Source organism: Varanus komodoensis, unplaced genomic scaffold, assembly GCF_004798865.1.
Source record: "Varanus komodoensis strain SLA01 unplaced genomic scaffold, ASM479886v1 scaffold9, whole genome shotgun sequence".
NCBI classification, from domain to species: domain Eukaryota; kingdom Metazoa; phylum Chordata; class Lepidosauria; order Squamata; family Varanidae; genus Varanus; species Varanus komodoensis.
In genome coordinates this window covers 26,283,698-26,351,858 of record NW_025336598.1, presented here as the reverse complement: position 1 = coordinate 26,351,858, position 68,161 = coordinate 26,283,698, and the positions used below count along the sequence as shown (strand labels likewise).

The 68,161-nt window shown below is 46.0% G+C and overlaps 3 protein-coding genes across 6 annotated transcripts; 2 read left to right on the top strand and 1 right to left on the bottom strand.

The window, feature by feature from the left end:
- Positions 1 to 4,475: 4,475 nt before the first annotated feature.
- On the top strand, positions 4,476 to 6,805 carry SP9 (Sp9 transcription factor). The gene is made up of 2 exons (XM_044418281.1): positions 4,476 to 4,496; positions 5,453 to 6,805. The coding sequence occupies exons 1-2, from the start codon at positions 4,476 to 4,478 to the stop codon at positions 6,803 to 6,805; spliced, it is 1,374 nt and encodes a 457-aa protein (XP_044274216.1).
- Positions 6,806 to 16,990: 10,185 nt separating this feature from the next.
- On the bottom strand, positions 16,991 to 41,497 carry CIR1 (corepressor interacting with RBPJ, CIR1). Its single transcript, XM_044417794.1, has 10 exons — positions 41,310 to 41,497; positions 38,699 to 38,793; positions 38,106 to 38,179; positions 37,241 to 37,251; positions 37,083 to 37,138; positions 35,645 to 35,693; positions 35,361 to 35,478; positions 22,522 to 22,628; positions 20,540 to 20,625; positions 16,991 to 19,114 (listed from the first exon to the last, which is right to left on the bottom strand). The coding sequence occupies exons 1-10, from the start codon at positions 41,379 to 41,381 to the stop codon at positions 18,457 to 18,459; spliced, it is 1,326 nt and encodes a 441-aa protein (XP_044273729.1). The 5' UTR covers positions 41,382 to 41,497; the 3' UTR covers positions 16,991 to 18,456.
- Positions 41,498 to 41,555: 58 nt separating this feature from the next.
- Positions 41,556 to 63,141, top strand: SCRN3 (secernin 3). Of its 4 annotated transcripts, XM_044417800.1 has the most exons (9): positions 41,556 to 42,273; positions 44,390 to 44,578; positions 46,087 to 46,268; positions 47,493 to 47,692; positions 53,488 to 53,700; positions 57,574 to 57,736; positions 59,311 to 59,491; positions 60,350 to 60,409; positions 61,071 to 61,199. In XM_044417800.1, the coding sequence occupies exons 2-8, from the start codon at positions 44,408 to 44,410 to the stop codon at positions 60,404 to 60,406; spliced, it is 1,167 nt and encodes a 388-aa protein (XP_044273735.1). In that variant the 5' UTR covers positions 41,556 to 42,273; positions 44,390 to 44,407; the 3' UTR covers positions 60,407 to 60,409; positions 61,071 to 61,199. The 4 variants fall into 4 exon arrangements, with proteins under 4 accessions (XP_044273735.1, XP_044273731.1, XP_044273734.1 ...); XM_044417796.1 differs by lacking the exon at positions 60,350 to 60,409 and having other exon boundaries at positions 41,556 to 41,722; positions 61,071 to 63,141; XM_044417799.1 differs by lacking the exon at positions 60,350 to 60,409 and having other exon boundaries at positions 41,556 to 41,975; positions 61,071 to 63,141.
- The last annotated feature ends 5,020 nt before the right edge of the window (positions 63,142 to 68,161 follow it).

Here is a 68,161-nt window from a genome sequence, read left to right as displayed (position 1 = left end):
CGGCGCGGGCCGCGCCCGGGCCACGCGGGCTCGCTGACAGCCGGGCGAGGGGGCGGCCCGGCCGGCGGGGCAGCGTGCGCGGGGGCGCTGCCGCAGGAGCCCCCCGAGCCGCGCGCCTCCCGCGCCTCCCCCCAGGCAGGCTGGCCGGGGAGATGGGCGCCCGGCCGGCGGAGAGGAGAGGAGCGCAGAGGAGAGCCCGTCCATCAAAATGCGCCGCTTTGGGGGCTGCGTGGCGGCGGCGGGGGCCTGTCGCGACCGGGCTGGGAAGGCTCGGGCAGGGGTGGCTGGCCCGCGCCATCATCCCTCTTCGATGTCCACGGCCGGCTTGCGCCACGCGCGCCCTCCTCCTCCTCTCGCCTTCCGTGCCACCACCGCGCGCTCGGTCCGTGAACTGGAAGGCGCGATTCCTCCCTCGTCGCCAGCGCGGCGACCCGCAGCCTCCACGCGCAGCCTCCGCGGCGCAGGAAGAAGGGGCTCCCCGTGGCCGAGGCTGTGCGCAAGGACCGGGCGCTGCCCTTCGCGCCCTCCGCGGCCAGGGGACCCCGCACCTTCCCGGCCCCCCTGGCGCGCCCCTGGAGGGCTTAGCGCCGAGGGACGCTCGAACGCCAAGCCTCCCCTAACTAAAGTTCTGCATTTGTTTGCCCGCCGCCGCCGCCGCCGCCGGCTTCTCTGGTAAAACAGAGGCGGGGTCTGTATCATGTAAATACAAAACATAATTGAAGCAGAGCGAGGTTCAGAGGGGAGAGCGTTGCTGCTTAAAAAGAGTCGGTTGGGAGGGAGAGAGGGAGGGAGATGCAATTTGTTCAAATGATTGGGGGGGGTGTTTCCCCCCATCTGTTTGGCGGAGCTTGTATTTGGCCCTTCTGGAGAGGGTTTGCGCGCGCTCTCTCGCTCTCTCTCTTTCTGAGCTTGTGTGTGAATGTGTGAATATGAGAGAGAGAGAGAGAGAGAGAGAGAGAGAGAGAGAGAGAGAGAGAGACTGGATAAACTCCCTCTCCCCCCCACCCCTTTCTTTCATCCGCAGATTCCTGGGGTATGTTAACAGCAATTGCTCTTCAATCGATTGATTTGGAATAGCTAAAACCCCGTGGGTGAGAACAGAGCCATTTCATCTGCAAGCTCTTGATACAAACCCGCGAGCCGTCCCACCCCATCCCGAAATCAGCTCTAATGAACCAATTGTTTCGCAGATCTGCCTCCTGCTCCTACAGGCAGCAACTTTAGGAGTTGCTAGAGATCAAAAGGCCCATGGAAGGGGGGGGCGATCTCGGAAACAAAATTTGCTGAAAAGGAGGAGGACTGGCGCCTTTAATTAGACCATTCTTCTTTATTAGTATTCCTATTGAGATTTAAGGGAAGGGGTGGGGGAAGAGATGCGTGTTGATTTAGCCACCCCGTATTTACCATGTAAATATATTCCGAGACAAAAACGTCACGGATCAATTGTAAAGGACCCGGATACATACATTTTAAAAAAATCAGTTCAGTTTATATGAGGTTCTCACCCCACTTTCGCTTCTTAGTCAGATTTGTTTATGCAGAATCGACATTTAATAGTGCTAATTGCACTCCAGTTAAATTGCCCTGATTGCAGAAGGGGAAGCAATTTTCGTACTCTCTGTCTGGGTTTGGAAGAAATTGTTTTATATTCACCTCTTTATAAAGAAGTAGAGAGAAGGCACCGAGCTCTGCACAAATTGCACTTAGGGCTGACTGGCAGCATTCAGGCGCTATAATAGAGCATTATTTGGCCGCTTTGAATAATGTAAAGCGGCTGCTGAAAGCCATTCTCCTGGAAATTGCTTTAACTTTTAAAAGGGTGATGATTCACTCCAAAGCAGGCCCTTGGTTACATTGTCATGACCCCCCCTCCGCAAATGTTTTAACAGGCAGCCCAGCACTTACACATAACACGCGGATCTTTGTTTAAAAACTAGATTTCTGGAGTATGAAGAAATCTGGCAGAAAATGCTTGACCCCCTTCCCGTCCCCGTCCAAGGACTTGCGAGGAGAGAGCTGCATTGTTCCCGCAGCCTTTAGACGGCCTCTCTTCCCTTTCCAGCCGTGCGCGGCCGCTCCCGTCCACGCCACTTACTTTTCTTGGCCACGAAGCGCCGAGGGCCGAAGACGCGCGGCCCGCCTCGCCCCGCGCGCTTCACAGCAAGGCGCAAAGGAGCCGTGAGGACGCGCTGCCAGGCGCGGGCCGAGGAGGGGGATTACAACAAAAGGAGACCAACCGGCCCCCGCCTCGCCAGCGCGCAGAGAGCGGGCTTCGCTCCTGGATCGGCCGGCCGGCCTGGCTCAGCGGGAGGGTGGCGAGGCTCTCCCTGCCTCCACCCCGAGCGGCCCCCTGGCTGGCCAGAGCGCCTCCGTGCCACTGCGCAGTCACCTCTATTAGGGAATGCAACGGCGGGCTGCGCGGAGATGAACCGGGAGCGCATCTCCCGCCCTGCAAAGAGCGGGGGAGGTGGCTGGCACCTGTGGGGCGAAGGCTCCTGGCCCGGGGAAGCTGCCCCCCCGCCCGCCGGGCTGCTGGGTTCCCCAGCGCCGCTTTGCCTTAGCGCACACGCGCGCCGTCACCACCGCCTCAGGTGAGGGCTCCTGGCGCCGCCGCCTGCGCTGGCTCTTCTCTACTTCTCCGGAGGCGCCCCGCATGCCCCCGTTCCATTGCTCCGGGCAAACCCTCGTGCAAACCGGCCCCGGGGGCAGATCCCGCCACCTCCAGACCCCCAGCGTCTTGTTGACGACTTTCGCCAACTCCTCCCGAGGCGAAACGCTGCAGAAGGAAGCAGAGGTCAGGGGTGGAAGCCGGATCCTTCCCTGGAAGCCCGGGGCTAAAGCCCGGGAAGGGGCTCGTTGCAGGCAGCCGCGCACACCGCGGTTGGTGGGAATTACTGGGGAAGGGGTCGTGAGTTTAGGACGTGCCACGAGAGGCGGTTCTTATTTCAACTCGTGGGTGTACGTGCCTTCTTCCTCTTCCTCTTCAGATGATGACAGGAGGAAAGCAGGCGGTGTGTGCTGGGCGGTGAAAGACGTGATTCTTCCGCCTTGCCTTTGAGCCACGTGTATTTTGCATCTGCGAACTGATGAGGTTCGGATGGAGCAGATGTGACAGCGAGGAAGATTTAGCAAGTGGGAGAGCAGAAGTTTGCCTTCCTCTCCGTCCCTCGGTAACTGCAGCGAGGATTAGGCAGGCACAGGCAGAAGCGAGGGGGTAACCCCGGTGCTGCTGATCTCAAGGCTGTTGAGGACCGGATGGGTTGTTTCTAAAATTGATCTCTCCTTCTCTCTTCTCGGGTTGCGGGTGCGTTGGTAGCAATTTCTGAGGGAACTTGTCCTAAAGATGATCAAAAGGGCTGGTGTGTCTGGTGAGTTAACGTTATTTGTCACACGCGGATAAAGTGCATGAAACTCACTGGGCGTTTGGTGGGTGTATGCCTGGACGGGAGGCAAAGAGAAGACCCGTCTCCCCTGTGCCCGGGATTCACGGGCACCCGAAGACGGCTGCGTGCCAACCGCAGACTTTACACTGGCGGAGCTCTTTCAGCATCCACACCTGCTCCTTGCAGGTAGAGGGATGTGGATTGTCTCTCCCATCTCAGGTTATATAATCAAAAGGTCGCCGCGGATTTGTCCTTTCCTTAAACCTTCTTCCCAACCAAACATGCAAACGCGTAAAAAAGGCACTCGCCGACGCGGTGGCCGTTTGAATCACGGCAACATCCCCGCAGGTTCTGCAAGTATTCCCCTCGGAAGCCGAAGGGTGCTTGCCATGCACGCCTGTGCCCCAGAGGCCGGGGTGACGGTGAAGGCCTATGGGGCGAATGCCCACCCCTGTATGTGTCATTGCGTATTTAGAGATATTCCACGTTAATAAAGGAGGGGATTAAGGAGATGTGTAATGTTCTGGATGTGAAGTGGGGAAACCAACGAAAGCGTGGCGGGGTGAGCAGGGAATTGCAAGGATTCCGTTTGCATTTTGCCATTACTTTCTGCCCTTTGCACCCCCGTCCTCCGAATGGGTAGTAGGGAAGGAGAAATGTCATCCCCGTAGTTCCCATCTGTCACGGCCTGACGATATTTAAACCCAGGCTCGATTTTTTTAAAAAGTTAATTGCAGTATAATGCTTTTAAAAGACCGAGGCGCAGTGGAGAGGGTCCCCCCCCACACACTTTTATACGTTTGACTGGCACGCGCCCAGAGCCCTGGCGCTTGCATCTCCGAGTTCCTGATTGGCTGCAGGGCAGCTCCGGCTGGTCCCTTCTCCACCCTCATTGGGCGAGAGTCGCAGCCAGCGGTACTTCAAAGCGGGCGCTCCCCACACTTAGGCTGAGTTTATCCGGCCGGAGGCAGGAGCGCGCTCGGTGCCAGCGGAGGACGGCGGGGACCCGGGAGGACGCCGCGCACGCTCGCCGCTCTGCGCGCAAGGAAGAGCGCCCCTTCCCAGCCCGTCGCCCCGCCGAGGGACTTGGCTATGGCTACCTCGATTCTTGGGGTGAGTCCGGGGGGCGTCCCTGCCCCGGCACCTCGGGTTTCGTTGCGCGCGCGCGCGCGAGTGTGTGTGCGCGGGAGGGGGTCCCCGGGGGCGGCGGAGCGGGCGCCCCAAACTGTTGCGGCAGCGGCAGGCGGCTGGTGGCTGCGCGTCTGGAGAGGAGCGCGAGCAAACCCAGGCAGCGTAAGGCTAGACTTCTTGAGGCAGCTCTTCAACTTCCCCTTCCTGTAGAAACCCCCCGCTCACTCCGCGTTGATTTGTCCTGGCACACATGTCCCCCCCACCTCTTAAATATATTGCGTTGCAACGACTTCCCCCGCAGTCTCAGGTTTACCGGCGACATTCCCAGGAAAGCCCTGCGGCCGTTTTGAGCTGTTCTCCCGCTTCGTCGAACAAGATCCCTGCTCACCTTTCCCGGCTTCACAGAGCACCTGGCGCCGCTTTCGCTCCCTCCTTTGGGCGCCTTGTTTTTAAGACCCGTTGGTGTGACCCACCACCGCAGGACACAAAAGCGGAAGGAGAGATCTCAGCTTTGCCTTTAAGATAAATCAGGTGTGCGGCTCGTTTATTTATCTATCTATCTATCTATCTGTTTTAATGCCGGCTTTTGTTTTTGCTTATGTGTCGTGACTGTTGTAGGGCGCCGCGGACTCGCGTCACACAGTTGTCTTGCGGCGTTTCTCTTAAGCGCAGGGAGGTTCTGAGCAAGTGGCAGGACCGAGCTAGACGGGATGACACGGAACGGCGCAGTCCTCCCCTCCCCTCCCCTCCCTCCCCTTTGTCAATAAGGCGGATCGATCGCGCGCAACTTTTGGCGAGGAGCTTGCGGGCGCCGCGGCTTTGCGTCGGGGGCCCGCTCCGCGGGGGCCGGGGTGAGCGGAGCTGGGCCGCGCGGCCGGCCGGCCGGAGCGCGGGGCTTGCGGGCCAGGCTGACGGGCTGGGTGTGTGTGTCTCCCCAGGAAGAGCCGCGCTTCGGAACCACGCCCTTGGCCATGCTGGCCGCCACCTGCAACAAGATCGGCAACACCAGCCCGCTCACGACCCTGCCGGAGTCCAGCGCCTTCGCCAAGGGCAGCTTCCACCCCTGGAAGCGCTCCACCTCCAGCTGCAACCTGGGCTCCAGCCTGTCCGGCTTCACGGTGGCCACCAGCCGCGGCTCCAGCGGGCTCGCCAGCGGCAGCGGCACGGCCAACAGCGCCTTCTGCCTGGCTTCCACGTCGCCCACGTCGTCGGCCTTCAGCAGCGACTACAGCGGCCTCTTCTCCAACTCGGCGGCGGCGGCGGCGGCGGCGGCGGGCGTGTCCCCGCAGGAGCCCGGCGGGCAGTCGGCCTTCATCTCCAAGGTGCACAGCTCGGCGGCGGAGAGCCTGTACCCGCGCGTGGGCATGGCGCACCCGTACGAGTCGTGGTACAAGTCCGGCTTCCACTCCACGCTGGCGGCGGGCGAGGTGGCCAACGGGGCGGCCTCGTCGTGGTGGGACGTGCACACCAACCCGGGCTCGTGGCTGGAGGTGCAGAACCCGGCCGGGGGCTTGCAGACCTCGCTGCACTCGGGCGCCCCCCAGGCCTCCCTCCACTCGCAGCTGGGCACCTACAACCCGGCCGACTTCAGCTCGCTCACGCACTCGGCGTTCAGCTCCACCGGCCTGGGCTCCACGGCGGCCTCGCACCTGCTCTCCACCAGCCAGCACTTGCTGACCCAGGAGGGCTTCAAGCCCGTGCTGCCCTCGTACACGGACTCCAGCGCCGCCGTGGCCGCCGCCAGCGCCATGATCTCCGGGGCCGCGGCGGCGGCGGCGGCCGGCGGCGGCTCGGCGCGCTCGGCCCGGCGCTACTCGGGCCGCGCCACCTGCGACTGCCCCAACTGCCAGGAGGCCGAGCGGCTGGGGCCGGCGGGCGCCAGCCTGCGGCGCAAGGGGCTGCACAGCTGCCACATCCCGGGCTGCGGCAAGGTGTACGGCAAGACGTCGCACCTCAAGGCGCACCTGCGCTGGCACACGGGCGAGCGGCCCTTCGTGTGCAACTGGCTCTTCTGCGGCAAGCGCTTCACGCGCTCCGACGAGCTGCAGCGGCACCTGCGGACTCACACGGGCGAGAAGCGCTTCGCCTGCCCGGTCTGCAACAAGCGTTTCATGCGCAGCGACCACCTCAGCAAGCACATCAAGACGCACAACGGCGGCGGCGGCGGCAAAAAGGGCAGCGACAGCGACACGGACGCCAGCAACCTGGAGACGCCGCGCTCCGAGTCGCCGGACCTTATTCTGCACGACGCGCGGGGCAAGGACTCCACGGCGGGGCCCAGCGACTCGTAGGGGCGCGGCGGCGGCGGCGGCGGCGGGGGAAGTTGTGGCGGGACGGGGGCGCCGAGGCCGGGCGAGAAGGGGCGCGCCGGGTGGGTGGGAGCGGGGAGGGCCGGGGAGCGCGGCGCAGCGCAGCCCCGCCACGCTTGCTCCGCTTTGCAAGGGCGCAGGGTGGGAGTGGGGGGCGCGGCGCGCCTCGGACTGTTCGCAGGGACTCGCACGCCGCCCGGGGCAGAGGCGCCCGGCCCCCCACCAGCCCCGGCCGCCCGGCCTGTCGAGCCGCGAGAGCAGAAGCGCCGGCGAGCCCCTCGCGCGCCTCTCCAAAACAGGCGGACTGAGCCGGGCAAAGGCGATCGAGAGCCAGGGCGGCCCGCCGCGCGCCACCGAGGACCGAAACGCAGCTCTGCGGAGTGGATTATTATAATATAGTTACAAGTATGAATCGGCTGCAGATCACAGCAAGTCGTCTTTGATGAAATCTACAACGACTCTTTTATATTTAATATTGAAAAAAGGAGAAATCGCCCGTGACACACACAAAGAGATACAAACGCGCGCGCGCACGCACACACACAGGCTCAAGGTGGGAAACTAAACTGGAAAATGTTCCAGGCAGTTTATCTCTGTAATTCCATCAAGCATATGTATAAATAGGGTTCCAAAATGCAGACACACAGGATTGTGTTCTCTTTTCTCCCCTTGTAAATGTCGATTCTGAAAGGGGTTTTGTTTTTTGGGGGGGGCAGCTTCTTTTGGTTAGGTTTGGTTTTTTTTGGGGTGAATTCCTGAAATTCAGGGGAGGTTTTTTAAAAAAAAAATATTATTATTTCTGATGCACTTTGTGAAGGTCAGTATATATGTAAAAGATATTTAAAATGTTGAGTTAATATTTCACTCACACCAGTAAGTTAAGGTTGTTTAAAGAAATTAAATGCGTTTATCTGTATTGGGAAAAATCTTGACATAATATTTTCATTTTGGTATTATTAAAGGACTCTGAACAATGCACTCCAGGGTTTCATTTCCCCTCCCCCCCCCAGTTAGTCCCATGCATAGATTGCCTTTTTATTGCAATCCACCCAGCTCGCTTAGACCCTATATCTTGTGACACATTGTATCAGATTAAATATTAGGGTTGCCATCCTAAACACACTAGGAATTAAGTCTCACTGAATGCACTGGGACTTATTTTCTGAGTAAAGCTGGCTATCGGCTATCATTATGCTGTAAATACAGTGAGCTCAAATTAAAATCTAGAGCACTATTAATGTTAAGGTTCCGGTGCCGATGGAACCCCGTCAAAGAGGTTAAATCTGAATGAACCAAGCCCCCAGGAAAACAGGATCGTAGGCGCCCAGCTCCCAGGCTACTGAAGTGAGAGACAAGAGCTGCACTGATTTCAACGGACTGCGTGCTGGAGGCAGCCGTTTCTGAAATATGATTTGCTTAGGATCAGGGCTGGCTCCTTAAGAAGAAATAAGGAAACATCTCAAACCGGATCCCTGCTCTCGAAAGAGATTTTCGTGAACCTAATGCCTTTAAAGGGGTTTCGGAAGGACAGAAACATGGGCTGAGCAAATATTTATTAAAAAGGACGCCCGTTAGGTCTCCAACAAGGTTGCGCAGGTTAGAGAAAAGCCATCCCGGGGGAATAAATCGCTAGAGTCAATACTCCGGAAAAGACATTTCATGCCTAAATGAAAACCTTGTTAAATGTTATTAATTTTGACTTGGAGCACATCGCAGCCCCCTGTGCCTTGTATTCCCTTATTAGAGATTCATGTCTTATCAAATATCTAATTAATCTCCTAGACATCATTTGTTCTGGCCAACTTTATCTCAGCTGGTCCTCGGGGAAAACTCTCAGAATATTCTCGGTGACAAAGCTTCCCTTGAAGATCCTTTTAATTGTCTAAATTAACTGCACCAAATTTGCATGTCAAACGGTAAAGGGCAACGCGAGATAAAATGTAAACGTTTTAAAAGCCTCCCAAAGTAAGCACTTGATTTGATAACTGGGCTTTTTAATGTTATGGAAGACAACTGCGCCTTCCTTTTCAAAAGACAGTTGATCTATGCAAATAGTGGATTGGAAATGCTTGTGTTCCCCACGCAGTCAAATGCTCCTTGCATGTTATTTGAATATCAGTGGCTCCGCTATTGAAAAGGTTCAAGGATGCTCTCTGACTTCTTTGTGATTACGCAGTGCAGCGTCTTATTCTGAAGGAAAGGGGAAAAAAAAACCTCAGGAATAATTAAGGCCCGGGATAAGGCCTGGGAACACATTTGGGACAGGAATCTCATTTAGACTGGCTCTTTCAAAATAAGGCACAGTTAAATTGACCAGAAGGCAATTATTGAAATGAAAATTATTTTCACTCCCTTTGTCTTCTCACCACCAACTTAACCGTCACAGTATATCTTTTAAAAAGGAAAATCGTTCAAATCGTCGGCGTGTTCCCCCCTCCGGTTAATTGCGCTACTTTGTGGGGGAAAGAGAGACGAGTGGAGGGGGAGGGGGAACAAGGGGAAAAGTTAATTTAGACTGCACATGGCAGCATGAAAGGCTAAAATATATTTCAGGCCTTGTGCAAAATTGGGCACGTAAATCCGCTTTAGATATACACACAAGCGCACACACGTAGCAAAGTTGCCTTTTGACCGTCCAGGAGACGAATCCAGCAAACGGGTTTTGCTGGCAGCGGCGGAAGCTCTGAATCAACGCATCTGTCGTGTCTAGCGGGGCTCGCATTTCGCTTTGCTCGATAATGGCACGAAAAGGCAGTCGCGGGAGCGGAAAGCAGCCTCCCAAGGGTGCAGGCTCGGCACCCAACGCAGCTCGGCACGGGCCGAGAGAAGGCGCCGGGGGCAGCGCCGTTTCCGTCCGGCTCCTTGCTCCAGTTCTCCGGCGCTGCGGGCCCCGCTTTGCGCGAAGGCGAAAGGCGCGGGCCGGCCGCGGGCTTCTCTTTCCCCGCGCGTCTCATGCTCTTGCCGACCTCCTGGGGTCTGCATAACTTGGCTCAAACGGCGGGGGGAAGCACGCGTGAAGCGTGTGAGAGGCCTTCTCCCCGCGCCGCGCCGCGCCGCGGCTCTCCGTGCAAGCGCCCGGCGCCCCGCTCGGGCTGCGGGCGAAGCGGGCGGCAGCGGCCGCCGGGCGCGGGAGGCCGGGAGGAGCCCTCGAGCGAGGGGGAGCGGGCCGAGAGCGCCTTCCGCGCCGCGGGACGCGCCCGGCCTCCCCGGCCCCGCCCGGCCGGTGGGGCTGTTGTTGGGGGCCTTCTGAGGAATGCGTTCTCGCTGGGTGTTGGGCAGAAGTCAGCTTTGTTTGCGAGCCGTAATAAAACAGATCAAAGGCCTCTCCATCGAGGTCCAGTTTCTGCCAGGCCAGGGTTACAATTCTCCGCTCAGTGATCAAGGACGTTTTTGCATTGCCTTTGCCCCCGCGGGTCAGAAAACGTCCATCATTTAGAGACTCCCCAGAAACGAGGGGGAGAGAGCAAACTTTAGAGCGCCAGGGCCGGGAAATAGAAGTCTCCGTCTGTCTGTCTGACTGCCTCCCCCCCTCACACACACGCACGCACACGCACACAGAGCCAAACAATCCTTGGGCGATAATTGGCAGGTCTTCGTACTGCAGACCTTTTATGCATAATGAAGGACGGGCGGGGACCGCCTGGAAAGCTCTCAGTAAACAACCCGGCATTTGTCTTCACCGAGAGGCTGGAAATCCAAGAACACAATACGGGAAAGGGGGGCGGAGGAGGCGATGCAGCTTTCACTGCGTGGAATTTTAGACAACGAGGAGAAGGGGAGTCTCCCCCCCCCCCGTTCTTCCAGGGATGAGTTTAGTCCCGTTGGAGAGCGAGCATTTCCACTTTCCCTATTTCCCTGGTCTTGCTACTTCCGGCGAGGACAAGTTTCCCCGCACGGACGCAGGCTAGAAAACCGGCGCGCTTCTTCTAAGGGCGGCTGAAGGGGCAAGGAGAGGGCACGGGGGCATTCAGTGCCGAGCCGAGCCGAGCCGAGCCGGCTTCAGCGAGAAATCTGCCTTCCCCCTGCTGGGTAGCGCTTCTTGCTGTAGCTGTGTTTTTCCAATATGGTTCCAGTCCGTTTTAAAGATTTACACCCGTGTATAATCGAGACAAAACATTAGTTTCTGTATTTTTTAAAATCCACCACGCACACGGCACGTTTATCTCCAATTTATTTGCAGCCGTTTTCTGTATTTACTCCACTCACTCTTCCACGTTCCAAAAATGCAGATGAAGAAAATTTAACAGAAAATCCGGCCTATTTGGGTAATTGGTGCACTAAGTGTTTATTTTAAGTGAGAATAATTTAGCTACAAATTTTCTTAAGGAATAACATTCTTAACATATTAAAAAAAAACCCCACCCCTGCAAACTCTGATTTGCTTTTATGTTTGACAGTCACTTTTGAGTCCTTTGAGGAGCGGCGAGTTGGGAGGGGGCTTGTCTTCCAATTTCTGACTCTTTGGCGCCATCTAGAGATAGTAAAGTGAGAAGGACTCCTCATTCCTTCCGGGAACAGTTTTAGCTGGTGCTGCAGCCGCTCCTCACTCAGTAAGAATTAAGACAGAAACTCTTTTTAGAAAGGTAGACTCCGCGCCTCAAAATCTGCAGTCTACTAGAGAAGGCCGAATTTTCCATCGATGCAGATTTGATAGCTCAAAATCGTTAATATTCGAAGGCTAGGCTAAAACGAGGGAAGAAACTTTTAATGCTTGGGGTTTGCTGATTTACTGTTTCCTGCCACCAACTCCCCCCGTCCATATTCTTGTCAGTCTATAGGCTGAACTCTTGCAAATTTCTCTAGACGACTGGCTGCCGCTAAGTCAATTTTTTTAAACCCCCGGGAATCTGGGGTTTTAGAAAGGGCAGGGCGGCGCCTTTCGCCTAGAAGCGCCGCGCATACAATTCCGTTACGGCAGGGCAAGAAAAGAGAGATTGAAATGCGTATTTCCTTCCCTCTCGTCGAAATGTCGCGCTATGGATCGATTTACGGGGATTTAAGGTTAACAAGGGAAAAAAGAGAAGAAAATGCAGTAAGAATTCAGGAAAAATAGTCTTTATTTTGCAGCCCCCAGTCCTCATTCCCTCTCGCCAAGTAGAGCCTGCATATGCAAGGAGTCTTGCTGGGAAAGGTGACTCCACTTTCGTGAGCGCTCGTTAGTAGCGATGGCGCCCAAGGGCTTCTCTGCGCGGCAGCTTCCGCGTCAAGGGGCGATGCCGTTTCCTCCGGAGTCAGACCCGCGGATGCGGCCGCTGCGGGGGCCGGCGAGGGGCGCGGGGAAAGGCCGGCCACGACCTGGGCTCGAGGCCGGCCCCCCGCGCAAGGAGCGCGGCTTCGGCGAGCGCGCTCCACCCGGAGCCTCCCGCGCCGCCCTCCGGGAGCCGCCTCGGGGCGCGGAGCTGCGCCCGAGCGGACGCCCCGCGCCCTCCGGCGACAGCGAGCGGCTCCCCGCGGCGCCGCTCTGCAGCGCAGAGGCAGGGCTGGCCGGCGAGTGGCCGGGGAGATCAGGGGAGCCCCAGCGCCCTCTCCGAAAAGCCCGGCGGAGGAGTCCCGCGGTTCCCGCCACCGAGCCAAGAGGGGAGGCCGACGGGAGCGGTGGGCGGTTTGGTGCGGTCATCTGTGTAAACATGCCGGCTCGGTGACACAGCAGGCTCCGCCCCCCCCCGCCAGCCGCCCCCCCCCCCGGCAGAGCCGAACGAGTTTGGGCTTTCGCCTAGCTGCTGGTTTAATATCCATCTCGCAGCGTTGCCTGTTTGCAAGATGTGCTAATTACTACTCGGATAGCAGAGTCCTTGTCCATCCCCTACTACAAAGTAGGGCTTTGCTAGGGGAGGGGGCGATTTTTTTTTCTTTTGAAATTGCCTTTCAGCCTAAAGCTGCCTTACCTGAATGTCATAATTACAGTAATTATGTACATCCAAATTACATGCTAATTAAATTAGAATCAAATCGTTCTAAATCGAAATCAAATGAGGTAGCGAGAATTAATCAATGACAACATAAATAGAGAGCTTCCTTCGGGGATATTTATTGTAACGATCCAAGAGGGAATCTGAGCTGAAAAGTCACCTGTTTATTTACCTTTCAATTAGTAATAATTTATTTTCCTTCATCTAAATTTTGATGGTGTCGGCTGATTTCCCCCTCCCTTTCTAGACTCTATAAATTAAACAGGGAATTAAATGGCGTACTCCAGCGCCACTCTGAAATCTGCAACATCTAGTCTCCAAAAGCAGCCCCTCGCGGAGCTGGTGCGGAGGAGCCGGAGCCGTGGCCGTGCCTTCGGTTCGCCTTCGAGGCCCGACGCAGAGCTGCAGAACGCGGGAAGCCCCTTCCCTTCCCTTCCCTTCCCTTCCCTTCCCTTCCCTTCCCTTCCCTTCCCTTCCCGAGGAGCAGCGGGTCACCCTCGCGGTGTGGGAGCGCGCCTCAGAGGAAGCCCTTCTGAAGGCGCCCGGGCGCCCGTCTCCACGCGTGGGCAAGCGGGAGAGCGCCTTGGAGGGCGACCCGAAGACAGGCCAGCGCCTCGGGGGGCATGTGGGCCACTCGCGCGCGCTCCCGGGAGGTCGCCGCCTAACTCTGGAGGACGTGTCTGAACGCCTGAGCTGCCGCCGCCGTTTTGTTCGTAACCGCTTAAGCCTGTCTCCTAAGCCGCGATCCTCCAACGGATTGAGGCGCAAGGGCAACCGGGGTAAAGAAGACACACACACAAGATTTAAGGATTCCAGCAGCGCTTTGATGTCGGATGTTGCTATGGGAACATTCCGAAGTTGCTATGGGAAGAGTATATTTGGCATGGACACCTATCCCAGACCCACAATCACAGATAGGGTCCGCATGGCACGTATTTTCCTTATCCCCAGTCGGCATTATATTGGTCATCTTGGATAAGTTGCACTGTCCCCCAAGCCGTTTTCTGCAAAGTAAATCTGGAGTTACAGAGCTTACAGAAGTTTCCAGTTCCATGTGAGGTCTGACCCTAAACGCACTCTTTCAGAAGTAAACCTAATTCGTTCAGCTTGGACAGCCCTCCCCAGCCCGGTGCCCTCCAGATGTGCTGGGACCCAGAGTGCTCTCGCCAGGGTTGCTGTCCAGCACGGCCTTCCATCTGGAAGGCTCCACGGCGGGAGGACTGCTCCAGAGGGGCACGGGCAGCCAGCAGGAAGCCTTGCTTACTTCCATACAGACCTCATATCGTAAGGAAGTTTGCATGTTAGAAAGGACGGCTGTCACTGGTGTAGGCAATAACGCAGCCCTTTCCTTTCTTTTCCGCCAACGTAACAAGTTCGGAGGCAGGGGCCAAGTCTGGATTCCTGCTGCCAGGAGGAGAGACTTCGCCACCTCAGCGGAGGATTTCGGCTGCGGCAAAGGCTAGGACTGGTCGCGCTGGCTCGCCTATCTCTGTTGCCAGTTTCATTCCCCGACTGCTCCTCCTCGCCCTCTTGCGAGTACCGGGTGATCCTCCTTCCCACAGAGCAGGGGGCGGCCCAGCGCCCCTGGAGGGGAAAATGCCTGCTTTTAAAACCCGACCACTTAGTCAGGCTCGTTACTGAATATTTCTTAAAGGAGGAGCGATGGGAAAGAGGAAAGGAGCCGCGAGATGGCTGGTCTGGAAAGCCACGAAACGAGAGTTGCCTTCAGCTTCTTCGGAGCGGGACCGCCGACGAGGAGCCCCGGTGTTGCGGCAAGCCAGGCGCGGCTGGCCTCGCGTTTGCCCTGGTCAGATCTCGCCGCCGCCGCTCTTGGCTGAGGCGGGAGTCGCCTCGCCACACGGAGAACAATTCCAGAGAACAAGCGGGAGAGGAACGCCATGCCCCCCCCCCGCGCTTCTACTACCACCCACAGAGCGCGCGCGCGCCCACCCGCCCGCCCGCCCGCGGAGGCCCCCGGCCGCCGCTCCCTGCGAATGAGGCGAGGCGGCCTGTTTCTTCAGCAAGTGAGCCCGCGGCGTTCTGCTAGCGGCTCCGCTCGCCTCAACGGCTCCGACGCTAGGCCTAGGCGGGCAATCTCCCAAGTTTTGTAGCACGGCCCTTTATTGACCACGTAGTATTGGATCACGGCCGCTGCAGGCCACGGTCATTCGTATTTTGGTGGCGCCTCATCTCCACGGAGCCTCAAAGGCCTTCCCCGGTTCAACGCCCTTTAAGAGATGCTCTTTACAGGCCATTTAAGTTACACAGAGAAAACAAATAGCGCAAGTTACGGCTGCTTTCTGTGCATCCCTTGGGCCTAGTAGTGGTTGCGGGAGATGATTCATCCACCGGCAAACCACGCTGCGTGACACTTTCGTCTTGCAGCCCAGCGCCTGAGGCTCAAAGAGAGACTGACTACTTAGACGTTCGTGGTCATTTGTAAACCAACAGCACCTCCTACTGGGTTTAATTTGTCATTGTCAAATTAAGGCAGCCAGCAAGGCTCAAAAGCCGTTTTTAGAACGAGGCTCATCTTGCAGCTTTCCAGAAGAGGCATGTCCATTTTCCCTTTCTTGCCTTTGAACAATAGCTGAAAAGAGAACTTAACACACGTGGAACAACAAAACTAGATTCACCAGCAAGGGTACACTTGACAGCGAACAGACTCCAGGACTCCTTAGCAACATGAGCCTTTTCCCTTTTTGCAGTCACAGTCCACGTTTTTGGGTGCACTGCTGAACTGTGTTTGGTCAAATGTTGCGTGTGGAAAAGAGAGGAAGCTGCGTACAGTGGAGGTAATCTCAAACACTTTGGTAGATGCACGTACTTTTAAGGGGATGGGAAACCACCTTAAATGCTGTCAAATTGAACTGGCTTGTTTCCTGTTCCTATCCCACAGGATGATGGCAAAGAAGCAAATTGTTTGCATCAGTTATTTACAATACTCACAAAGGTGAATTTTTAGTCTATATTAAACATTCTTCTATTATCTTGGACACCCAAGATATTATGTTTTCATCTTAACATCTCTGAAAAACCTGAAATACCTTCTGTTTACACCTCAAATGGCATTCAAAAGCCGTTTCAAAAGCAAAAACAGCCAGTGTGCCAAAAGATGCTGAAGCTGCTTCACAGGTTGCTCCGCCAGAGAAGCTCCACAGCCTCATCTAGAGATGCAACTCATTTGACACAAAATATGAACTAAAATGCTGTCAACAATTCCACGTTCAGCAGAAGCATCCCTCTGCTATTCCTACTGATGCATCAAATTGAGAGAGGTTATAAGGAGGTATTAGTAGCCTCTCCAGATTTTTTCTCAGCTCTATGTTAAACCTAGAACAGCCTGGTTTGGAAAGATGGATGAGGCAGAATGAGACCTTTCCATTCAGCCAGAAGGACTAGCAAAATTTCTGACATGCCATGGTGTACTGTTATCAAGTAAGCTAAAAGAAACCAAATGAAGAGCATGTAGAAATGCTTACTAAAAATAGAGGGGCCCAATACCGTTCTCTCAAAGAAGAGGATTAAGTGTAACAGCAGCAGCTGGGTGGCAAGCTGCCAGCACAGACAAGCTTGAACCAATGCCCCTTTTCTATGTACAACAAAATAGGCCAGAGAGAGAGGGTGGGTGCGTGGAGAGACAAGAGACTGCTCTTTTCAGAGGCAGAGAAATAGATGTCTCGCACTACTTATGTGTTATTCCAAAGGCCCTTTCAAAGTGGGTTCACAAATTTTACTGGGCTGAAAGACGTTCTCAAATGCAGGCTTTGCACCAAAATGTCCCCCTGTGTTCTCAGGCATAAACTCTGAAAAGCTGTGCCCTGGACACTTCATATTAAGTTCTTGCCCTTGTGTTGCTTTAGAAACAAAGCCACAATGTTGTAGGAAATGGGTGCCCAGGTATAGGGGAAGTGCTGCTCTTAAATTTCAGAGCATCTATTTAAATTGCCTCTGGCAGTAAAGATAGGAACAGTGTGTGGATCTAGCAAACCAAGAGCCTGCCTTTTCTATTTCCCCATTGTAATGTTTAAAATCAGGTGGTACTATTGTTTGAAATACTGTCTGTGGACCAAGTCCAGACAGAAAAGGTAAATCCAGAAATCTTCTTAGTGGGTGGGTTAAAGTAGAAGGCATTTTCCCAACCTCACTAAGCTGAAGACTAAATATCTTTCAAGAGTGTGGTAAACTGTGCGATAATTCTTAAAAGGGGGTAGGTAGAATGGCATGTGGGGGATAATAAACAATTTTAAATAGCCACTTTAGGTACATAATTTTTTATTTTTCCATCCCAACCTTTTGAACTAGCCCAAGCTAGAAATGTATATACAATTTAATAATGTGAACATTAAATGTGTTAGCTTTTCAGTCTGTTTATAACCATCTGTTTTCTTGTTGCCCAAACCTATGCATATTTACTAGCGAGTATGTTTAATAGATTTTTCTTCTAAGTAAGTACACCCAGCAATGCAAACATTGTGCCATTTAGCTTCTTTTAATGAAAGCATCAACAAGTTAATGTAGTTTGCAGTCCTGCTTATCTCTAGCATCCAGTCCTGCTATTTTTACTTTCTCATGGTAATATGCATATAATGTGCAAAGACTGAGTTTTGTAATGCAATTAAGCCACTTCCTATGAAAACTAATTTCTGTATTATATACAAGCTCCTGCACAGTGGTACAAAGTAATCAAAAACATAACCAATCAGAACAAATTGTAGCAGAGGCAGAAAGAAGTTGCCTGCTTGCACCTTGACTTAAATCGCACTACTTGGTTCCTCTAATGAATGAGTTTTCCTTCTCTTTGAGAACTAAAAAGGAAAAGCAGCAGTTTCTACCTGTGCCTTTGAAATAGCAGAAAAATCCTAGAAAATAGGGAGATCCATTTCTTGAAACTGACATTTATTTAATGTACTTCATATCATAATAACATCTAGTTTAAAAAAAATCCCCCAATCCTAAGAGAAATAAGCTGCTTCTTGTAAGCTGAGAGTGGAGCTCACATTAGATTCCTACTGCACACAGAAACTGTTAAGACAGTAAATATTCTTCCCATGTCTTGAGAAACTATTGAACAATAACTTGACACTGTGGTGACATATACCAACAGGGGTTCAAGATGCTTAGATAGCCTTGACCAAGTTATACTCCGCAGGTGGTGAAAAATGTTGGCTACACACTTGTGTGGAACTATGTTGTTGTTTGAACTTGTGAAATTTTCCTCTTAGGTCGATTTTGGTGAACATGCCTCAGTCAAAAATAACCTAGCATTTGTGGATTTTAACACACACATGTTAAGTATTATTGGCATAATGTAACATGCCTTAGAAGACTCATCTGCTCCTCACCTATTATTTTATGTTTATTAAATAAACATAAGTAATGAGAAATAAATTGGACTGGTTAAGCTTCAATTTTACAGAAACAAGGCAATTTTTTTTGTACATTGAAGTCTAAAATAAATGAAAACTTGATTTATCAAATAAAGCTCCCATGTGACTGGTTACTCAAACAGAAGACACATTTAGCAAGAAGATAATTTGTTGCTCGTGTTTAAAAGGTTGTATTTGTTTGCTATGTACATAAAAATGTTTACAGGAGTCTTTAAAGTAAGAAGCTGACATTTCAATGCGAATGGCCAGCTGATGGAGAAGAGGGAGAAGTCAAGAGCCCTTACTAAAGGAATGTATAAAAGACCCACAAAATTGCATCTCCCACCCACATTATCTATTTTTTCCTGTCTCTGCTTCTGCTTCTATCTCTGCCCTCCATTCTCCTGTATTTGTCATTGTAGCTCTCCCGATGTTTCTGTTGCTCTCTGCAAACATCTGAGCTACGACTTGTAGTTTCGTTTTTCCTACGCTGCTCCTCACTCGGGCTATAAGTCCTGTGCCTTGTGTTAGAGCCTCTCTCGCGCCTCTCCTTGCTGTGGCTTCTGCTCCCATATCTTTCCAATTCTCCCCTCTTGTCTGTGTTATCATTTCTGCTTGTGTGCTTTCTTTTGCTGGCACAGGAGCTCCATTTGTTGTTCTCCCCAGAACTATCTTGCTTTAAAAGTCTATACTTCTCGCTATCTTTGTCCTTGTTACCATGACTGCTGGAGGGATCTTCATAAAGTTTTCCCTTAGTCTTCGCCTTCCCTTCAGAATCACTGCTGCTAGTCTCTGAAAACTTCGCTTTTCTTCTTTCCTTAGAATCCCGCTTCTTTTGTGCTGCTTTATCTTGGCTGTCAGTCTCACTATCACGGCTGCTTACTGAAGACTCACTGAAGGACGTGGAAGAAGATCTGCTCTTATGTTTCCTGTGTTTACTTTTGCTTTTTCTCTTTTGGTGCTTTTTCTTCTTTCTATCTTTCTTCTTCTTCTTCTCCAGGCGATCCAATTTCCTTTTATTTTGAACACAGAAAAGCAAAGCAATTAAGCAGCGAGAAAGAAGACTGAACGACTATATTTCCAACATCAATCTTTAAAGCATATCCTGTATGATAAATAATCAGAATGAATTATCTAAACCATAATACAATCTTGATACCCCCTCTCCAAGCTTACCACCTGGCCCTTTTTAATGTAGCCTTTATTTACTGTAAAAAGTTATACAATTGCTGACTTCTATAAGGAAAGGGAGAAAGCAATATGAATGCCGGCTTTAGCTTTAGTTTTTTGTTTTGTTTAAAAGAGCCAGTTCTGACTAGTTTTAAGATTCAAAATTTCATCCATTTTTTAGATAGTTACCTCTGCATTGTTTTACTCTATGGAAGGGGGTGGGGGAGAAGAAGTGCACATTTAATCTAGTTTAATTTACCCTTGAAATAGTTCTCAGTATGTTGAGCTAATACGGAACTTTTAATTAGGAAAACAAGTTTGAGAGACAATCTCAATATATTTAAATAATTTAAAATTATAATAATTATAGAAATTACAGTATCCGTGTTCCAAAAATATGGCTCCAATCCTCTTCCACGGAAGTCAGAGAGGACTGTTACCGATTTCTATATGCCCCTTTGTTCTTATTGAGCCAGGGCCATGCATGGACCGGAACCTGGTTACTGGGATATGACATCAGGTGTGCATGCAGTGCTCTCAGCCTGATCCAGCAGCCAAGGTGGCACGTGTATAACCCCACTAGGTAACACCATGGCATTGCTTGGGAGAGGAAGCATGGCTTAAGGATCTCTCACTCCTTTCTCCAGGTCAAACAGCTGACAACATAAACTGCTGCTCATCTGAGAAGGCTGGGTGGGTTTTTTGGCCCTTGACGGAGTTCCATATTACTGAATTATGCTCAGGCTTCCAATGCCAGGCACCCAAGGCAGAAAACAACAGCAACACAACAAATCTGATGTAAATGGCAAGGCTAAAACCCTGTGAGAAGATGGGTTATAAGTAAGTCCCATTTCCCCAAATGACTCAGACGCATATTACCTTGAGCCAGGCGCTACAAGTGCTGTGTATGCAGGCCCATTGCCAGAGCAAATCAAGGGTCAAGCTGTTCCCCCAACTCTAGATGAGTCCCATTTCAGTTAACAGTGCTCCCTTCAAAGCAGTGGGTTTAAGATGGGCAAATTACATTGAAGCTGCAGCTCTGCATCCATGTTCTCCTGTATCAACAGCAACGGTGCTGCTAGACTTCGTTTACTCTTAAAACAGGGCAGGACTGCAAGCTCACAGTTCCTAACAGGCCAACACGTTTGCGGCTGTGGGGTAGTCTAAAAAGAGCATTCCAGTATAAAACAGAACCCCACTGCTGCGGCATCCACTGGTGACGGTTGGTTATAGACAGAAAGAGGGCTACATGCCAGCAATATGGTTACCTCAGAAGTTTTTGTTTTTGCTTCGTTGTCAAGGATTTCAGAAATTCTACCTCTGGATCATCTTCGCCTTCACTTGCCACAAACTCCTATCAAAAGACAAGAGAGTACATTGCTGTGGGCTAGGAATGAGAAAGGCAGCACTAACGTTAGCACAACAATATGAATAATGTATGTGCTTAATAATATATGTAAATAATATATGGATTTGAAGAAGTATAGGGATTTTGCTGCAAAGAATGCTGAAACAAAGGATTTTGTGTTTAAGAAAGTGGTGCTTGACATGTATTTATCAAAGTAGCGTGTTAAAATCATTCTAAAAGGAAACAGTATGGGCATAAATACATAGGAAGCCCTAATAATATTAGTTCCACAAAAGCCAAATAGATGGAGCTGAAGATGGTTGAGGACAGTTTACTTAGCCTTTCAGGTTTCAAGTTAAATTCAGTATTTAGCGTTTCTCCATGTTTTTTCTCATATTTTGCTTTGGCTTGAGCATGATTTTTTAAATGGAAACCTGACTTGTGATAGTCATACATAAAACTGAACACAAGTCTTGTTCGGACATTGCTTCCTGGGGACAAATCTATCTTACTAAAAAGTTGGGGCATTCTGTGTCCCCCCTCCTTCATAGCAGGAAGAAAGCAACACCTAAGACAGACGGCCACATTCAGTCGAACCATTCTTTGCTGGGCTTCCTGATCTTCCAGGAAGAATAGAGGTATCTGAGGAACATGGGGAGGGCACAACATTTAAGATATATTGTACATGTACTGGGCCAGGCATTACTTCCTCTTTATCATGAGGACTAAGGAGATGCAGAGATGCACTTGCAACCCAGTTAAAATTCCCAGCCTGCCCATCTGAACAGGCCAACTTCTTGGCTTGCTGAAAGGTTTGGGATGTGTCCCCAGGGACCCTTGCTCTACTGCGGCTCTGGCATTGGCGGGGAAGCATGCCAAGGGTCTACATGGAGGCAAGTCACTGAAATTCAGCCAACTACTCCCCTCCCGTGGCTTGCCCATGGAGATCACCCCCTCTCCCCCAGATGGACCCTTTATTTTAACACCAAGATTCACCTGCTTTTTTCTACTGGGGCAGTTCAGTGTTTAAAAACACTGACCGACAACCCTCAGGCCTGCTTTGTTACACATGAAGTGATATACTCTGAGGGCCCAATTTACAACTGCATTGTACTGTGGCGCACAAACGACAATGCACCCATGCTGCATGCGCACCCGTGAGCCCCAGCTCTTCAAGGGAAGAGGACGGAGACATCCTGCGCCCCTGGCTGCCGAGCTCCCACCAGTGAAGAGCAGTCCCAAAAGCGCTCTGGCCAGAAAATGTAAGGCTGTGCTGCAGGATTCTCTCCTCGAAGGCTGGGGCGTCCCTGCCCTGATGCAAGCCCCCACCAAGAGACAGGCGACCGTCAACAGAAACAGCACATCCACAGCACCCGCGTCGTTCCCCACAAGCCCTGCCAAGCCGTGACTTAGCCTGCATTTGCCAAGCTTGGCTTCCCATAGCCATGGGGAAAGGGCTTTGCCATTCCCCTGAAACATGCGGGGAGTTCTGGAGCGTAGTCGCCAAAGGTGACATTTCCCGAATGCCGCTTCTTCATTATTTCCCCCTGGTCCTCACCCGGGGTAGGTGGCTCTGGATAAGACAGTCGATATCTTATCATAAGCAGGCAAGTAAAGCCGAAACCATTTCTGCTGGCAGATATTAAATCTCTGCTGCCCCACAGGAGGCATTTCATTTATTAAGCGATGGGTTGGAAAAATTATTTTAGCTTTGTCACTCTGGCTAACCAAAAAAAGGAGGGGGGAGTGAAAAGCAGAGTAAGTTTCAGGACACACATCCCTTGCTCTATCTATTTGGCTTTCCTATGGATATGCATATTATAAAAACATTAAGTAACAATTCACAAGCAATCACATTTAGATTTACAGACATTTTCAGCTTACTGATAAAAAGATCATTACCTGTGATGGATCATTTGCGGTCAAGTTTCTCCCCAGTACATTTTGTTTCAGTGCAAACCCACTGTTTCTCATCTCCGCTATTAGCTCCGAGGGGTGCATTGATGGCCCTGTTCACCAAAATCACAGTTTGAATGTATCATTTATATCTCTCTACCTTTTTTGGACTCCACAGTGGGAATTCAGCTGATGCTTTGTTAAGTAAAATCACAGCTAAATCAACTCAATAATCTTCTGCTGAGCAAATAATCAGATATGATTTTCTAAAACAGCAGTCTGGAGATTCAGAATAGAAAATAATTGCATTTTTCTTTAAGTGCAAGGGGATTCTCTTCTTATGTAACTTTGTCAGGTTGAACACAATATATTTTAGGTACTGTCTGGCTTTAAGCTTTTGTCAAAAGTACAAAAAATAAAGTAAGCATAGAAAGCCATTCTAACTTTAAGATTTAAAAACCTTTTGACACCAAGGAGACATATGAACACACACTTTAAAGAGAGATACTGAAAAGACATTTTAAAAATAATTTTTAAAAATGGAAGGAATGATCTTATGACCCTGAGACATTGTCTGAGGGGCACAGGATTGTTCAGATTCCCAGCTCTGAGGTCAGACACAGTGCTCCAACCTCGGAGCTGGGAACCAGAGCACCGACCTGCCTCCCTCACCACCTTGGGGATGGCATGGAAAGATTGGTACTGGCTGCTCTCTCAGGTCAGGGAAGCAACCTTGGGGACAGGTAAAAGGGGATGAGGAGGTGGGGGAACCGAGACTGGAGCAACCAGCATGTGAGCTTTCCTGAAGTCTATCCTGCCTCCTTCCCTTCTCTTCCCTTATGAAATCCCATCACCAGATAGCAGAGAACAGCTGCCTGGGAGGGGTGAGGAACCAAAAGCCACACTACAGCTCCTCCCACTGTGCGCTGGATGAGTGTGAGCCTCCACATTCAGGAGCTCATGCTCATCTCCATGGGTCTCTGCGCTTGCTAAAATTTTGTTCTAAGACAATCCACAAATCTCAGTATTTATTTAACGTATTTATTTAATGCCTAAGGCACATGGCAAATGGCTCAAACCAAAAATCAAATATACTCTTTGGGTGGCTGCAGAAGCAGGGCTTTCCCTCTCTTACTGTGGCTAGTGGCTGAGGAATGGGCCGTGGGCTCCAGTGCCTTTGCCTGCTCCCATAAATTCATCCAGTCCAACTCCCACCATCAGCATCGTCATTCTGTACCAACACTAAGCACAAAGCACACTTACGACCTAGATTTTGAAACCAAGAGTTGACACTGGTTATGCCCATCCTGGCTCCTATCTGTCAGTCCTTACCATAACCCAAATAAAGGATGGAAGGTTTTTTATAAAGACAAACAAACGATGAAAACTTGGTGGCCACCAATACCTTCTTGAGTCCCACTGAACTTAATCCAGTTGGGTTCTGAATAGGCATATACATGATTCTACTCTCACTCATTTATTTCTTTTCAGGGTGTGGGGGATAATTAAATTATTCCCATTGTTACTGTTTTTCAATCAAAACAACTGCAGCATCGAACTATCCACAGGTATTTTAGGTTTAGATCAGGGGTGCCCAACCTTTTGGCTTCTCTGGGTCACATTGGAAGAAGAAAAATTGTCTTGGGCTGCACATTAAATACACAAACACTAACAAAAGCTGATGAGCAAAAAAAAAGTATGTGCATAATTTTCATGATATCTGCCACCACCATGCATACAAACAGCAAGAGCATACATGCATTTATTTTACATGACATTGCAATATGATGTTGTTGTTACGAAGTTCACACTAGAGAACTGCCCAAACAAGTTACAAAAAACTTTATGTTGGGCCATGGTCATAGCCACCTGGGGCTGCACATGGCCTGCAGGCTGTGGGTTGGACACACCTGGTTTACACTTTCAAATCCTATCAGTCTGACTACAATTCATGATTGTTTGCTTCCTGGGGTGTCTACCTGACAGTCTCCTACTCCATCCTTAAACTAACTACTATATGGGAGTTGTAACACTTTTTCTGTCTAAATATACATAGATTTGAGTCTTTATTCACTAGCAAGGGCTACTGCTCAACAACATCAACTTCCAAAGCTATGCACTTGATCCTCATCATTTGCTCTTCCTTTCTGCAATCACTCATTAACCAAATATATTATTAAAAGAACCTCAAATGATGTATCCAAAGACTGCTGTTCACAGCACAATACTTCTGCAGTCCCACAAAGAGAATGTCCAGATACACATTTAGGTTTTGCACAAGTCCTTTCCAGTGAAAAATGGTGCTGGAAATTGTAGGGGTAAAATATGTAGACTTAGCAAATTCTAAAAATATATGTCAATTCAGCAAGCCATGCCATGTAAAAGACTTAACATTATAAAATGCTCTTATACTGCTACCAGCATTTACTATTAATTTGAGCCAAAGTTATTTCCAAACTGGGTGCTTTATGATCATAGATTTAGATGTCTGGGGTCTGTATGTCTGTGAATCCTATAAGGGAAAGGCTGTCCACAAGTGAGAAACAAAGAAAGTGAACTTCGAGAATTGTTAACATTTTGTATCACTTTCCTTCAGGTTATTGATTTACCACCACAGGCCCTCTCTTTGCAGAAGTTGCTGTTGTTGTATATGATTTCCTCAGTGGGATGGGTTTGGGGCTGAAGTGCTTTCTGTTTCCAATTCAGCACACTAAGCACCTGCCTAACAGCTCTGCAAAGCTGGGCCCTGTAATCTAGCCTTATGTTTCCCCCCTTTTTTTGTTTACAGTCAAACAGCATGAAGTCTGGGAATCCAAGCGGTTGTTAAGAATACCTTTGAAAACCCAGACACTGATTTTGTATGGATACAGAGTTTAATTGTGAGGCCCATGGCGCATATTGGCCTTCCCTCTGCTTAGTATCCTCCAACTGTTTTGGCTTGCGTCTCCCACCAGGTCCTATCCAAACGGGCAATGCTCAGGGGAAGCAGAGTTTGTCATCCAAGGCATCTGGACCACACCATTGCTAGGAAGACTGATGCACAGGAATGGCCTGGGGCTCCCCTCTTCAGTACTACAGAGCCTTCTAGAAGAACCTTGTTGAACATACCGGTGTTTCAGCATGCCCTAAATCCTCAATAAACATCATTCAAATGTAGCTTAAGCCATTCCAAACAAACAGTAGTTTGATCCCGAGCAAAATGGGCCTTCAGTACCGCTGTGAAGGGTGATCTTTTCATAGAGATAAAGAGAAATGACATTCAAGATGCTCATAACTATCTGTAACTTCTAAGCCTATGTTTATATATTTAGATTGTAATTCTATGGACATTTATCTGGGAGTATGTCTCACTGGAGTCCATGGGCAACGGTTCTGCATAGGATTACACAGCAAGAGCCTGGTGGGAGAAAGAAATACAGGACATTATTCAGGACTCTCACGGCTGTGTGTTTAAAGTTGAGGAGTTTCAAGGAGATTGCCCTGTTTCTGAGCTTGCTCCTCAACTCTCCACTTGAGTTGCAACACAGAGAATGTAGGGATATGATCTGAACACCTCTAAGAGACAGGACAAGTGAAACCGGGGGGGGGGGGGGGGGGGAGAGGCCTAGTCCTCCTAGTCCCTTGTGTGCCCAGCACCAGGGCTAGCCATCATCTGGGCAGATAATGGAATAATGAGAGCGACCATGCAGGCTGCTGCCTGCACTGCGCGTGGTGAGGGCTGTCTAGGCCCAGACTGCTCCTTTGCCAGAAAGCAGCACTTGTTCAGGGTGGCAGATGAATGTACGTAGAACAGTTCTGGTGTGAGCAAGTGCCGATTTATTGAGTGAGGGAAAAGGTTTAGAAAGAGGTGATCAGAAACAGAGACAGAGATCTGCAGGGTTGCAGAAGACTGACTGCCGAACATTTCTAAACTGCCAATACTCAAAAGTTCTCTGTGCGCTTCTTCACAACATGACAGGGTGGTCTTGAGGAATGTTGCACGTCTGGAAAGCACAGCTGCTGGCTTTAACACCAGACCTCGAGAGGAGGCAATTTTCACACAAGAGCTCAAACGGGAATCAGAAACTTACATGGCTGTTCTCAGGGATGAAAAGTGAGAGTGCTGCCCTCTAGGGGCTGGCTCTAGTACTTCTATTCAAAACAAGATCCCTTGCTAAAGAGGCTTTCTTCTAGTCCAGACTATATGCATGCTTAATAGACATCCAGTTTCTATACTTCCCAATAGCTGAAGCTCTCTGGGAGGTTTGCAACAAGTCACTGCTTGCTATGTTTATTTGACATTTTTCTCCTGCCCCCATTAAGAGCGAATGCTACATTTCCCCTAATAACAGCAGCACCATTTCAGCCGAGACATTCTGGGCGGCTATCTGCTAGGGAAGCTCTAGTTCTGAATCTTGTGCACTGAGCAGGGATTTAACCAGAGAGCCTACAAGGCCCCTTGCGTCTCCGCAATATTATAAAATAGGGAGCGGTGGCTTTACAAACCTATCCATGAGCTACGGCCAACACCTCAGGACCTCCTCCAAGGAAGGATCAGAAAATGGTGGCAAGGCAGGGGCCCTTCTGAGTGGCACCCCCCTCAGTTGTGGAATGCTCTCCCCACGCAAGTCGGCATGATGCCAACAACACCACTGTTGCAGTGCTAGGTTAAGACTGCCCTCTACTCTTAGGCCTTTGACAGCATATGGTGGGATATGGATGCCAGCTGTTACATCAGCTCCTGCTATCTCACTGTAACTGTCTGTAGGCTTTTAAATTGTTCTTAAGTTTTTATGTTAAAGGGTTTAGGTTGCATTTTGTAAGTGCTGTGAACCACCCACACAGCTTTGGCTACTGGGTAGTACAGACATACTCTCCCTCCTCCTCCTCCTCCTCCTCCTCCTCCTCATCATCATCATCATGGTACAGCAAATACAAAGGAACCAACCAGGATCCTTTAGCTGAAGGAAAGGAAGCCACTTTCACAATGCTGGCTGCATTTTTAAGCAGGGCTGCATGCAGGGATTTTCCCTATATTAAAAATGTAAGTTTGGCACTCAGGCCACCCAACATACATGCGCATCTGAGCCTCAAAACCTGAATTCTGTGACCAGTGTGAAGTAGGCACATTGAGCAACCTCATTGCCTTTTTACTCATTTTACATAATTTCGCTTGCTCGTCAGGGGAGGGGCAAGGAGCCTGAAGCCTCGCCTCCAACCACTCTACATCTTTATTCGACTACTTTTCTGGCTTTGGAGGTTTCAGGGGGCGCTGCTCACACACTGGCACATGTCATCTTCTCAGCCAAGAAACGCTCATTCATGAAGAAAAAGGGAAAAGCTGAAGGTTCACACGAAGCTGAATTCTATGCCTACGATCACTTTCCAACCATTTCTCTGTTGTACTGCAGCATGGACCAAGCCCTAGTTTAAGGAATTTCATAAGCCGAAACTCATAAGCACTGTTGGCTTCACAGGACAGCAATTTCCAATGGGATATACTGGGAGTAGTTTGAACACAAGACTGCCAGCTGAGTTCAAGGGTGTCGTGGAGGCTGTACACACACCACAATGTTTATTTGACCCACACAGGGGCTGTGGTGTGAATGGCTGAATTCTGAATATGCAGCCTCTGCCTGGGGGTCTCTCAGGTGTGCAAACTCAGCAAGCATGGGTTATGCAGAAGTTTCAGGATCAGGAGAGGGTTGTTTAACCCTTGCATAACTCACACTCACCAGGTTTGCACAGCACAACAACTCCTGGGCAGGGGCTGGACTTGCAACTCGGTGGCTGCAGGTGCTGTGGCCCACATAATTCCAGGAATTATCTAGACCTCTCTGGTAACCGAAGAGAGCGTGCAGCAAGGAAAGCAAGTAGCCGCGTCCCAAGAAGCAGCAGTGGGTGGTGCAGAAGGATCCGAGGAAAAGACCTTGCGATGTTTTGCAAAGGAAACCATGTCTAAGGCCAGCCCTCGATCACCCAGATATTACGTAAAATAGTACGTAAAATGCCTCGTAGGAGGCATTTTGTTTACCTATATCAATACACCTGCAAGTCTAATGGACAAGGCTGCCAAAGTACGTGAGTTACTACTGGAACAAGTTTATCTAAGGAACCACTGCAGGAAAGAACAAATAAACGGAAAGCTGCCTCGCTCAATCAAATTATTTGTCCAGGAAGCCCAGTGCTGCCTACTGTGATTGGCAGTGACCTCAAAGCACCTACTATTTTCTGCATTACGCAAAAAATAGGTCACCGCTGTTTCTTCCAATGTAATATAGATTTTGGGTGCATGCGCGAGGTGTGGCAGCAGCAAAGCACCCTACATGTCAACAAGTTAGCCACTTTTAGCTGTCTAGATCAGTGCTGTGGCTGGGCAACTCTTGGCCCCAGCATCCTTGCCTCCCCACACTGCCCTGACCTGCTTGTCTGATTTCCAGTCTCAGAGAGACAGCTAATGAGGTTCTTTCTGCGCTGGCTATGGGGCAGGGCAGCTGCGGCTTACCCTCTGGACTGCCACCTCTGAAAATGGACAACCTTGGGAGCTGGGGCTCCAAATAATCCTATGTTCCCCCCAGACAATGTTGGGAAGCCACAGGAATGTAGCCTTTATTAGCAAACAGTAACAGAACGCAGTTTCAAAACAGCCTCTCAAACCTTCCTTGAGAACTCTGTCAGTTTATTCTAAGCCCACATCTCCCACTCTGACAGCTGTAATTTGCTCACTACTCTTGCAGATGCCACTTGTCACATTCTTCCAAATAACGTAACCGTCCAGGGTTTGCTCTTGCACCACAAATAGCAATATAAAACTTTGGTCCACATGAGTTTTAGGAATTCTCTTCTGGGTTAATTCAAAGGATCTCTGCAGAGTTAGAGAGTATGAGGCTACAAGCAGTGGAAAAAAAATCAATGGAGAATAGGCTATTTTACAGCAGATGTAGAGAACCAAAGATGTGAAATATTTCAACCAGTACTCTGAACTGTGAGGGCAACAGCACAACGCTGCCTCTAAGCTTTTCCCAGCTGAGCTCTAGATTGGGCCCTACGCTTCCAAACTTAGTTAAAATAACAAGAGTGCAATGCTGTGAACCATTATTTTTCTTTTCTTCAAAGAAAAAAATCAGTTTCTGGTATGTAAAAAGGCATTAAAAATACAGCTGTGAACCTGATTTCTGCTAAGATAAATGTTGATATGTAGCTTTTGGCCATCATGTAGGGACCATCACCCTTCCTGGAAAATGCACATATCTAAGCTTCATTTATACAACCACCCTTCAAGAAAAGGCTTGCAAAACCTTCTTTATTCCTCCCTCAGCTTATAGTTGATGCCAGGAAATAACTGATTGCAACGGCAGTGGCTCTGTGTATGTGTGCTGGTGTCTGAACTGATATAAATGGAATACATGTAAAAATGCTCTGCGGAGGTTTGGAGTTGGGAAAGCGTGTACACACTCAGGTTGCTATGCAACAACTGGCAACGCTGCTATAGCTGGTGACGGCACTTGCATCACACTCCAGCCAGGCCTGGCAAAGTGGTGTGTCCTCCAGATGCTTTGGCTTACAGCTCTCATGATCCCACACCACTACCTGTGCTGCCGGGGGCTCATGGGAGTTGTAGGCGCCAACATCTGGAGGCCTATGTTGACTCTTAACCTCACACCCCTGGATTTACTTGCAATGCTTCACAGGAGAGAAGAAGGGTTTGTGCCAGTGTAACAACTCTCTTTTATACATGATGCCCTTAGTAAATAAGGACTGGTCATTACCACCACGAATATTTCCTGATACACATTGTCCAGCAATTAAGATTGCTTTAGCTATTCCCATAATTAAAGATATTGTAGGGAAAAAAAATCTGAAACTAACATTTCCTCTTCCTCGGATCTATATATTCTAAGCAAAGCATTAAGAGTAAAAACATCCCCAGGGGAAATTGATATTCTTGGAAAGAAAGCTGAAGATAGGGGCTTCCCATTTTTATGACCATTTCTAGTAAACATCTGAACTTTTGCAGAAACTAGACAGCATATGTACACCATTAATATCAATTTATGTTACCTTACAAACCATGTTAGAAGTGCAAAAATGAAGAACCTAAGTTTGTTCTTCACTGTTTCTTAGTGACACGTCAGAAGAATTAATTATACTGCACTATAGTATATATAAAAGTATCACATAGCAAACTCAACCAGCTTATGCTTGAGGCACAGTTTTTGGGGTCAACGTCCACTTTGTGTCCACTATAAGCCACACAAGGATGCATACCCATGGATTAAGTAGAACGAACTGCTTTAACTTTATTTCCCAGTCTGCATTTGGAAGCTGTTTCTGACAGCATTCTGAAAGCGCACTATACATCCTTGGAAGCAAATTACACATCTGAAAGTATAATCATGAAAGAGCCCTGATCCAGGGCCAAACTAGCTATTGCAGTAAATTCTATGAACGCTTTCCTCAATGGCACGACAAAGATACAACTATCAAACTAAACTTGATCTTACACAATTATAGAAACATAGAAAAGCCATGCCGGATCAGACCAAGGTCCACCTAGTCCAGCATTCCGTACACATGGTGGCAACCAATCCACAATCAGTGGTGACTGAAGTACACAATGTCAGACACTATCTTGCCATAATACAAGGAAGCTCTAGTGTTTCAGAGGAAGATCTAGAAGTGTGGCAGCCATTCTTGGCGACAGCCTTAATGTTTTCACAATAACTACTTCAGCCTTGACTGAATTTACAATGAACAATTTCCTCTTGTACTCTTGACCATCTGTGCTATAAATAATCAGCAAAAGGAGTTGTTTAGAAGGTAAAGTATTGTTTTAAAATTTAGAATTTCTTGGATGCAATTAACTACACTTCAGTGAAACACCAATACCAATCCAGCTCAACTAATACAGTTTTTCATATAAATTTTACCTTCTTTTGATTATAAAGCTGAAAAGTTAAGATCAGTTAAAAAAAATCTAAAACCAGCTTAGTCGAAAGAAGCATTTTGATTGCCTAATTTAACTTTGTAAAGAATGTAGTAAAGCTTATAGCTGGTCTCGGTAAACCTCGCAGCTGGAACATTCTAACACTACCATGTAGCTTCCAGTGATCAAAGTAAGTTACTTTATATGTCAAACTAAGATTTCATAATGGAAATAAATGCAACACCAGGGGGGTGCAGTTGTCATGAAATAATTACACTCCTGGGAGATTACTGACAAGGCTGTACCCCAGGGGTGTGATTATCCCATGATAACCACATCCAGTGAAATTGCCTTATTGCAAAAATAATCTCCATTCACCAGTGAGATATATTATTCAATAGGATACTTTTGAAAGCAGAAAGATTATATATTTAAGTTTGAATCACCAACTGGATTAGCACTACAGTCTGTATACAAAAGGAAAAAATGAAATCCACCCAGACACAGCATTTGTTCTTTCCTCTGTTCGCAACACCATGAGTTGTGCTTTTTGTATTGTGAAAAAGGGGGAAAAAGACAACCATTCTTAAATAACAAGGTACTCATGAACACCAGACAAGGGCTTTAATCTGCATGGGTACAATCAACCGGAAACTATTCCATTTGAAGTGTCAGCAGTGAGATCAATAGAAAGTTTATAAATGGGGCTGCAAATATGGTCTATGATACTGTGGCTCTAATGGGCACACTGAGCTCCACACAAGGAGCGAGTTCCTACTGTGAACAGTGACATGTTCTGATATGCAACGGTTGCATAATTCCTTTGCCAACCTGGAACATTTCCCTTCATAGAAGAGATCTGGAGGACTCCATTTAAGATTTTTCAATGCAATCCTGCAACAGTTAAGCTGTTACGAGTTGAAGAACTCAGCGAGCACAAATATGCATGGCTGAAACTCTGCGTTAAGTTACATGTTGTCTTTGCATCTTCATTTGGTAGCCAGCCTCCAACCTATTGCCGGTTTCAAGGGGTACAGCCTTCTGCTGGACTTCTTGATCAGGACAACAGTGCCATGAAAATCCTCTGCATGTAAAGGAATTAAAAGCATGACCTTGCAACACATCATGATGAAAGGCCCACTGGTTTTTGAACTGAGCTAGTGATGCAGTCTCCATGGAAGGGCTCAGAGAAAAAGAGCTGCAGGGGCTGCAAACAGAAGGGGTAGGCACATGAGAAATAATGCCCAAGTGCGTTGCAGTGTATTCAGGACAACTGAGCTAGCAGGAAAGTGCTCTGTTGTGTCCTTGGGTGAAATGAATACACATGCAGGTATGGAAAGAGATGAATTGTGTCTATCCTTGCTTAATTCTACAATGACCACCAAGAGCAGAAAAAAGCATTGCCAAAAGTACAGAGCAGTAAAAACCCTTCTTGGAGAGCAGACCTTCAAGCCAGACCTTCAACTTTCTGCATTTGGAGACTTTGTATAAAGTCTGTCACAGTGGAGTCCTAGACTATTTGCCTCTTTGTTATTAGATATTAAAATACAGTAAAGATATAATACACTATAGCAATTCTTTCCAATAATGAAGAACTATTAAGCTAGCCTATGTGATAGAGCAGGGGCAGGCAGATAAACCTTCAGGTGCTTTGAACTCCAATTCCTAGCGTTCCTGACCGTTGGCCAGGCTGACGGGGAGTATGGCAACCCTAACATCTAGCAATATATCCTCTGCCCACCCATGGAGAGGGTCAGGAGCCTCTAAGAATCCCAAATATAAAACCCCACAGTTCACACCTGAGTTTTAGCTAAAGATGTCCCAAAGATTGCCAAAAATATGAACGTAATCTATAAATTGCTGGAGGTGCAATTACCACGGATGGGCAGAAGAGACAGTCATGGCCCACTCTCAAGATTCTTCCAGAAAGGTCTAATTAGGTGCAACATTGTCTAATCTGGCAAGGCGTTTCTTCTGTCCTTTAGCAAGAGCTCATATGAAGAATTGTTTTATATAGAGTAGGAAGGCTTTGTTTGAAATTCTGAAATTCTGAGTCTGCACTCTTGTTTGTACATTAAAAGCAGATCAGTAGATAACAGAGGTTCTAGTAATGTGATGTTGTTCTTCCCATAGGAGACTGAAGTTATGCACATGCACCCAGTCTGATAACATTTCATTAAGTGTTTAGTTAAGGTTAGTGTCTGGTTCTAATACATGAACACCAGCTATCTAAGAAGTTTGGGACTGTAAACCAAAGAAAAGTTTCCATCCCTATCTATACAGAAAAGTCATGCTACATTAGCTAGCTACTTCAATTTAATAGGTGACTAATGCCACTAAAGAAGCTCCAAGTGAGGGTTTATGAAAAAGGTTCAAAAATACATGCATTTATAATGTACAACTTGTGCACAGTGAGTATCTGAATTTTATTCAAACAGAAATATATTTAGCCTTCTATAAAGTTCACATAGATATCACTCTAAAATGGTAGGGCTGCATCATTAATGTGCCAGAGCAATGGAGACACCTGTCGGCAGAGTCAGGAATCTGGATGGAAAGCGTCTCCCAATACAGCTTTCATTTAGATACCAGGTAATACTCCAGAGAGCCAAGAAATTAGCATTTCCTTAGCATTTTATCTTACTGCTTTTGCAATTTAATTTATGTTCATTTACTTTTGATTGAAGTTTCTCTAATGTTGATATCTACCTTGTTTGTTTTGCATTAAAACTGGAGATATACATAGTCTTAGGTTGTAGTCCAAAGCACAATCACCTGGCAGTAAGCCAGGCTTAACTCAATGGGGCTTACTTTTGCATAGACAATTAATAATTGCATGGCTACTAGATCATTTTCTTCTTTAGCTCTGAGACCAGTGGGCAGGCATTCTCCTGCCAACCCTGAGGCAGTCTGGTCACTAGTGGCTCCCAGCCTCCTGTCTTCCCCCTTGCCCAGCCGGTGTTTCAGGCTGGGATTCAACTTGCTGGTACTTATGGGATTCCCCAGTGCCTTGGATTTATAGCACAGGCTGTGACAGCCATTCCACTGCATCTTCCCTTGAGAATACATTACTGCGCATTTACCGGCAGTCCATGCTGCATGGAACCTCCCAAGAACCACGAACACGTCCAATATAGCAGTTTAATTTTCAAGGCACACTTTAGTCCCCTTTGCACATGCCAGAGAGTTCCAACATGCAGTCTGGGAATCAACAGAACATCCATCAACAGAAATACAATGATCCATTTCAGTGGCCCCCAAAATACTTATTCAAAACTATTTGCTACACAAAGAAAAAACTGCATCCCAAGTTGCACTGTCACCAAGGCTGGGCAACTTGTAGCCTTCCTGATGGTCTGGCTTCTAGCTCCTGTCAGCCCTTGCCAGCACAGCCAGTGGGGCAGGGTCATGGGAGCTGTAGACCATGGGTCCTCAAACTACGGCCCGAGGGCCGGATCCGGCCCGCCCCAGAAGATTTGCACTCGCTGTGCACGTGGGCACACGGCTTACTCCTGTGGAGATTGGTTTGGATTCGCTTGGAGAAATGATCTCCTTGTGAGCAAGCCGGTGTCTGCCGTGTGTGCCCCCCAGCAGCAGCTTGCTTGAATGGGGATCATTTTGGACTCACTTGGAGAAAACGATCTCTGCTCGAGCAAGCGGCTGCCTCACCCTGTGCGTCCCCCGCCCCCGCCTTGCCACATGAATGCGCACCCTGGCCCGCACCCCCCGCCAGTACCACCTTGGCAGCCCGTACCCACCGCGGGCAACTTTCAACTGGTCCTGTTGGAAAAGTTTGAGGACCCCTGCTGTAGACCAAACCATCTAGGGGGCCACGGGTTACCTATGCTTAACTGCACTATCACATTAAGTTATCCACCTTTCAGAAAAAAATTCAAAATACCATTTCACAATTTGATTAAAATATATTTTGCATGCCTACCTGATCCATCATTGGAAACTGAGCTTGCATTAATTCCAGAAAGCCCAAACAGAGGACATTCTCGGTCTGTGTTTACATGGCCCCACTTGTGACATTTAATGCATCTCACATTCCGCACCTGAAAAATTACCAATACTGTCATAATGTTACTCCGTGTTCTGTTTCTATCCACTTTTGTCCTATGAGGCATGTTAAAAGCCTCCAAAATAATCTGCACATGACTGGACATTCGAAATTCACCCAAAATAGGGGCAGGGTGGGTAGAGAGAATGTTCAAAACTTGCCTGGATTCCAAATGGCTGATCTCTAATGTTCATGTCATCCTTGGCATATCTTTGAAATGCAAGAGAAGAAGAAGATACACATTTTTATTTGCACATATGTGACAAGAATGTTATAAGTGACAACAGTTTATAAGTCTGCCATATTCCAGAATTATAATTTTGTTACAACTTTCAAATTCATCAGGTCAAGACTGTTATATTCATCATAGCTGTCAAGGGTTAAAAAAAGGATTATGTTACTTTCACTGTTACTCTTTTTATTATGTTTGCTTTTCTACTGATATGTACTTAACATTTTTGTGGGCTGTTTTATTTCTTGTAGCTGCTGTCTCTGCTCTGTGTTGCCATGTTTACCTTTTAAATTATTTGATCATAGTTCATTTTTGTGAGTTCCTTTGAAGAATTAAGTGGAAAAGCAATATACAAGTATTTTAAAGAAACAGTACTTTAGGTTAGATCCATCTCTCTCAGAGAGGAAAAAGATGATCTGCAAAGTGGCCTCCTTCAATTCTGCTGTTCTCCCCACTCATGTTCTAGATCTCCATGGCCAAACCCAGGTTAATTTTGGTAAGCAAAGCTCTTTTTGCAATTATCTGGGTCCAGTGGTTACCTGGGTGAGGTCAATGATACCAAAAACGTATGTTGCCAAATTGAGTGAGGCTTTTTGTATATTAATTTGCCTTCCTTCACTTTATGGGTTTTATACTTCATTAAGCCTGGATGTAGGAGAGCTTATAGTCAGCTGATCTACACTCAAAGAAACAAGAATCAAAGATACTATCACTTGAAAAGGTAGGTTTGTCAGTCCTTGATTTCTTTAAGGATACACAGGTTTTCAACCATGTGACAATGCCCTGTCACACAGATTACATAATCCATGGCTTAGTCAACCTATTTTTTGTTGTCTTACTCAAGCTTTGCTTGACAGAAAGCTGAAGAAACCACTGCTTGTTTTGTAGCTACTTGGGTTGTTCATTTCTCTTCGATGCTCCTTCCTCGTATCCCAAATGCCTTTACTGTAGTACTGGCATGTAGAATGGGTGGGTTTTTAACTACTCATGACTGCTGACTCTGTAGCCTGATAACTCATCTACAACCCACAGTTCTTTGTTCACACTTAATAACAACCTGTGGTTTAAATCTGTCCGTGTCTGGCTGCCTGAGATGCCCATGGTATGCACAACTAGGTTTGTACAATACAAACCTAGTTGTTTGTACAGTCTAGTTGTACAATACAAACCTAGTTGTTTGTACAGTCTAGTTGTACAATACAAACCGAGTTGTTTGTACAGTCTAGAATTCAGCATCCCACACTAGGGGTTAGTTTCATGTGTAAATCAGGCTAGTTCTTGGAATTAAGAAATCTTGTTCAAAAGACGCAAACATGAAAATAATCCCTGCAGATGACATTATAAAATGATAAAGGAATAATTCTTACTTCTCACGTGGAGCTACTTTCTGCCATTCAAATTTGTACTCGGTTTCTCCCTCTTGCTAAAAAACAAAATTAAAAAGCAAATTATAACATAAATTCTAGTTTGAAATGTATAAATAACAAATATGAGTAAAAGATAAGAAATCAAAGTTCAAAATTACCTCTTTGTTCTCTTTTTGATTAACATCATGGAACAGCACAGAGAAAAGATAAGACAGAATATTAGAAAAGACATGTTTTAGGCATCAGCATTTCAAACTACTTTCAGATTGTTCGAGATATCACGCATCTATTTAAAAGAAACATATTTCAAAGAGCTGTAACTATAATTGAGTATTTTTCTTTATTTAAAATATGTACTATTTATTTGCAATTACATAAAACTTAAGATTTAATTTCTAGATTCAAAGCTAATGCATTGTTGAACGAGGCTTACAGAAGTTAGCGTTCAGCAACATCTAAAGGGCCACAGTATTACCCATTTTAAGAAAGGTAGGAGGCTGCCTCGAACTGAGTTGGAATCTTGGTCCATCTTACTCAGTACTGTCTGCACTGACTGGTCAGGGGTTCAGGTAGGGTCATTCCTAGCCTTACCTTGAGATGTCAGGGTTTGAACCTGGGACCTTTTGCATGCAAAGCAGGTACTCCGCCACTGAGCTATGGGGCTCTTCCTAAGTAGACTCTGGCATTTTATATGTACATGTGATCAATGAATCTCAACTAACAACTAATGGTAACCAACATTTGAATGTTCTGTGGGCTGACTTGTACCTTCCCCTGTTGGGGAGGTTCATTGCAGATACTTTTACTACTGTTATATTCACAACACAAATGCCTGGGCCACAGTGAAAGGTGTGTGAGCAAGCAGGCTCCAGAGAATGCACAATACCAGGGGCTTCTTATGAGCAGGGCGCTGCTGGGATGTCCCTCGCGGGGTAGGGACCTTTGGCAGGTGCTCAACCAGACCTACTCTTGATGTTGGCTTGCTAATAAATGCTACATGAGCTACTAAGGAATAAGAATTACCTTTCTTTGCTCCAGGTGGGGCTTCATACATAAAATTTAGACCATTCTTTACACGTTCATCACCCATAAGTAATCTATATAGGATGTATAACAAGAAATATATCACAAGAAATGTAAGAAATGTGTATTGTTACTAAACAAATCTAACAAGAATAAACAAGCATTCAATTTTAAATAGTAGGAATTAAGCTTGCCAGTTGCATTATAATATTTTAACTTGACAGTTGCACTTCTATTATATCAGTAGACTGTGCTAGGTAATGCCTATTCTCCCGTGTCATCAGGATTAGAAAATGTTTTTTTTTTAAAAGGAAAGCTTGCTATTCTCAAGAAGAGACCAATATCATCTATTATACGGTTTACATTCTACCCTTTCAGGGTGAAACTATTGCTCAGAGTAGCCTGCAACCTTTTAAAATATCACAATCACTTGTAAAACAATGTAGAAACAAAATTAGTATGACTGATGAAGAATGGCAACTAATGGAGAAATATGAAATTTAGATGCTGTATCTGATTTTTTCTTTTCAATAAAAAATGAAAGTAGGCATTATTTTATCAATCAAAACCTAAGACGAAGTGCCACTTCTCACCTGTTATCATAACATTCCTGCTCCTTAAGGTATTGCTGCATTAATTCTTCTTGTTTCTTCTTGTCATAAGATATTTTCTGCTCTGCCATCCATACCTAGTTGGAACAAATGTCACTTCAATAATGTTTCTTATATAAAACTTCTGATTGCCACTTTATGGATTTTTATTGAAATTCTGAAACCCAAATAAATCATGAAACTGACAACTTATGTATAATCCGTTATATAGTTTGGGAAAATAGAACAAATACATTGAATTCTAGCACAAATACAGCAAAATTCAACCTTTTCTAGAAATAGCTTATTGATGTGTTCGAAGCAGTTCCATTTCCTTCCAATTAAATACATTTAGGACTGGTACAAGAATTGTACATTTTGCTTTCCCCATTCCAACTCCCAACTCCATGCTGCATCCTTTTTGGGGACAGGACATCTGAATAACAATGTCAAATAGAGATGAGAAAGCATGTGGTTTTGACATTGACACACTAAAAAGTATATTCCTTTGCAAATGCCAGAAGACAGTAATCAAAGGGTTCGTGGAGGATTTAAAGATGAAATATTGATATCTTTGACATTTTGATTCCAAGATTAAATATTTGTCTTAACACTAAGTTTGGTAAGTAATGTAACACAATTTCAAAAACAAAAGTTGAAGTGGGAGTCATGCATTTGCAGACTTATCAGTGTGATTTTTGGCTCCAGGAAAATTAGTGGAAACAACGATCCTGTAAACCTATACCCCACTCACTAGAAGCAAGTGCCATTGAACTCAGTGGGACTTCCAATTGACATGTAGAGATTTGAGGTGCAAACACAGACTTGAAAGACTTAACCATGAGATAAGGCAGCAGAACTTAGTAAAAGAAATAGGGTTTTTAACAATACACAGAAAGAAATAGCAAGAGCCCTCAAAGATCTGAAACAGACTGGTGCTTTTTAACATTTGCTTGTTACTTGTAAGCTGCCTAGGAAGGCCTTTGGCAGTTATAGAAGGCAGATAAATATGTGAATAAATACATAAATATTTATAAATAGTCTTGGGTCGGAAAGAAGACATCTCAAAACAAACTCTGCAGGTGACCTTACAGTATTTAGGAGTATAGAATCTTTTCAAGAAAGTTTTAGAATCGAGTGGGGATATGTGGCCCTTCAGATGGAGCTTCAACTCCAATCAGTCCCAGCCAACATAGCCAATGATCAATAACAGCAAGAATAATTGTGGTTGTGATTCAACAACATCAGGAGCACCACAGATCTTGGTGAAAAAAACAAACAAACCCTAACTAGCTTTAGTGATTGTGAAAATGCAAGAAACTGTAACTTTCTACATGGATGCAGGGGAGACTGCATTTTTGTGTACACACTTTGTATGCAGAATTAACTTGGGCTATATTTATTAGGCTGGCTTATAAAATATAATGGATGACAAATTATCTATTAGTCTTTGCTTTGTTTATGATGTACACCATAGCCATGTTCCAAAAAGATACTATATCCTCAAAGATTGTGCCTGTGAATACAGATTTCCATGCCATATCTGAATCTGCACTTGGAAGTAAAAAAATAAAATGTTACATGTTTTATTGCTGTTTAAGAAATAGAAGACCCCTTGGGTATGTACAACAAATCATACAAGTCCTGTAAATCTTGGCCCAGGAACTTCAGTTTTCCACTAAAAGCAGGCCCATGTTATATTAAATGGAAACACATGAGAACAGTGGGTAACACAGCTGTCTGTATAGACAGAGGAGGGGTTGAGACAATTGCAGGCACACATGTAAAAGATGTGGGCCCCTTGTCAACCATTACTTCATGAGTTTGTTGTGGGAAATAAATCCTTTGGTTAGCCAAGGTGTTCAGTATCTGGGAAGATACTTTGTTTTTTCTCCCCAATCCCTGTTCCATTAATTTCTTTGTCCTGCTTCTCATTTATTTTGATTCCTGCTTTGTAGGGATACAAGACAGCACAGAACCCAAATAAGGGCACAATCCTATGCATGGTAAGATAGAAAAATGTCCTAAAATGTCCTGGCAGAAGAGCACTGGGAATTGGTAGGCCAGTTTTACTGTCTAAATAGACACTGGATTGTATCCTAAAGCTGCAATCCTAGACCCATTAACATGGAAGCAGGCGCCACTGAATTCAATGAGGCTTACTTATGAGCAGTTAGGATAGGAATGCAAAATTTAATGCAACCCTTTTATCGCCAGATAGAGCTGGCATCCCAGGCACCCAACTCTTACGTTGTGGGGAGTGGAGGATCAGTGATCATCACAACAGCAGGGCAGCAGAGGTGGAGGAAGAGAAGGGATCGCCTTCCCCAACCCGGTGCACTCCAGGCGCGCTGGATTACAACGTCTATCTTCCGCATCCAGCTTGGTTGATGACCTACACGGCTGGAAGACACCGAGTCGGGGGAGGCGGCCTTGGAGCTTCAAGGGAAGGAGGGCCGAGTTTCCCTCACTTTCCCGGGAAGACGGCTGAAGAGCCTTGCCGCGGCTAAATGCGCCGCGCCGGGCGCCTGGCTATGGGCTGCGCGGAGAGAGCGAGCGCGATGCCGGTGCGGGCTGCCCCCGGAGAAGCGGCCGCGGCCGACGGCTCGCTCACCTTTTTGATATTGGATTTGGAGGCGGGATGGAAATCCTTTTTGCACATGAAGTTGGCGAACGACTTCCCCATGACGGCGGCGGCAGGGTCAGCAAATCAGGGCTCCTGAAGGGGCCAGCAGCCCTTGAGCCCCCGGCGTAAGTGCGCAACAACAGGCTGCGTCCGCTTCGCTTCACACCGCCGGAGCCGAGTCCCGGCTTTGACCCGGGGCTTCCGGGGCAGGCGACGTCGACATTTCCTGCAGCTGGAGGAGGAGGGCTGTCTGCGCTTCGCACTGCGGCGGCGGGCGCAAACGGCGCGCCTGCTTCTCCAGGCCGGAGCGAGCGAGGCCGCGGCCGTTGCAGGCGCCGCGCCGGCCGTGAGTCTTCGCCCGGGCGGTCTCGGAGCGCCGCGAGGAGCTGCCGAGGGGACGGGTAGGCTTCCAAGCCCAGCCTCCTGCAACGGGAGCCCTGCTTCAGCTGTTCTGGACTACAACTTCCATCGGCTCCCAGCCCGTATGACCAATGGCCGAGGAGATAGGGGTTGTAATAAACATTTGGAGGGCACCAGGTTGGGGAAGGCTGTCCTAGTCTCCGCCCTCCCACTGTACAAACTCTTCAGTTTCGCAAAGGAAAGACCCGGACCGTGTTTACTGGTGTGGTTTCCTGTGATCGTGCCCTGTCACTGGTGAATGTTTTTGTAGCCATATTTAGGCTTGTTGTGGCATCTTAAAGCGGCCTCCCCCAATCTAATGTGCCAGCCAGATATTCGGGATTTCAGTTCTGTCAGTCTTGGCAAGGGTCAGGAGTACTGGGAGCTACATAGTCTGACTCAACTGGTCAAGGTTGCATCGAAGGCTAACCAACTTCTTATTTCCAGCCTTCCCCCAACCTGGTACCCTCTAGATTCAATGGATTACAACTCTGCTGTGATGATGCAGAAAGAGGGGCGTTAATCCAGTACCTTTGGAAAGCACCACATTGAAGTAGTGTACCTCTCTGGAAATCTAATTGCCATTTTTTGAACAACCACAAAATCTGCACAGCATTTTCTTAACATTGTAATGTTTGAGGCATTACTACATTGAGCCCTGTTCTGCTCAATTCCAGCCTGGAAATAAAATGTTTTGGAGAACTCAGAACTTTGCGCACAACTTTCTGCCAGTTTAGTCCAGTTGAAATATTGCTATGCTGTGGCTTTTGGATTTTTGTGGGGAGGGTATGGAGCAACACAGCTACTTAACCATTTTGATCTGGGATAGTTAAGGTGAATATTACTGGTTGCCAGATGACAGAACAACTGTGGTAACTTGACAGCCAGGTATGGTGTAGTCGTTAAGAGCCCTGGACTGGAATTCAGGAGATCTGGGTCTAGTTCAGGGGTGTCCAACCTGCGGCTCCGAAGGGCTATGAGTGCAGCCCAACACGAAATTGTAAACTTACTTAAAACATAAGATTTTTTTTTGCAATTTTTTTGGTAACTTGATCACGCAGTTCTCCAGTGTGTACTTTGTAGACAACAATGTTGTGTCACAGTGTCACGTAAAATAAACGTATCTATGCTCTCACTATTTGTACACATGCATGGCTTCAGTTTTATGGCAGTCTGCAGCTTCCAGTATGTTATCTCCCAAGTGCAGACAGTCAAATTTGCACCCTCAGTACATGTGCTCTTGGTGACTTAGCGAGTGAAACACAGTTATTATCAATAATCTTTCAACCTGCCGTTGCAAACAATTTTATACATCTTGATTTGTTGGCTAAACACAGTCCTGTGGACAAGGAAAAATATGCAACCTTGCTTTTCAACTTGATACAAGAATTTGAAAACAGATTTCAAGATTCCTGGGAAAATAAGCACTGTTTTGGTATATTTGAGACTCCATTTTCAGTCGACATAAATATGTTACCTGCCAATTTTCAAATGGAATAGAAAATTGATAGCGCTGCAATCTGACATTCAACTTAAAGAAAAATTTGATCTTGGACTTTTATAGGTCCTATCGTCCCAGAGACAAATATCTGTTGCTTCACAATCATGCCTTATTCATGTCTTCACTTTTTGGAAGCACCTACATTTGTGAGCAACTATTTTCAAGAATGAAGCACACTTAGATGGTGTGCTAACCAGAATATCTGATGAGCACCTTGAGAACTGACTGAGAATTGCAACTACTTCCCTCGAACCAAATATTGATCCATTAGTTTCTCAAATACAATGTCAAATATCCCACTGTTGCCCTCTTTTCTTTTGCTTTTATAATAAAAAATCAATGAAGTTTTATTACTTAGATATGTTAATTTTCTCTGTTAGTGATCACAAACTTTGGACTTGCTCAATGATTTTAAAGGACTCTGAACGGAGTACCACATAATTAGGATTATGTGTGGACTTTTTTGCTTGTCTGTCATGGCAGATATCACAAAAATTATGCGAAGACTTTTTTTTTTGCTTATCAGCTTTTGTTAGTATTTGTGTATTTAATTTGTGGCCCAAGACATTTTTTTTTCTTCCAATGTGGCCCAGAGATGCCAAAAGGTTGGACACTCCAGTCTATTTCCCTCTCAGCCATGGAGCTCACTAGGGAATTTTGGGCCAGTCACAGACTCTCAGTCCAACTTACCTCACAGGGTTGTTGTGAGGATGAGATTGAGAGCAGGAGGAGAATTATGTAAGCAGCATGGAGTTCCTTGAAAGGAAAAAAGGAAGGATATCAATATTAGTAAATAAATGTATTCATACTGAAAAAAACAAGAGTCTTGTGGAACTTTAAAGACTAATGTATTTATCCTGGCATAGCTTCTCAGGGACTGGTGTAGACTTTGTTATATTTATGAAGTGTTATCAAGTTGGCTGCTTACATGGGGAAAACATTGTAAACAGTGGGGCCAAAAGGTACAGTCTAACTAAAAAGCTACCATTTTCCAGCAACAAATAACCTGAAAGAGAGCCTGTAATTGCTGATTTAGAACTATCAGTAAATTGAGATTACTGAAATCAGTAAATTTTATCAGTAAATTTATGATACAATCAAATCTCAGTTTTTGTTTCCCAATACAAATTATTTTCACTGTGCTATTTTGCTATGGTTGTGTTACCAGGAACAGGTGATTTCCAGGATGACTCACAGGATTACTGACCCGTCCTCCTGTGATACTTTTGTGGCTCTGCCTCCAGCCACACTGGGCAACAGGACCATCTTTGGAAAAAACTCAGATAGGCCCTCTGATGAAGTCCAGGAGATTGTATACTTCCCTGCTGCCACTTATAATCCAGGAGAAAAAGTTGAGGTAAAACTACATTTTCTTTATTTGCCTTGAAGCAGGAATAAGGAACCAGTGGTGTTCTAGATGTTGCTGGACTTCAGCTCCCATCAGCCACAGCCAGTTAAGCCATGACCAGGGATGGTGGATGCTGCATGCTGCAATCCAGCAACATTGGGTGGGCCACATATTCCTCATTCTTATCTGAAAGAGTGAAAGAGAGAAACAGATATTTTCTTCTGAATTGAAGTCATAGGCTGATGCACCCATTAAAACTGCTCTAGAATTCAAAGCCAGATACTGAAGCCAATTATGAGCAATGTGTTTACAATGAGAAACTTCCTTGGGATCTGGGAAGCTGCCTTATACCAAGTCAGATGGACCACCGGTTCGTCCAGCTCTGTGTTGGCACTCAACAGGGTTTCAGGGAGGGGTATTTCTCAGCTCTACCTGGAGATGTTCTGGGACTTTTTCCCCTGCTACTGAACACAGCTCTTCTTTTCAGAGACTACCAGGCTTGATAAAAATCTTGGGTTGGATCTCAAGGGGTCCAATTTTCATTCATGTTCTCCCAGAGGGGAAGCCCAGGACATAATGTAGGGAGCTTTTTCCTGTACTCCACTCCCAGCACTGACTGTAATAGCATGTTTAAGTACAAAGACCATCCACACAGGGTGTGATCCTAGGTCATCCACCCTCAGTGCACATAAGCCTCCAAACAGAGGCTTACGCACATCCAGTACAGGGTGCAAAGTGCAGCAGAGCAAGTACCACTGTCCGGCACCTCACACCCTGTATGTCACTAGATGGCCATTTTCAGCTGCCTAGATGAGCTCCTGCAGGGCAAGGATGCTGTGCGGGTATATGTAAGCTGCTGGTCTCGGCCTCCTCACATTCCTCCGTCACCATGCTCCCTTAGCCCTCTCATAGGTTGATGTCTGATCTCGAGGACCGCGAGTGTGGTCATTTTTGCAGAGGGCCAGGGCAAAGACTTCAGAGTCCCACCTCCTTAGTCAGAGGACCTTCGTTGTGGGTTTGCAAAATAATCTCCCAAAGAATTTTGGAAGGCCAAAGGATTGCGCCCACAATAATTGTTTTATTGTATAGTACTGCAGGGGGAGTTGTTGCAACCTAACCCTTCTTTCCATTCTCTGTCAAGGAAGCACTGTATAACTGTAGGCCCCCCTATAAGATTCTGTTTCCTTTAAAAAGGCAAGAAGTAAAGCTATTAAATAAAAGAAATAAGTACATAAATTGCCCACTAACCTTAGGTAAGGTAAACAGACATGTGGGTGCCCTCAGAACAGTGAGGGCTCAGGGTAGTTCCCGCCTCTCCTGCACCCTGGCCTTCCATAGCACTGGCCATTTTTTTCAGGAGCATCTCCCAATCCTTAAATCTATTTCATGGCACACAGGGTTGCAAGAGAAGAGGTTGGGAAGCCTGCTCAGGCAACTGGCTGCAATTGGTTGCATGGAATTTGGAACATGGATTTTGGATTCCTCTGATGCATTTTCTGGAAACATCTTTATTGCAGTGTACTTACATGGCAATTGAACAAGTACCGGAAACGTATGCAGTTGTCCTGAGTCGCCCATCATGGCTGTGGGGCGCTGAAATGGGGGCCAACGAACACGGGGTTTGCATTGGGAATGAAGCCGTATGGGGGAAAGAAGAAGTCTGCGATGATGAAGCACTCCTAGGCATGGATCTTGTCAGGTTTGCATTAAGTGCTGCATAAAATGCTACTTTACCAGCACAGAGAAAGTGTTTGGGGGTGGGGGAATGGGTCAGTTTACGCGTGTCCTACTTTTCTCATTATTCAGTGTAACATTTCAACATTATGACCATTTGCAGCTAAATGTGTGAAATGCAAAATGTAAAATCATTGAAGATTAAAAGGAAACAGCAGGTGGTGCTGTTTTACCTTTGTTCCCTCTCTTGCCCCTGCCAGCCATCCTGTTGCTCTTTCATGCATGTTGTTGCCGGCAAATGGCAGAGCACGTGTATGTGCATAGCACCTTGCTTAGATCCAGCCCCAAAATAAGATGCTGGTATTGTCAGGATCATTTAATCCTGCCTTTTCTCCCAAAACAGCTTACATGACTCTCTTCTCCATTTTATCCTCACAACAACCCTGTGAGATAGGTTAGCCTGAGAGTCAGTGATTGTCCCAGTAAGCTTCCTGGCTGAGTGGGAACTAGAATCCAGATCGCCTGTGTTCCAGTCGAACACTCTTAACTGCTGCGCTACACTGGCTCACTTCCATGTGGACTCATGCAAGAAATGAAAACAAATTCATTTATTTATTTATGATATGCATATCCCATCCTTTTCCTTTCAAGAGGCTTGACATGGTCCCTGATTCTCAGGTAGGTTTTGTTTTCGCCTTCCCCAGCAACTACAAAGACTGCAAACTATTTGTTTCTCATAAATCACTGTAACTGTTATATAATCAGTAGAAGCAGTCTTATTAAATAATAAAAACATGTGCAAAACTTGGATGCTCCAGTAATGTATGTAGGCATTTATCTAGATTGCCAGCAAAGCATCCCGTTCTGTGATATCGCTCTTCAGATGTAGCATGCCTGATCCTGTGTATTGGGTTTGTTTTTTTTTTAAACTTGTGCAGCAGATCTTAAAGTAGGACCATTTTCCTCCTCTTGACTGAGCTACTTTACTGTAGCTGTTTCCTCTAACTGCTAACAGCTCTACTATTTTGGGAGCAGCATATCTATGAATGCTAGGATACTACACTATATATGTGTAAAGACAATTTTTCTCCATAAAATAATAGCAGTAGCTGTTGTGCGCCTGATCTAGGGCAAGATACGTGCGTAGTTGGTAGAAAAATGTGCACTCACTTGCAATAAAGTTTTAATTCAACTTAACTCTTAGTGTTTAAGAATCTTTTAAAAAGTTAATACTTTGATTTGATTTCAGACTTGGGCTCGAAAGAGCTGATACTGCAGAAAAAGCTGTCAGTGTCATTGTTGACTTGCTGGGCAAATATGGTCAAGGTGGAAACTGTATGGAGAGCCATATGACACTTAAATACCACAATAGTTTCCTGATAGCAGACAGAAAGGAGGCATGGATACTGGAAACCTCTGGAAAGCATTGGGCTGCAGAGAGGGTAGAAGGTATGCCTAGTAACCCTTCATTCAATTTCTGGTCTTCTTGGTAAATTATGAATATAACACGTGCATGTACCTGTCTTGTGCTGCTTGATTTTGGATGTTCCTGCTGACAAAGGTGGTGCAACTGGAGGTGCTTCATTGAAAACAGGCCCAATTTTATGTTTATCATTTTCATTTTCGTTAGAGACTTAACAGAAATGATTCAAGTGGTAGACAGTAATAATAATGTAGCTTCTATTAATGTAGCTCAAACATTATGGGAAACCATGGTTTTCTGTGGCTTGGGATTGCAGGCATCCTCCTCCCATATTCAGTTCAGTATCCTGCTTTAGTTATTTCAAAGCAGGAAATGTTGTTTGCTCTCGTGGCAGAATTCGGCATCGGCTGTGACAAATGATGGTTACCAAAGCTCTGGTTTGGAGGCAAACTGTTGCAACCTGATGCCCCCCACAATGTTTGAGAGGCATCAGCCCTAGCCAGCATTGCCAGCAGTTAGAGGTGATGAGTGTTGTAGTCCCAAAAAGCTGGTTGGCCGCCCTATTTTATGGTAACCCATAATTTGCTCATATGGATGCTGTGGCAAACTATGATTCTTTCCCATTCACAATAATCAGTGTGTGCAGGGGAGAAAGGAGAACACTAAAGGCTCGAACCTGCGAGCCAGGCTGTGCTTTGCTTGTGATGCCTGCAGCTGGCCAAAAGAGAGGGGAAGGGGAACAAGAGCTGTGCCTCATAGGCCTGGTGTTCAGGAACTGCTGAAAATTCTGTTATTTCAAAATGACTAAATGATAATATTCAAATGTGTTAGAAGCCTCATGTTGCAATGTGGTGTTAGCTGATAGCTATGGTGGTTGGTGGGTTGGACAAGTCACCAGGGCCAAGGGATTTCTAGAGGTAAAGTATATCTAATTTGACTTCTGAACCCCACCAAGCATTGATTTTTCAAGCAGGAACCTCTTTGTTCCAGGCCCACCTGCCAGGGCCTCTCCTAGCACAGATCCACATTGCTTACTCTCTCACCTGCACATTCTGTTTTCCCTGCAACTAGCTCATTATGCTTCTGTTTGTCTCTTGGATTCCTCCTCCACAGCAGTCCACTAGCTCCTGCATTCCCCACCCCTACTGCCACTTTACAACGAATGAGAGGCAGGTTTCCTAACTCCCCACCCCTAAAGCTTCCTCCAGGAAGCCAGATCTCCACAGTCCACCCACAGCTAAATGAGTCAGAACTTCTCCAGAGAGTTAGCAGTTACTGTAAAAAGACGAGTGAGTGAGTGAAGTTGAGAGAGACTGCAACAGTGACTGGGAGCTGCTCATGGCCTCTGGTCCTTGTGGAAAACAGCACTGCTAAAAGCCAGCACCAATGCAATCATGCAGCCATTCACAACACAAGCAGCAAGCCAAAACAATTAATGTAGAACACAGGCTGCACAATCAAGTGAGCCAGCCTGCTAATGATGATGATGATGATTATGTATAATCCATAGAACCAGCAGATAAGTTGCCCCATTCATAATCCATGTGCAGCATAATTATAGGTATGTCTACTCAGAAGTAATTTCCACTGAATTCAGTGGGACTTACTCCCAGGTAAGTGCATATAAGATTACAGCTTAAGAGCTTGCTCTCGGAAGTCAAAAAGAAAAAGAAAAAAACAGGAATAAGCTGCGCTGTGCTAAAGCTGCTGGTAGAACAATCCCTGGTACCTGCTTCTGCAAGTGAACCAAACCATTTCTGGAGTGGTGGGATTGCCCTCAGAACACACACTCAGTCAACTATCCCAGGACCATTCAGTAAGTGGAATTCGAGAGAAATGAATTCCCACATTTAAATATGGGTGCAACTCACCTACAAGCAAAACAACGTAGATCCCGTACAACTCAAGTCTGCCCACCCTTGGTGTAGACAATATCAAAATAGATAGACCACTGGTCTGATTTGGCATAACTTCCAGTATGAATGTTTTTGAGTGGGAAATAATTGCAAGATGACTGTAATTAAGCATTCATATTAATAGTAAAAGATATTTCTGGTATTAAAAAATCTCCCCTAATATTAAAGAATCTTGATGATATTGATTGATGATACTGAAGGAGTGATTCTGTTTGGCCTGATTGATTATTAATGGATATTAATAATAACACAATTGTAGAATAATATAAGGTTTAAATAAAAATGTCATTAGGCTAAATAAGATTTAAAACATGGTGCACATCTAATCACAGAAAGTTAAGAATGTTTGAGTATGCCATTAGAATCAACAACAACAAATAGAAACCCTTGTGTATTCAGATCTCTTTCCTTTGGAATGTATCTATCTGAAACCAAGTAACACCACTAGGCTGCAGTTCTACACACTTACTGGGATTAAATCTCATTGATCTCAGTGGAGTTTACTTTTGACATGTATAGAATAGCAGTTACTGAAGTAATATGCTAGGATGCTGTGAAACTGTACCCCTGCAGGTACTAACTTGGGAATAAGCCCCCTTCAGTTTAGTGATATGGACATTGGGGTAAACATAAATAGGACTAGGCAACAGATCAGCAAATTGAGAAGCTCTGATCCTGCACTTTTTTTATTTTAAGTCAATCTTATGGAACCCAATGTTTTCAGGAAAACTAGGAGAGGATTGCAAACCGAGCATGGTTATTATTACTGAATCTGAGATAGATTACTAGGTAAAAGGTATCTTGCTCCTCACTTTATCCAAACTCTTTTAAAAGTCTTAATTTTTTGTTTTTGGCATAAACCATGGCTAACTTCTCACCTACTACATATGCCATTCATATAAGCAAATAGGTACACACACATTTACATAGATACTTGTATACTCAGAAAAACAAGTGTTACCATCCTACCCCACTGCCCTGCCATAAACACATCAAAAGATGTCTCAGTGTCTGGTGGTGAAGACCAGATGATTTCATTAGGCTAAATGAAATCATTACCCACTAATATCCATTAGTGGGTAACTGTCAAAGTGTAATCTCTGTGTTTTATAGGCTTGCTAAAGTGCCTCCCTAACCCTGTAAGTTCACACATGTGACCTTTTTGTTTACTTAACTTGGCCAACCTGTTCAAGGTAACTTTAATTTAGAAGGCCTGTCAAAGGTATCTAATTAGAGTGGAATGTAACTTTTCTTTCTGGTTCTGTGATGTGTATCCAATCACTTTCCTATCCATGTCAAAATATCCAATCACCTTCCTGTGTATTGTATTCGCTCCCCTTTTGTGTATTCTATATAATCCTAATGGAATTAGCATTAGGTGTGCCTGTGTTAGGCACGCATGGATCCATGCATTGAATTGTAAATAAACCTAATTGCCCTGGCAAGAAACTGACCATTTGAGCCTTAATTGCAGACTGATGTGACACCTGATTTATACAGATCCTCTCTCTCTCTCTGATACATACAGAGAGCTAGAGACTTCATTTGGATCCTTCAGTTTCACTGTTTAAAGCAGGGGTCTCAAACTCGTGGCCCATGGGCCAATTGCTGGGATGGGAAGGGTATGGGGGAGGGGCCCTGTGGCCTTCAAAGTGCCGGTGGCACCCGGGCCGGCCTCCGGGAGCGATGCGGGATGAGCGGCCCACCACCACCATGGTGGTGGAATACTTGATGTGGCCCAGACTTTACTTCCAGCGGCCCCCAGGTAAGCTGAGTTTGAGACCCCTGGTTTAAAGGATTTCTAGCATCAGCATCCTGTTCCACACAGCCATGCTGAAACAAACAATGTAAAGTCACTCAGATTTATTTTATCCTTCACTTAATGCTGGGCTTCTCAATGTGGTTTTCTGAATCATTAGAACAGATTACAAGTATGAGATATTGCATACTCTTGATTCTCACTCTGCTTATAAAGAAGAAAAAAGTCCAGTGTAGTAATCCTGCTGCCCAAATTCCAGATTTTTTTTATCTTGAACTGTCCCCTAAAGGCAATGCTGTTATTAGGGCTTAATTTTAAAAGAGGTGAAATGACTGAAGCTGTACTGCCAGTACTGGGAGCTTCAGCTGACTCATATCAGGTGACTTGAGGATTGGTTTGCATTACTAAATATATATCTATCAATCTCTCTTCCCTCTTTTTTATTTTAATATCTCATCCTGCAGAACTCAGCCCTAAAACTGAGAACAGGATCTGGAGCTATAAAATTTGGTGAGCACCAGATTAAGTTAAAACCTATCAGAGAGCCAGGGTCAAAGGAAAGGAAACAATATAATTGGAATTTAGGTAACAGTTCTGTCTCCCTATCTCTTACTTAGCCTGGAGCTACAAAATTCAGCCCTGGACTTTCAAGAAGTAGGATCTGAGCAAACAAACAGAGAGCTACAACTTTGGCAGGTCCAGCAAAGGAAGCCCAGATCGAGCAGGTCACAGTTAAATACTACTAGCTAGATTACTGAGATGGCCAAAATAAGAGAGCAGCCGCTGCCATCGCCTCCCCCCCCCACCACCCCCCGCTTCTAGCCACATAGGGCCATGCTAAATAGTATAAGTGTATGTGGCCCTGTTAATATAGGCAATTAATTCCAGTAAAGCTGCATTCTTTTATCCCCTGTGCTGTGGGGGTCTAAGGAGAGCAGAAAGCCTTCTGGAAGTACACCTTCAGGTCCCTCAGCATGTTCGGAGGTGCTGGCACCCAACAAAGGCTTATCTCTTGTTTCGCTGTAGGAAATGAATATTTGAAAAATCAGGCATTTTAATCATTGGGTGTTCACACACACACACACACACACTCCAAAGTACACAGGCAACTGGAAAGTAGAAAAAAGAAAGTTCTCTTGGAACCTTTGCAAAATGTAGTTTTGGAAATAGGGCACCCCGGGAACAAAGCAACAGATATACTCTGCTCTGTGAGGTTTGCAGGCTCATCTCGCGATGGAGAGGGTAAGCCAAGAGGTTGCGTGACAAAACCTGCTGTGTGTGCTCATTCGTGGTCACGTACTCTAAACCACTGCAGCCCTCATTTGTTGCGAGGCACCTCTGCACAGTGCCCAGGCTCCTCCTCAACTCCCATACTTGGCTGCCCGAGTATGGGCAGGGGCACTTTATTATCTAATGATGACTTCCAGCAGGGCAGTTACCCCCTGTGACTTCCCTGGGACCTTTGCTCCAGCAACAGCAGAGGAGGAGACTGGCATGTGCACAGAAGCTCCTTGCCTGAAGCAACAGCTGGACTGGCAGATCAGGTAGCACAGAGTCGGTGTGCTAAGCAAAATGACAGTAAAGACACAAAATAGAAAGGGTAAAAGCAGGGGGATAGGCGGAGAGGGACAAGTGGGATTTTGCCCATATTACTCCAGCACAGCCACAAGGTGGCATCCCTTGTCATCCTTCCGTATTAGGACAAGGCCAAAACCCACAATCATTTTTTCTCACCTACTGTACTGACTGGGGTGATTGGGCAGTATCTAGTGCCACGGGGAACCAGCCCCGATTTCCTTCTGCAAATGGGCAAAATTAATAGGGCTGGCCATTTGTGGAACTTGGGATACTGCCCCATGCTGAGGTTTGTTTCATAATATTTTTGCACATTGGTTTTAACTGTGGTTCTGATATTGTCAAGTGCTGTAAGCCTCTCAAATGGAAAAGCAGGACCAAATGGATAGGCAGGATACGAAAGAATGGTGATGGATAAAAAGCAGGACCAAATAAATTCATATAGTGGTCATTTAGTTTGTTCCCTAAAATCTGCTGTTATAATTCAGGAACCTAAATGTAAACAGTTTTTAATGCCAATTTTATGCAGGAAACTTTTAAGAACTAAGAGGTGTGTTTTTTTTTTTAACAGAAGGAGTAAGGAATATTTCCAATCAGCTGTCAATAACAACCAAGATAGATCGTGAGCACCCTGATGTGAGGAGTTATGCTGCAAGCAGGGGTTGGTGGGATGGCAAAAAAGAATTTGATTTTGCTGCCACTTATTCCTATGTAAATACTGCCAGAATGACTACAACAAGAGGGCGATTCTGTGAAGGCTATAAACTACTGAAGAAGCACACAGGTACGTTCGTTAAATCATTGTGTTTGTTGAGATAACAGTTTAAAGCATCTCTTTGTAATATAGAGCCATTGAGGATGTGCTCATTTAGTTTATGAGTAGGTAGACACAGGTTCAAAATCTTAGCTGTCTTGTCTTTTTCACTTGAAGGGAGGCATAATACTGCTTTCAACAAGGATTTGCTTCATTGTCATCCTAGACAATGAAACAGCAAACCGTATCATTTTGGGGGTAATCCTTAAAAGGAAAATGGGCTGTGCCCATTTTAAGTAGCTTAGTAATTCCAGCATAAGTATCTCTTCAGGTATATTCTCATGTTCAATGTGGTGTACCACTGTATGTGGGAAAATGTCTCCAGTGACCCCTACTATGGAGCTTAGACGTTTGAGCGGAAACTCATTCTTAAGCCTCCCTTCCAATATTTGTATGGGATACAAGTTTCATAGGGGACAGGGGATGAAATAAGGCACATAGTACCTGGTACAAAATGTAGGTATTGTAATCCACGTAAGAGGACTATACCACTTCAAACTGTGCCTAAGAATCTGATAGTCAACTCTTACTCCTTTGCACTAGTTGCAGTTAACTTTTTTCCAGACTCAGGATGCATCCTTAAGTCCAGCCTGTAATATCAGATCCATCATCCGCTTTTAACTTATTTTTCTAATACTGATCTTCCTAGTAGTTCTATTCCCCCTTTTTGTGTCCCCCTGTACACCTGCTCCCCCCTCCCCACACACACAGATATGTTTGTGGCAAGCTTGCTATCCTAGTGCTTTTAATGTAGATTATTTACAACAATGCTACTAGAACATAAGAATAGCATTTACAATGATCTACCTACAAAGGTAAGTGCAGAGACCTCGTTTCTTACAGCATTACTGTGTATTCTGCTTTTTGGCTCAGTCAAGGGCTTACACAGCTACTGAGTGAATGAGGCAGGAGGTTGTATTTCCTCCTACCTGCTATTGCTTACACCTTTTGAGGGGCCTTGGCTTGAGAAAAAGGTTGTAATCATGTAGAATATTGAAAAGTTTATCTTTTCAACACTTTCTTGCATGAGCCATTAACCTGGCATCATTCATTTACTTCATTTGTTTATAAAGATTGCATGTGAAGTCATGTATGCATTGCAAAAGACATTTAAGCCCCAATACAATTGCACCCCTCTGTTCCAATATTCATTCTGCGGAGCCCTGCCACCCCCAGTTGTCGCAGTTATCCTGTGCTTCCTAGTGGATTACTTACAGCTATAATACCCCTGTGATCATGCAAATCCTGCATTCATTTAGGGAATTGTAGGTTCTGAATACTGAACATTTTTAATACCTGGCTAATATGATGGCCTTGTTGAGGTTCTATCAGTGCCTTCACTCTAAATCCCCATTTTGCAGGTACTTACCTCAGCCAGTTTTAAGTCACACCAGGTGTTCAAGCCATCAGTCTGATGCAGTTTAAGCTTCTTCTTTTCTCTTCTCTTACCTTGAGGGAAATCATTATTGCAACTCTATAGTCTCTAAAGATTTTACTTTCAGATGTTTAATAAGAAATCTTCTAAAATTGGCACAGAGGATTTGCTTTTAATATTGAGATTGTTATTCTAAAGTAGTCACAGGGCCTTCCAACTTATGCGTGGGGGGATGTTGAAAATCTAAGTCAGAAAACCAAGCATTCCTTTGTCAAGAAAAGTGATGCGTTCTTATGGATTAGAAAGGCCTTTAGCAAAAGATCTGGCTGATTATTTCAAGGCAGTGTATCAGTTTGATGCTTCCTCATCCCCGCAGCAATTTTCTTTTTCATCTGTGCCCATTCTTTTTCCCCATTTTCTTTTCCCTCTGAGATGCCTTCTTCCCTTCTGCTCTTCCTTCCCTTCTGCTGGAGCAGCCCCATTGCTTTCCTGTGTTCTTGTTTAATCCTACCCTTGCTTAATTTGGCCAGCTCTGCCCATGTCTATATTCAGAACCAGTGACGGGCACAAGCCATTTGGACTGGGCTTCTCCTCGGTGATGGGAATGAACCAACCATGTTGAGAGGCTTCCTCGCTGCTGGAAATCCTGCCCTGCATAACAACCATCTTCACCAATCTGGAACCCTCCAGATGTTTTGGATTCCAACACCTAGCATAACTGACCCCTGGCTGTGATAGCTGGGGCTGATGAGGGTTGAAGTCCAACCCCTTAATGTGTTAGCAACAGGACTCCCGTTTGAGGAAGATTGCACTGCAATGGAAGAGCCAACTAAAAGCGTTTCCTGCCGTGTTTTGAGATTAATAGCAAATGGTCTCTTCCCCACGCAACGCTGAGAGGTGGTTGATGGGATGGGTACCTGCACTGAACGAGCTGCCTCCCCCACCCACCCACAACTAGGGGGGGGAAGCATCGGCGTGCCTGAGAACAGCAGCACTTTGTTCAGTATTGCTGCATGCTTTACCGCTCAGGCTATGTACCAGACGTATTTTGGTTCTGGTTTCTTGCTTAGAATTTAGAGTAAATTAGAATCTTTTTTAGCATATATGCACCCAGCTCGTTAAAGTTCTTTTAACCACAACCGGAACTTCATTCAGGTTTCTATACTGCTTCTGACCCGGACTGGTTCTCTCCCTTAATCTGTTCTGTTGCAGCTCAAGGGTAGAGAGCAGTCGCTGTCACATGTAGGGCCCTTTTGTCTCCTAGTTCCACAATGAATTTAACATGTCTTTCTTCCTTTTGTCAGCAAGTCTCTTTTATAAGATGGAACTGAGACATGGAGATCAGAATTGATAGTTTGTTACCTGGTTTAGGTTCTTTCCCCCTAAAATAATAAAAGGATTGTCATAAAGAAGCTAGAAAGTAGTGTTTAATGTGAAATAAATAATCTGGAACCATCATCCACTGTGTCAGACCCATAAGTTCAGAGAATTCTAAACCATTGCAAGAAGAAATAAATTCTTAGCTAATGTGAGAATGTACAAAAAAGACAATGAAAATGATCACAAGTTGCTTATGAGCAAAAGCAAAAGCATTTTTTAAAGTTTAGGAAAAATGTGATTAAAAATAAAGGTTTTTATATAACATCAATACTTTTGAGTCAGAAACCTTAAAAACATACTTTTGAGTTATTGATTCCCGCTGATCGGCAATAATTTTAGGTCTGACAAAAGGAAGTATTCCACACAGTGCATAATGAGCATCTCCCATTCATTAAGATGTTATTGATAGCCACTGACTTAGGTGACTTCACATAGAATTGGGCAAATTCATGGAGGGTAGCTTTATCAACCATTGGAGGCCTGAATCACTTTTCTGCCGGATGAGGAGGCCGAAGGCACTCTGTCTACATCCTTCATGGGCAGTGGTTCTACACAGTTCCTGTAGGACTCGGCAATTCCTGCCTGCATCTCTCTGCCCCAAGTGGTGTTTTCTGCAGCAATTTGCCTCATCCTGGCCAGACCTGCTATCAACCTCCACAATCAGGAGCATTCTATCTTCCTAGCATACTCATTGCAGGAAAGAATAAGCAACGTAGGGAAGCTCTTACTGTCGTGTCTTATGTGCGGGCTTCCTAGAGGCAGTGAAATGACAATTTCAGAAAGGGTATGCTGGTGGGACAAATACAAAGATAAGGACACAACAGGTGGATCCAAATTTAGTCCTGCATAGAGAAGACCCACTGAAATAACAAGTTAGCAATGACTAATACTTCTGTGTTTCACAATATAATGGTGTGTGGTTTTTTTTTTCATTCCTGCCTTATGTTAACCATGTTCTTTACAGTTGTGAAACTTACAGCAAACAGGCTGGTAGGTTTTGCATGGTTTTAGTTATGTATCTAGTTTTGTTGAGAGGGGATTTTATTTTATTTTATTTTTGCAAGAAGACCAATGTTTTGTCTTCATAGGCAATATAACAGCCGAGACAATGATGGCAATCCTTCGGGACAAGGAGAGTGGCATTAATATGGAAGGGGGCTTTATGACCACTGGCAGCATGGTTTCCATACTTCCTCAGGAGCCTCACCTCCCTTGCATTCATTTCTTCACTGGAACTCCAGACCCTGACAGGTAATACAAATAAGTTGTCACCAGGCTGATGAAATCCCAGGGTACCTATTTGTGTGCCATTACTTATTTCAGCAATTGGAATGAAATGTCCCCAAACTTCGGAGAAGTCCAAAGATACACCATAATCAAGGAACTTCTTTGTTCGCATAAATGGAGAGGAGCTCTAACAGCCAGAGAAAAAGCTAAGAACATAAAACACAGTTGCACGTTAGATATTGGCTGGAATCCAGGACCCAGATTCCAGATGACACAAGTGGAAGGCATGTTGTGCCAGTGCAACCATCTTTTTTCCTATTGTGTGAGAGCTTGCTAATCCTGATCCAGAGTGCTTGGTTCTGTAAATGCTTGGCTTTTCTGCAGGGTATTGCATGCATGTTATGCTGTGGTTTTTGCAGCATTTGCGCAGAACTGTGCCGCTGCCATAACTCCTCTGCAAATGCTTATTTAGGTCCAGCCCATAGATTTTATTTATTTATTTATTAAAACATTTCTATGCCGCCCCTTGCCGAGGCCTCGGGGCGGCTTACAACATCAAATAAAATACAAAATACATTAAAACAATAACAATTAAAATATATACAGTAAAATAAAATAAGCCGCCCTGGCCAGATAAAATTCAATAGTATTAGCATTTAAAATGCTGCTTAAATAAAAAGGTCTTTGCCTGGCGCCGAAAAACAAATAACGACGGCGCTAGGCGGACCTCTCTGGGGAGCACATGCCATAGCTTAGGCGCCACCGCTGAGAAAGCCCTCCTCCGAGTAACCACCCTCCTAATTTCCTTCACTGAGGGCTCCCGGAGGAGGGCCTCTCCCGCTGATCGCAGGGGGCGGTTGGGCATATATGGATGTAAGCGCTCCTTCAGGTAACCAGGACCCAAGCCGTTTAGGGCTTTATAGGTCATCACCACCACCTTGAATTGGGCCCGGACTTCAATGGGGAGCCTGTGAAGCTGACGGAGAACTGGAGTCATGTGAACATAACGTCCAGTCCCCGTCAGCAGCCTGGCAGCTCTATTTTGAACCAACTGAAGTATCCGGACCGTCTTCAAGGGTAGCCCCACGTAGAGCGCGTTACACAAGTCAAGACGGGAAGTCACCAGTGCATGCGTCACTGAGTCACTGTTGCGAGGCAGTCGTACTCCAGATAGGGGCGCAGCTGATGAATCAGCCGAAGCTGGAGGAAAACGCTCCTCGCTGCCGCTGTTACCTGAGCTCCGAGTGAAAGCTCCGGATCTCAATGCATCTTGTAGAAGGAGCAGAGGCAATGACATTATTACAATCCAGGCATTTCACTGACACTTCCTGGAAACTACATTTGCTGCACAACTGCCTCTTTTAGTCTCCTGGAATGGTTAAATCCCCACTTTACTTAATAGACCATACTGCTGAGTATATCTGATTTGAGACAAATGGCTTAACAAATTAGGCCTACCATGGGATTTATGTTGACAGTGTCTAACATGTTTATTCATGTTGGTGGGCTGTGAAGTACTTAAGAAAAGCAGGGGGGCAAAATTAACTGTGCATGTTTGCTAATTTTCATTCTACTTGGTTTTTCATTCTGCCCTCCAGGTCTGTCTTTAAACCTTTCATTTTTGTTCCAAATATTACTGAGCTGCTAAAAACTAGTTCTCCAGTGTTTGGCCTGGAGGATCCAGTTAAAAAGCAACCACGGTTTCAAACCAAGCCAGACAGAAGGCATGAGCTCTACAGAAAACATGAAAGTGCACTTGTCATGATGGAATCCTCCAAGGTGTGTTGATTTAAATTAGATCTGCTTTAGCACAAAGTCAAGGGAAGAATTTGTGTAAGTTGAATGATGCGGATGGAATTTAACACTATATATGCCTGAACACTTGTGGATGAGGAGCTACTGCACTGGCATATAGCCTTTCAGTCACACAGACGTAGTTCTTGAAGGTCATGAGGACATCTGTGCACACTGCGTGGCTTGTTTCCTAGGCTCAGGCAAAGGTATTGAATGTCCAAGAGCCTCTTCAAGGTGTGCTTTTACATGGCACATGCTCTTAGTAGTCACACGGCTTCACGTTTATCACCCTTCCTCAACCTATGGCTCGACAAGGACGAAAAGTTGCAGGCCAAGCATGCAGGAAGGGCACAGTGTGGGGCACGGAAGTAAGGCCGTCATGGGCTGAGTTGGCATGGATGTTTCTCTCTGCCACACTCCCTACAACCGGCACTATTCTGCACTCTCATTCATGTCACTCTGCTAATAGCAGGTGAGTTGGATCTCTTCATGTGCCAAGACACAGACCCAGATGGCTGACCGAGGGCTGGTGCACAGGGAGGGCTAAGCACTCGTCCCCATGGGCCCTCCCCTGCAAGACAAGCACAGATGGTCAGGTCTACCCACGCCTTTGTCTTGGAAACAGCAAGGCGAAGATGAGTTTGCATAAATAAATCAGGAGACACTCCCAACATTGTTGGCCTGCAGCTTCCATCAGCTCTGTGCAGTATAGGTGAGGCAAGATGGGGCTTGCCATTGATCAACATCTGGAGTGCCAGGTGTTCCCCAGTCTTGTACTATGGTAACACATCTCATTGTCTGGAATGGGAGTCTCGGGTTTGCCATTTTTATATTCCCCAGCAGAAGAACTCACTGAGAGAACAACGGAGTGTGCCTCGATTTCAGTGGAGCGATGAGTAGACGGTATCATCATTTGCCTTGGGAGTCATTTTGCTTGAATGTTTTGTTTTAGGCATTTAAAAATCTCTCTGGTAGTCTCTTGCTGGGAGGGGTGGGGCCCTGCCTGGGAGAGAGTGGCTTCCAGTGACCCTGTGAGGCAGTACGTTGTCTTATTGCGGGTTAGAAGTGGTGCAACATGGGGGTTCGTAGGAACTGGCAGTCCTTTATTCAGGAGGTGAGACTTGCAATTAACTCTCTTGTGGAGGGCAGCTCAGTGAGTGCTAAAAGAATAGGTTAACATGTGGGGGGAAGGCAGGAGGTCCTGAGCAGCTCCTTGTGCTACCCTGAAGGAAAAACGGGGAATATGTATCCGTCCTCCCTGCTATATTGCAATCACACATTTGGATCAAAGAAGCTTGGGCTCTTTTGCACAGTCTGTCACCTAGTGGGAAAGGTCTCCTCAGAGTCCCAAGGCTGCTTCCTAGGCTGGCTGGAGCCCTGAGCAAGAGCGCTCTTAGCGGCTACACTGCAACGTTTTGTTGTAGGGCTCCATGCATAAGCAAGCATAGTACCCGGGTTGGGTGTACTGTGGCATGTACCTCTTAAAGGTGATAAAAGGGACTTTCAGAAGTGCCCAGGTTTTGCTCCAGTATTAAGTTTATTTTTGTCTGTCTGTCATATATAGGAAAAGGGCGAAAGGATGATGGAAAACCTCCGAAAGCTGGAGAAAGAGAAGATTAATGAAATGGAGCATATTCTACAGAATGAATGCCTTCTCCCTGATCAAGCTCTTACTCTTTTCTCAAACTCTGTAGAAGAGGAAATCTGTGCATATACCTAGGACAATACGTAGCATTCTTAGTGGCTTGCTTTCCAGAGTGCTCTTATCATTTGCACAGTACCAGTTGGTCAAGTGGTATGTACTGGCTGGGTTCACGTGTCACAAGCAATGCCACGTGGGTCCTTCAGGGCCTATTTTTTGCATGGATGTGTCCAAAAACAATGATCAGGCTCAGCACGGCAACTTTTCTTCCCACCTCCATTTTCTTCCCTCTCAGTCCTCCAGGCAATATCCCAGGAGGCACTGTGGGGAAGAACGGGACGCCCGTTGTTTGACAGCCATGACTGCGGGCTGGGCTGTTGGGCAGAATCTGCTTCACGTGCCTTGAAGGGTGGAAGAGGACAAGCAGCCACTCAGGCAGCCTCCCCTCCTGAACAAGAGGGGGTGCCCAACGCACCCTTAGGCATAAGGGAGGGAAATCCACTGGGCAGCCTGCAGGGGCACTGCTGCTCTCATGCTTCCCCTGGCATGTGCCAAGGAAAGCACCCATGCCAGGAATGAGAGGCCGCTCAGTTTAGGACGCCTCTTTGGCAAGGCAGAGTGAGAGAGAAGAGCAGCAGGGCAGTCTCCTGAGCTGCACAGCCCCAGACTGGGCACCAGCGCCCAGCTGCTTCCCGCCCTTGCTGCTGGCTCGCTTGCATTCTCTGTGATGGAAGTAAACCAGATCTTTAATTTGAAAATGTTATAATCTTCCCTACAGTACCTTAGCACTTGTGACGTCTTAAGTTTAAAAAAAGTATGAAAGACTAATTATAATCCCCCCACTCAAATTATTTCTGGGAAAGAATTTGATGCACACTGTGAAAAATACCTTGTCCTCAAGATGGATAGTGCAGTTTTATATAGGTTGTAAAGTCCAATATAAAATGCCCTTTATAAAACAGCATAAAAGATAGGCTTCCACAGAAAGGACTAAAGCAGCCACATAAGCCCAGTTTTGATCTCATGAGAAACCACAGTCCCACAGAAGAATGGCTTACTGGGAATGAGCAAGTGTTCTGGCATACACTGTTCATTACTCCTGTTTGGTTTCTCATCACAGGAGGAGCAGCTAACAGACCATCTTCCTGGAATTTCTGGTTTGTTCATTACAATATATGAAATGGGGATTCTGGCTTCTTCTCCAGAACCCTGGTTTTTCTTGACATCTTATTCATTTTTATTTAACCAATTTGCCAGGTAAGAGTAAAATGGTGCACAAACTGTGGTTGTGTAACCATATAGAAAGTTAAGAAAGTTGATTGCAGTCAAGTCCCACTGAGAACAATAGAATACAATGGCCATAGGTTCTTTGTTTTCAATGGATCTTTGCTGCCCTGTCACTTAAGTGCCATTATCTATGCTTAGTGATGTCTGGGGCAAGAGTAATAGCATGTTAAGAACCAACCAAATAAAATAGTGAAAAAATTCTTAGTTACTTTGATGGAGAGTAATTAAGGTTCTGAAACATTGCAGTAGTTTGTTTATATGCTTTTACCAGTATGAATACAATTGGCTTGCATTTTTACTATTTTGTTGCTCTTCAGAATGTGTGGAGAGAACACTTCTAACAGCATGAAATTGAAAATACAAAGTGAAAAGCTAAACAACTCCTGTAACTTATATATAGGAAATGCAGTTGCTGCATATTAACATTGGTAAAATTATTGACATCAAAAGGTTATCCACCAATGTCTCAAGTACCAAAAAAATCAAGTGAAAATTTATGTAGAGGGAAGAGTGCGCTAACTCCTAAAGAGAAGCACAAACCTTTGCCAAAAGTTAAGAGCATTTTATGTTTCATCAATTTCAATCTAAGGATGTGGTTAAGCTTTCTTCCATCAAAAATCAAGACTTAAAATCACTTAGTTTTGTGTGGTTTGTGCAGTGAGTTGTAAATAGATACATGAATGAAAAAATAAATGAAAACTATGGACTTCCTGAAGTTTGATTTGTGGTACTAAATTATGAACGCAATTATGTATATACGTATAACTTAGTAAGCAGGGGGTGATTCGTGCTGTGTTTGGCTGCTAACATAATATGGAACGTTACTGCCCATCTAGGCAAGTGGTGGTGAACCTATGGCATGCGTGCCACACCGGGCACACAGAGCTCTCTCTATCGGCATGCGAGCCAAGTCACCCCGGCATCGCCCCAACAGCCGAGCATCGGATAACAGTGCACATAGGGGCCAAGCACATGCTCAGAAAGGAGTAGTGGCGCCTGGTGATGACGTCACAAGCCGTGACTCAGTAGCTGCGGCTCGTCCAAACATTTGCATGGCAGGTCAGTGCGCAGCCAAGGACACATATATATTGGCTTGGACTGGATGTGAGTTTTCTGGTTTTATTACAGTGTAGGCACTTCACAATAAATAAGTGGGTTTTGGGTTGCAGTTTGGGCACTCAGTTTCTAACAGATTCACCATAACTGAGTTGGGGTTTGAAAAACAAGGTAACCGGGCATGATTTTGATGGTTGGAATGTGTTTAGAATGGACAGAAATGTTGAGCTGTACAGAAAAGGCTACTCAAGGAAGGCTATTTCATAATCACATTATTTTCGATGGAACTTTACTTCTACATTAGGGTTAGGGGTGTGGACCAGGATAGGTATAGGGTTAGATAAACGAGGTGTCCAAGCACCTTTTTGATGGTTGGAATGTGTTCCAAATGGGCAGAAAAGATGAGCTGTGCTGAAAAAGCTACTCAAGGAAGGCTTTTTCAAAATCACCCTCTCTTGAATGGAAGTTTTACCCTATAGTAGGGTAAGGGGTGTGAACCAGGGTAGGGTTAGGGTTCAAAAAATGTGGCATCCTGGCACGATTTTGATGGTTGGAATGTGTTCAGAGCGAACAGAAATGGTGAGCTATGCCAAGAAATTATTCAAGCAGGGCTTTTTGAAAATCACCTTTCCTTGAATGGAAATTTTACACTATATTAGGCTTAGGGGTGTGCACCAGGGTAGGGTTAAGGTTAGAAAAACGAGGTGTCCTAGCACATTTTTGATGGTTGGAATGTTTTTAGCATGGGCAGAAAAGATGAGCTGGGCAGAAAAAGCTACTCAAGGAAGGCTTCTTCAAAATCACCCTGTCTTAAATGGATATTTCTCACTATATTAGGGGTTTGGGTGTGCACTCCATCTCATCATTTCTGCTCACCCTGAACACACTCTGTGCCAGGATACCACATTTTTCTTTTTCTTTTAGAATTTTTATTAAAATGTTAAACCAATACAAAAAAAAAAATCAGTTATCACATAAATCGGAACTACAGGGTCAGCCACTTACTACTTATCTTGTAACCTGTAATCTGAGTCTGTAATCATATTCCGATCTATTTATAATAACTTAAAAACAGTTTTAGAGCTAAACCAAGTACCGTTTCTCCAGTTAATAAAAAAAGAAGTTCCAAATTTGATAGAAGTCACTATCTTCTTTCTCCTTCAGCGGATACCACGTTTTTCTAATCCTAAAACTACCCTGGTGCACACCCCGAACCCTCATATAGGGTGAAATTTCCTTTCAAGAGAGGGAGATTTTGAAAAAGCCCCCCTTGAGTAGCTTTTTCCACTCAGCTCATATTTTCTACCCATTCTAAACACATTCCAACCATCGAAAAGTTCTAGGACACCTCGTTTTTCTAACATAAGGCTACCCTGGTGAAAACCCTAACCCTAATATAGGAAAAAAGATTCATTGAAAAGAGAGTGATTTCGGAAAAGGCTTCCTTGAGTAACTTTTTCTGCACTCATCATTTCTGCTTACTCTGAACACATTCCATCCATCAAAATCATGCTAGGAAACCACATTTTTCAAACCCTAATCCTGCCCTGGTGCACACTGCTAACCTAAATATAGGGTGAAATTTGCATTGAAAAGAGGGTGATTATGAAAGAGCCTTCCTTGAGAAGCTTTTTCTGCACAGTTCATTATTTCGGCCTATTCTAAACGCATTCTAACCATCGAAAAGGTGCTACAACAACACTTTTTTCTATCCCTAAACCTACCTTGGTGAGCACCCATATCTCTGACCACATTCCAACCATCAAATTCATGCCAGAACACCATGTTTTTCTAATCCTAACCCTGCACTGGTGCGCACACCTAACCCTAATGTAGGGAGAAATTTACATTCAAATGAGTGTGATTTTGAAAAAGCCTTCCTTGGGTAGATTTTTCTGCACAGCTCATCATTTCTGCTAACTCTGTACATTCCAACCATCGAAATCGTGCCGCGATTCCACGTTTTTCAAACCCTAACCTTACCCTGGTGCACACCCCGAACCCTAATATACAGTAAAATTTCCATTCAAGAGAGGGTGATTTTGAAAAAGCCTTCCTTGAGTAGCTTTTTCTGCACAGCTCATCTTTTCTGCCCATTCGAAAAATATTGCAACTGTTGAAAAGGTCCGAGGACACCTCGTTTTTCTAACTGTAACCCTACCCCAGAGAACACCCCTAAATCTAATATACGAAAAAAAGATTCATGGAAAAGAGTGATTTTGGAAAGGGCTTCCTTGAGTAACTTTTTCTGCATAGCTCATTGTTTCTGCTCACTCTGAACACATTCAACCATCAAAATCATTCCAGGACACCACATTTTTCTAACCCTAACCCTACCCTGGTGCACACACCTAACCCTAATGTAGGGTGAAATTTCAATTGAAAAGAGGGTTATTTTGAAAAAGCCTTCCTTGACTAGTTTTTACTGCCCATCTCATCTTTTCTGCCCATTCTAATCACATTCCAACCATCGAAAAGGTGCTAGGATACCACGTTTTTCTAACGCTAACCCTACCCTGGTGCACACCCCTAACCCTAACCGAGTGTTTAATTTCCATTCAAAAGAGGCTGATTATGAAAAAAACCTTCCTTAAGTAGATTTTTCTGCACAGCTTATCATTTCGGTCCATTCTAAACACATTCCAACCATCAAAATACTGCCAGGACACCACATTATTTGAACCCAAACCATACCCTGGTAAACACCCCTCATCCTAATATTGGGTGAAATTTCCATTCAAAACGGTGATCTTGAAAAAGCCTTTTTTGAGTAGCTTTTTCTGCACAGCTCATCATTTCTGCTCACTCTGAAGACATTCCAACCATTGTAATGGTGCTAGGACACCCCATTTTTCGAACCCTAACCCAACCCTGGTGCACACCCCTAACCCTAATATAGGTGAAAGGTACACTGCAAAGTAGGCCATTTTCAAAAATCCATGCTTTTGTAACTTTACATACCTCATCATTCCTGCCCATGCCAATGACATTCCAACCATCAAAATAATACCAGGCAACCCCAGTTTTCTAATACCAACCCTTTCCTGGTGCACGCCCCAAACCCTAATATTGGGGAAAGTTCTACTGCAACATAGACGATTTTTGAAATCAGTCCTGGAGTAGCTTTTTCTGCACAGATCGTTTTTGCCCATGGTAATCACATTCCAACTATCAAAATCATACCAGGACACCTCGTTTTTCTAACCCCAACCCTAACCCTAATATAGGCGAAAGTTCCACTGAAAAGAGGACGAGTTTGAAAATCCCTACTTGAGTAACTTTTTTGCACAGCTCATCATTTCTGCCCTTTCAATTCAGATTCCAACAATCAAAGTAATGCCAGGACACCTCATTTTTCTAACCCAACCCTAGTCTGGTGCTCTCCCAAAACCGTAATATACAGGAAAGTTCCACTCCAAGCAGACGGTTTGGAAAATCCGTCCTGGAGTAGCTTTTTCTGCAAAGCTCATCATTCCTGCCCATGCTAATCACATTCTGTGAGAAATGTAAAATTACTGTTGCTAAGTAGGAACGTGAAAACTGAAGAAAGAATGAAATAAAGGGCTAAGGTAAGACCAACGAAACCTCTTTAGACCCAAGGGCCTAAGGACAGAACCATGTAGAGAGTTGTAACAAAAGTAATAGTGCTTCTTACATCAAAGTCCTGAAGAACACAAGGGGAGTGAGGTTGGGGGCAGTGGTAAAACTGTCACCTTTTGTGGAAGGGAGTAGGAAATTGATTGCCTTTTACAAGTGGCCATAATGCGCCTGGAGGAAGGCTTGTTCGTCCTATCTCATCCTCCCAGAAGATTTAGGAAATGAGTGGGCATCAAGCAAGAGGTTACAAGGCCAAGGCGACCTGTGAAATTTTAGAAAGTAGTGCGCACTCTTAATAGGTTCAAGAATAATAACTGACACACCTCTCATAGGTAATGGGCTCATTAGCATGAACATGGGACTTGTGAGTGGGAGGGGGAACATATCAAGGAGTGGAATAATGTAGGCGGACAGTGAAGATTGTGAGCTCTTAGCAACCCAGCCAGTGGGAGAAGAGAGGCAGGGTCTGCGAGACGGGAAAAGGGAATAAAAAGCAATTCCTTGTGTGAAAACGGCGTGCTACCTGTGTGGTGAGCGCCCACTCTTGCAAGAACATTTTGAACTATTACTACTTGATACTTTGCCTCGGGTTTTGTCACTGCATGAATTTCATTCCTTACAATTCCAACCATGAAAATCATACCAGGACACCTCGTTTTTCTAACCCCAACCCTAGTGTGGTGAGGAGGAATAGAGTCCAGGGCGGCCCGGCAGGCTGGGCCTCCACACAGCAGCCCAGTGTTGGGCGCCCTATGCTCCATGCTGTGTGGGGCAGGAGCTCCGCCCAGGCGGGTGTTGAGACAGGACTGTCGGGTTGCGGAGCTGGCTCTGGAGGCACCGAGATGGCGTCCCCAGCAGGTTCCCCTACTCCCTCCCCAGAGAGGAGTGCGGAGCAGCCTGCCAGATGTCCGTCACCAGGTGAGTCGCTGCCCGATCATTCAGGGAGAGGCTTGGGGAGGGGGCTCTTCCTCACGGAAGCCCCTCTGCTGGGTGCTGGAAAGCCACGGCCTGACAGCCCAGGGGGCGCACCGTGCCTGCTCCCGAGGGCAGGACCGGCAGGCCGGGGGTCCCCA

Bases quoted from the DNA above. Each gene is read 5' to 3' on its own strand.
- SCRN3 (XM_044417796.1), top strand. From the start codon at position 44,408: ATGACTCACAGGATTACTGACCCGTCCTCCTGTGATACTTTTGTGGCT. The intron at 44,579-46,086 runs GTAAAACTACAT...TCTTTATTGCAG, and splicing joins ATCCAGGAGAAAAAGTTGAG to TGTACTTACATGGCAATTGA. The intron at 53,701-57,573 runs GTACGTTCGTTA...TTGTCTTCATAG, and splicing joins ACTACTGAAGAAGCACACAG to GCAATATAACAGCCGAGACA.
- CIR1 (XM_044417794.1), bottom strand. From the start codon at position 41,381: ATGGGGAAGTCGTTCGCCAACTTCATGTGCAAAAAGGATTTCCATCCC. The intron at 35,694-37,082 runs GTAAGAATTATT...TGCATTTCAAAG, and splicing joins AAAGTAGCTCCACGTGAGAA to ATATGCCAAGGATGACATGA. The intron at 22,629-35,360 runs GTAGGCATGCAA...TTTGGTGAACAG, and splicing joins AGTTTCCAATGATGGATCAG to GGCCATCAATGCACCCCTCG.
- SP9 (XM_044418281.1), top strand. From the start codon at position 4,476: ATGGCTACCTCGATTCTTGGG. The intron at 4,497-5,452 runs GTGAGTCCGGGG...GTGTCTCCCCAG, and splicing joins TGGCTACCTCGATTCTTGGG to GAAGAGCCGCGCTTCGGAAC.